This window comes from Scomber japonicus, chromosome 13 (assembly GCF_027409825.1).
Source record: "Scomber japonicus isolate fScoJap1 chromosome 13, fScoJap1.pri, whole genome shotgun sequence".
In the NCBI taxonomy this organism is placed as follows: domain Eukaryota; kingdom Metazoa; phylum Chordata; class Actinopteri; order Scombriformes; family Scombridae; genus Scomber; species Scomber japonicus.
In genome coordinates, this window is record NC_070590.1 from 30,124,121 (window position 1) to 30,196,209 (window position 72,089).

Here is a 72,089-nt window from a genome sequence, read left to right on the forward strand (position 1 = left end):
AGAACAGCACTGTGCGACATGACCATTTAGAACCCCCATCAGGTCCATTTGTAAATATGCAAATAGATTTTGCACATATGCCCAGTTGTCAAGGCTACAAGTATTTGTTAGTCATAACTGATCGATTTTCAAAGTGGGTTGAATGCTTCCCAACCAGGAAAGAAGATGCCAGAACTGTTGTAAAGTGTCTTCTAAGGGAAGTAATTCCAAGATTACAGAGTAATTAATCTTTTGAAGTTCAGTAGTCATGAAAATCCACATGAAACTGAAAAACAAGGTGATTATGTTGCCAAAATGGAAAATAGTGGAGGTCCAGCACCTTCAGCTCTGTCTTGTACAAAACGAACTGTGAACTCTGTTGTTTTTGAGTGTCCCACTGACATATGTGGAAAAGAAAATGATTGCTATGTTGCAAGACCTGACATCTTTATGAAGAGATAGTGGACGTGGGCCACCTATGATAAGAGGTTGGTGGAGATGGAGTTAATTAAGCCAGGAAGGATGAAAGTAAAATTCACATCCGACTTTCCTCAACTTATACCTCTAGAGTTATGGTGTTTCACTGAACAACAACTGGTTTCCTCCCCTGATTTCTAAACTATGGGATGTTAGCTATCCAGAGGGAAAAAAGGGACAGCCTAAATCTTGTAATGCTAATGCATGGTATGAAGATGTAACCACTTCTACCTATGTTTTTTTTTTTCACGTCAGCCAAAACCCAAGCTGATGCTAAAACAGAACAGATTGTGCAAGACTTGACTTGAGGCTTAACAGCCTGTTGAGCCAAAAGTAAATTCAGCTATTAGTCTTATGATTGATTATGCACGTGATCGTAATTTCAGTAACTGCTGGCTGTGTCAAAATATGCCAGCATCAATCCATTCTCCTATGCTTAGCCCAATTCCATTCATCAAAGCTGACTATGAAAAGTCTAATTGGAATGATGATGCAGATGATTGTTACACCCCCACCTATCCAATTGACTGTTAAATCCACAGAACATGCTGACATTGCACGACATGTTGCACAAATTATCAATGAGCAATATTTGGATTTAACCACACAATCCTCCTCCATATTATTCACATTCAAATGTATGTGAAACTTGGTTTTGAGTGTAGAGTCCAAATTAGTCTGACCCAAACAAATTGTTCGGAACCTCCTGAAGACCAGAGGTCTGTATTACGAAGCTGGATTTTCTCTTATCAAGGTAACTTCAGGGATAACCCTTTTATATAGTCTATACGCTGGTTCATTTCTTACCGGGGTAAATCACCATGGTAACTTATGCTGAACGGCTAACCTAGCAGGTTATGTTCTGGATAAGAGTTTTTAGGGAGATGCAATCCTTTAGATGAAATCCTATACGAAAGGTACAGAATGATTTTCAAGCGACATTAAGTTAGTTTAATACTCACCATTCATTTGACTTTCAAAATACAAACCTATTATGCTTCAGCCATTTGAGTGAATGATGTCAAACCAACTATATGACATTCAGACTAGTAATATCCCTCATGTGCAACCAGGCTTATTTTTCAAATATATATTTTCGTCAATTTTTTATATGTACAATAAACAAATAACCTCGAGTTTCATAACTTGTGTCAGGAAACCTGACAAAAAGTCTCAATAAGAACATCTTGAGAGTAATCGCTGCAAAAGTGCAGAAAAGCAGAATTTTATTCATATTTTTTAATTGTAAAAAATGACCAAAATATATCATTTAAAAAAGAATCATTGTGGCACATGAGGGATATTAGTCTGTATATTATACAGTTGGTTTGACATCATTCACTCAAATAGTTGAAGCACATAATAGGTTTGTATTTTGGATGTCAAATGAATGTTGAATATTAAACTAATTTAAAGTCGGCTATTTTCTGCCAGCATTCCTTCCTGGCTTTTGCTGCAGCAACAGTGTTGCTTTTGGCCTGGATGATGTGAATTCTTCATATAGTTGAAGAATAATTGTCTGCTCCTCCATGGTAAAGTAGTCTGCTCTGCAGGGTTTCTCTATGTTTGTGATTGGTCAGACGCTGCAACCACCTCCCCTTTATGTGAGCGCGCAGTGATCCAGAGTGGAAAACCCAGGGTTCAATTACCAGCTTCGTAGTACTGCTTATCAGGATTGTGAATGTCTGGGTAAATCAACCCAGGTAACGGAGAGATATCCTGGGTATGTTAATCCAGCTTCGTAGTACAGGCCTCCGGTGTGTGTGTTCCTCAACCGTACACCTCCACTATTTTTCCACTATTGAAGCTTTAGTCTGTCAGAGGTTCTTTACCTTTTTGAGCTTGAGGCCCATTTTTTTCCAGTGCAGAGTGGCCCAGGGCCCATTAAATATTTACACTGTATAGGTTTAATTGATCTCACTCTTGGTTTTATTTGTATTCAATAATAAACCAAACCCACTTTAACAAGCTAAAACCTTAAGTTCATAATAATACAATGACGTGATAAAATGTGACCACCACAAAGATTTTACTTTTGCTGATAATTCATGGAACAAATCAAGCAAGAAAAGAGTAAAGGCTTAATTTAAAAAATATATATATAAATAAATTATAATTAAAGTCAATAAAAAAGTGGTGATAAAATAAATTCAAAATAATATTTTTAAAATTAAAATAAACTAAATGAAATAAAGTGCAAATGACACTATTGCCTTATAATCTGCAAATTAATTTAACAATTGCATCAGCAGATGTTGCTCTTTATAATTTTGACAAATGAACAATCAGTCCATATTTAACAAGCTGCAACTACTTTATCTTCACCTCTTAATGGAGGTACTTGGGCCTGCCTCTGAGACACAATCAGATCCAGTCTGGGTGGAATGGGGGAAAGGCTCTCTAGCCTCCAGCATTGCTCTGACTGTTTCAGGCTTTGGTCTTAGTTGTGGCCACAATGAAGAATCTTGATTCACACAGATATGTAGTCATGAATGGGAAGAAGTTTCACAGCCCTCAGTGCTCATGGGTACTCTTTTGAGTGAGCAATCCAGAAGGAGCCCGGATCCATGTTTGCCCCACCGCAACTTTAAAGTGCTGTTGGCTTCTCTGCAAGTTGTGAGAGGTGCTGAGAGACTGAGCCACTGATCTTCACCTCAGGGTCGAAACCAGGAAAACAGTCCATGAGTGAGTGCAGGAAGGTCTGGCATGAAGTTGAGGACAATCTGGCAAACAGGAGTATATACACAGGCTAGATTACTAATGAGCTGCAGCTGAGGGCCCAGGTGAACAGAGTTAACTGATGAGGTGGGTGTGGCTGATTAGCAGGAGTGGAGCGGGGGTGTGGTTAATGGAAATTTACCAGCAGAAGGAGGGTAACAGAGCAGACTGTGACACTAGCATCTTAATGTTCATTCATTATCTGCTGCATATGTGACCAGGCTGATTTAATCATCACCAGACAACAAGTTTCATATTGGATTATTCTGAAATGGTACTTTAAATGGGAACTGTTCTCTTTTTTTACATTCTCACTCTCTGCAACATCTGTATGAGTGCTCTGGTGTGGTTAGGTTAGAGAAAAATTATGATTATGGTTTATTTAAAAAAAAAAAAAAAAAAAGGAAAAGAAAAAAAAGTTAATAGCAGGTCGTAGTTGGAGGCTCCTGAAAAGATTCATCCTAATCAGTGTCACAGCTGGTGTTTTGTCTCTGACAGCTCATTGAAAACCGGCTGTGTTATCTATCAATGTTAGTGGAGTGCAGCATGATTGAACTCAAACAGAGAAAGCTGTATTTTTCTGCAGATGTGCCCTTTCAATTGGTCCAATGGGATATAATAAAGTCAAATGATAAAGATTAGTAATATATACTTATACACTACAAGGCACAGTTATCATAAAATCATCTTGATAACATTAACCTCTTAACGCACGCTGTTCCGTCTACGGGACGGGACGGATGTTATGAGGTAGCCACATGTTCTTCTGAATGTTTTAAACACCAACCCTTAAACATATATATTCATGCCGTACATTGTTGGATAGCTTAGAGTCTCCTGATTCATTCAAGACCACTCATGAATGATATGGTTGCTCACAGCCGTAATAGTATTAGCGATTAGCTCGGCTAGCCACTCAGCTAAGTGAGAAAAGCTATAATGCCTACATACCTTCAAAGTCTTCCCTTTATCCACAACGATCATCTTATGACTCAGGACTTTCTGTACAGCTCGCCAAATATCCATTCTTGTGAAATAAGAAATCCATTTCCATAAAACCGGAATATTTTCCTCAATATGTCAACATGTTCATCTCAGAGTACACGTGACTAGATGTTGACGACCGTGAGTCTCTTCTGCTTACTGACGACACCACACACAAGCCAATCGGTGCTTAGGATTAGGCAGTACATGTCTCCAAAGCCAATGAGGACATGGCTTTGATTGACAGCTGTTTCAGCCTATGGAAATATTCGGTGAAATGAAGTTGATAACCTTTTAGCCAATAGTCTGAGGTTTCCAGCGGTGTATGACACTAAGCTATCAGTTTGGCTGTCCATAAACAAACTCCAAGCGTAACCGGCGTGCGCCCTGTGCATAAAAGAGTTGAACCATATATCATTACGCACTCGGCATTTTGGTACACGGTTGGTTCTTCTTTGACTTGACATATGACTTATAGCAAAATAAACAGATAGATAGATAGACCTCATTGTGTCTATATCCTGCTGAGAGATCCCTGAATGTCTGGAAGGCAAACCTATGGGTGAGTAAACAACCCCATCATTGTAACCTCTGCCACTCTTTGTCAGTAAGTCACAGAATCACACAGACACTTTTACAAGAATCCTGAGAGTGTTTCCTTTCCAATGATACCAGACACATATCTGAGTCTCAAACTATGTGGGATCTGTGCTGCTCACAACTTGGGCATGTTGGCATAAGGCATAAGAACACTGTAGAGACAGGAGAAACTGTTGAACTGAAGCAAGATTGTACAATAATTCCTCAATACATTTAATTTCACCTGATATCAAATGTTCAAAATAGATCAGACATGTCCAAACTATTCCATAAAGGGCTGTGTGCCTGCAGGGTTTTGTTCCCACCAATCAAGAGCACACATGATTTGACCAATCAACTGTCTGAAGACTGAGATCAGCTGATTACATGAATCAAGCCTGGTGTGCTCCTGCTGGGTTGGAATGAAAACCTGCAGCCACATGATCCTACCATTCCTGTTATAGATCAACTTTACATTCAAACCAACAGTGTTATTTGTGCTTGTGCCACTGAATCACAACTATTCCATAAGTACATTTAAAAGATATAATCCAACTCAGATCATAGCCAATTACATCTATAATGTATTACTGAACTATTAATAAATAGTTCAATGTGCTGTCTCACCATCACATTCTGAACCCCCAGAGGACAGAGGAGAGGCTGGGGCTTTATGTTGCTTATACCAATAAGACCTGATATACTAAAGGTCTGCGTGTGTAAAAACGTGTAAAAACAAATCACCTGCAAAAAATGTTCAGATCATCTACTAACACAGCGCACTGAGGTTTGTGTCTTTCATCTGTGTAAGATAATACGTTCTGTTTGCCTTAATGAATATGTAATATGAGACGTTTTAACCCCAGTGTGTAAAATACAGGGAGGAGAAAATGTTAATATGTTATTTAGTACAAGCATTGTGATTTACCAAACCTGAAGGTCATTTTACTGATGGAAACTGTGTCTATAAATAAAACCTTTAAAGGACAGGTATTAACCTGCTGTTACTATGGAGAGGAGGAGGCGGAGACACAATGACTATATTATATTTTTGGTTTTACTAACAGCATTGACTTTGTCACTAATAATCTCCCATATGTGTGTTTTTCTGGTAATATTAGTTTTTGTTATAACTCAATATATTAGTTAACCTCTTCACTAGAACCTGATCACATTTCATTTCATGCTTGCAGCTTTCTGCTCGTCCAAACTCTCCATTAAGACACAAAACCCTCATTTAAATACTGCTGTCTGCACCTGTTGCTCCTGTTTTCATTTACAGTTATTCTTAGTAGATCACCTGCAAAACACACAATAACTAAACGCACAATCTATTATACTGTACATGCAATTTAGTATCTTTATTTGGGCTCTTAGTAAATCAGGCCCATAGTCGGCTGTGGAGCAGCACAGGTGCTGAAATGCCAGGATGATGTCAGCTGGCAGCATTCTGGAAAGTCTGGAAAGCATGAATATACTTATTCCTTTTCACTCCAGCCACATTAAAGGACGTCTCTGCTCAGCAGATAGTAAAAAGCAGTGATGTGGGCTACAGCACACACACACACACAATGTTGCAGCACTGAGTGTGATAGTGAGATGGTTATAAATGCAGTGGACGGAGCAGAGGCACAGACAGCTGCTGAGTGCTGGGAGCTCTGGAGCAGAGAACCAAGAGCAGAGCCGGAGCTTCAGAATGAATAACAGCCCTGAGTCACACCGGATTCTGCTCTGATCCAGAGCCTTTTACTGGCGGAAGGAGAGCTCAGAGTTTATATTTTAAACTTTGAACAGCAGCAACACTGTCCTCAGTCTCAGTACTCAGTCTATCTACCTATCAGCTACTAGTAAGCAGTGCTGGGGAGTTTGTATTGGTTTGTATGTAACAATGTTATCACACAGAAACCTAGGTGAGGTCAGGTGGGAAACAGTTTTTAGAAGGGCTTGTGAAAATGGCATTTTGGCACTAAAACATATGTACTAAGATCACAATCAGAATTTTCAGATTTGAATACATATGGAACATTAATGTGAAGCTACAGAATGATACATCTAAAAATAATAAATAATGGGCTGGTCCTTTAACCTCTTAACGCACGCTGTTCCGTCTACGGGACGGGACGGATGTTATGAGGTAGCCACAAGTTCTTCTGGATGTTTTAAACACCAAACCATAAATATATATATTCATGCTGTACATTATTGGATAGCTTAGAGTCTCCTGATTCATTCAAGACCACTCATGAATGATATGGTTGCTCACAGCCGTAATAGTATTAGCGATTAGCTCGGCTAGCCACTCAGCTAAGTGAGAAAAGCTATAATGCCTACATACCTTCAAAGTCTTCCCTTTATCCACAACGATCATCTTATGACTGAGGACTTTCTGTACAGCTCGCCAAATATCCATTCTTGTGAAATAAGAAATCCATTTCCATAAAACCGGAATATTTTCCTCAATATGTCAACATGTTCATCTCAGAGTACACGTGACTAGATGTTGACGACCGTGAGTCTCTTCTGCTTCTGACGACACCACACACAAGCCAATCGGTGCTTAGGATTAGGCAGTACATGTCTCCAAAGCCAAAATATGTGATAAAATAACTAATAAAATTCATCTTTTGGTCTTTTGACTCCAAATTTGGACTGCATGAAGCCAAGACCTGTGGCTGTGGCCTCATTGTGTCTATATCCTGCTGAGAGGTCCCTGAATGTCTGTACACATGTCATTGTAAAGGCAAACCTATGGGTGAGTAAACAACCCCATCATTGTAACCTCTGCCACTCTTTGTCAGTAAGTCACAGAATCACACAGACACTTTTACAAGAATCCTGAGAGTGTTTCCTTTCCAATAATACCAGACACATATCTGAGTCTCAAACTATGTGGGATCTGTGCTGCTCACAACTTGAGCATGTTGTTTAGGCTAACAACATAAAAAATAGGGGCGTGTATTAAGTGGTTAACTAAGGCAAAGAAACAGGCTGTGTTCATTGTATTTGAGTGTTCTCATCAGTCATATGTGTCTATATACAGTAGATGATTAACAAATACCAAGCGGATAGCTTCACTGTACCTGACTTTTTGGCATCTACTTCCATGTCTGACCACTTTGTTCAGTTTCAGGAGTTGTTTTGTTTGTTGCACTAACAGCATTAACAGCTGCTGCAGCTGTCAGCCGCTCAAACTTTCTTCTGTTACTGCTGCTATTCTATTCTTCTGCTGTGTTGAACATTATGGTTAATTGGGTGGGATAGAAGATTTCTCCACATGTGCACATTGCCAAGTCAATTGTGATGTATAAAGAGAATAATGTATGCATTCCTGAATGTGCACAGTTTTATAAATCAAATTATTTTGAATGCATGTCATTTTCATTTTTTGTGGGTTAGATCCAGTGCAGTATTTTATAAATGAGGCTCCAGTAGAACAGATGGTTGTTAATGCATACAATCTATAACAAGGTTATTTCTCATTATGATTTGTTACTCAAAGCTTTATGAAAACATAATCAGATGTGTAGTTGCAGGGTAAGCAAATGTAGTGTATACTGAAATAAATTCAACACCATGAAGCACTTAATCAAACTGTTCAGATAAATAGTAAACTACAGGTCCGAAAGAGTATACTATGTACATTATTTGTTTTGAATGCATGAAATAAAATCCACGTGTGGCTGTGGATCAGAGGTAGAGCAGGTTGTCCACCATTGGTAGACTGGCAGCTGAAGCCGCAACTCCTCCAGTCCACATGTCTAAGTATCCTTGGGCAAGATAGAGAACCCGCAATTACTCCCGAAGGAGCAAATATTCAAATATTTAATGTCATGCATTATTTTAGTGTGGCTTGTTAAATACAGCTTGATCCCCATAAACCAATGGTTCATATGAATGGGTGTACAGTTCTTACACAGCTCATCTGCTGCACATGTAAGCAGCCTCAAGTTAAATCTGGCAGTCAGCACTTTAACCTCTAATTCATTTGTGCAAATATAGAAAGCCAAAACTGTGTGTACTTGATCTCATATTAATCTTGAAAAGATATAAATTAACATGGCCAGTCAGAAGATTAATCAATTCTGACTCTTTTCACACAGCAAACAAAGACAAAAGGCTTCTGCATGATCAGATGTATGTTGACTGTGAAAAACCTCCTGAAATAGCAGGGAGCGGAAAAGACAAGCTCATTAACAATGTATCAAGGGTACAGCAAGCCCCTGTGTTTTCCCTTGCTCAGGGATTCTTCATGGTTCAATAAAACCTGAAGACATTATCATTGTATCCAACAATGCCTCATTTCTAAATGCTTTAAGGATGCAACCTGTCAGCTACGTTCCTTTGTACACAAACTACAAGTCCAACAGGTTCCACACAGACATGGAGACACTGTCCACCTGTAGGGAATTGTTTTTTGCAGATGGCTTACGCCTCTGGAAATGTTACATTAACATTCATTATTAATTTAAAGTTCAGTTGAAGGTCTTGGAAAACTTGATGGGGATGTTCAATCAAAGCAGTGTCACTCTCCTGATGCTGAACATATAACAACATCCACTCCATATCCAGACAGTAGTGGGATCATTATAGGAAAAGCAGTTATTCTATCACACTCTCTTGCAGCTTCTGTGTGCTTGGTGCACAAATCTTTCCGAAAGCACACTCAGTTCCAGGTTTGATAAGAAGACTAACTCAGTGTAGTCAAGTCTACAGAAACTATGTGGTTCAAGACAGCTCGTCTGTTAACATATATATATATATATGTATATATATATATTAAACATGCTGCTCTTTATCCCTGAGGTTACACTGCAGACTGCATTCATATGCTGCTTAAAACTCTGAACTTGTCTGTGTGAGGGAGTGTCTTTGAAAAGATGTCTAATTGTACTGTTAAGTGATTGAATCATCAGCAAGAAAATGTGCAGTTTTTGCATTACATCAACATGCATTCTATGTAACGGTGAGTAGCAGGTACTAGAGAGCAGAACTGTGAAATGTTATGCTTAAAGTGGAAAATGAACACTAAACTGTGAAATGATTAATGGCCTCCATCTCTCTTCCAATAGACAGTTTGTCCACTGTATATTAGAAAACTGTACATCATATAAACATTCAGTATAGTCTCTATAGTATAATAAAATAATCATAACCTGTTGTAGAAACAGAGACACACTGAATTTCCTGCTGTACACCTCAAATTCTTCACTGTTAATATCATCTGATTTTTCAGACACGATCGTTTGATGTTGACAGGTTTTGATTGGACACTTGTTTGTCCAGTGTGAGCCAATATGGCTCTGGGGCATCTGTTCAAGACTACACATGTTGGGTGTGAAAACTGTAAATGTTATTTTTACACCCACAGAGTTAAATTAGTATGGACTCTTTTTTTTGCTGTGCACAACACTTGTGCTCATTACAAGGAAGCAAGTTGCAGGGTAACCGCAGCATTCCTCTGAACTACAAAGATGACTCATCTGACGAGGAGCTGTCACTCCTTTATGCCCCCCTGCATGGAGCCTCCACTTCAATCAGTTGAGAAGCTGCATCATGCTAAGAAGACTAGAAAGGCTCTATACAAATACCATTTAAAATGCAAATCTCTGTCTACCCCCCAAAGCTTTAATCAGGGGTCAAACCAATAACTTTCCATGACTTCCATGACTTTAAACCAATTTCATGCCAGAACATTAAGTGATTTCTGTGTCACATGAAGAGCTTGTATAATAAATTCAAATAAATCATTTTTCAAAAACATTAAGACTTAGTGATAACTACTGATTTTTCATCAATGGAAGCATACTAGTTAGTTGCTTTCATTCTGGTCGTTTTTTTCTCTGTGAAAAAGCACATGCATAAAAAAGTTATTCATTAGAAATGTATTTTAAAAGTCAGTTGGCTCTCTACCATTTAGATTTGAATTGTGGCGCCCACTAAATCCTGAACACAGAAATGTTGAAACACAGTTTGTGAAGCCTAACTCCACAATTCAAATCTAAATGGTTGAAATGCTTTTTACACCTTTTTTAGAAATACATTTATGACCTATTTAATGTGTTTAGAAGAAAATGTCTGAATTCACTTTACACAGTCTTTAAGAGAGCCAACTGACTTTTAAAATACATTTCTAATGAATAACTTTTTTATGCATGTGCTTTTTCACAGGGGAAAAAACGACCAGAATGAAAGCAACTTCTGCTGCTAAGGTCACATGATTCCCTGTCAACTGTGGATGATGGATGGATGGATGGTGCAAGATGTCTGCTTCCATGTCCACCATTGTGTCTGCAGCTTGGTACTCTCTGTCCACAGTTAGTTAACTCAGTGTGACAATGTGCAGTGGATGTGTGAGCAAAGTGTCTCACACTTGCTTCACGTTTTTGCTGAACTATGTTAAATATTCATGATAGAAATATTTAATAGTCGTGTTATACCTTTTTATTGAATTTGGGATTCATTCATCTGTTACTGTGTGAGTTAAGTCTTATTTGACATGATTTTATCTATCTTGCAAAAAGCTTCACAGCAGCACAGAAATGCCACAGACTTAAATAAAACAGCAACATGTTCTTTGTTCAGCCAGTCTGGTTCTCACAGTGGTGATAAGCTGTTTTATAGATTTTTCAACAATGTGAAGTTTGCTGGTGAAGCAAGAGAAGACAAGAAAATGTGTGTGAGAAAGTTAGACACAGATACATTTCATAATACTGAAGCACAAAACCAAGAAATAATACATCAAATACATTATTATCTGTCTACTGAAGTTGAAGATTCAATAATTCTCCAACTTCTTCAGATGATATCATAGCAGTAGAGTAGACATGATGAATCCACAGTGAATCCTGCCTTTCCCATGTTCCCAATGATTTTGTATGGTCTTCTCAAAACTAAACTATATTGTCCATGCCAGCACTTCATCCCACTGTTTTGTGAGTATGCAGCATTATTGTGCCTTTTTCTACATACACTATAAGAACACAAATTAAACAAACACACCAAATCTTTACAGTTAAGACAACCAAACACATCACATTATTACACGTACAACAGAATCAGCAGAGAGGGCTAAATAAACACCAAAAGTTAATTAGAGAAAACAGTTAAAGAAAGCCAGAATGTAAGTAGATGCAGAGCAGCATCACAAACCAGAGCAGCCTATGACCTGACTGGCTACTGTACAGCTCTGAGACAGCTGTTCACAAATAACTGATTCTTAAATTAATTATGATGAGTGTGGTCTTAATTCAGGCCAGTAGAAAGATTACAGAGTACACTGCATCATGGGAGGACTTAAAATATTTTATACAAACTGAAGACTGCAATACATAATATACATAAGCACCTGGAGCAGCGAGAGGTGACAATGCTGCTGATTTGTGGTCATCAGCCTGCAGTTTCCTCAGTAGCACTGGGTTGTGTTTTTAAGAGACTATAAAAGGAAGCATGTGATGTTGGCTGAATATAAAACACACCAGATGGGGCTCAAAATGCAAAAAATCTAGAATTAAGACAGCAGATGAATCAATCACATGGTGCTATACACTGTAATATGAGCATTGTTAGTTATGCATAGTTATGCACCGTCCACTGTTCTTGGGGTGATTCTTTTTTGCATTGCTTGCCGACACACTGCACTTTACACTTTTAACATCTTGCTACAAAACACTGAGTGTGCCATTTCAAGCCAAAATGGGTCAGCTGTCCCATTAGCATATGAGATTTATGATTGGGTTGGGAATTGGGTGTAGTGTGCAGGCCAAGAGATACCAAACTTAAGTGCAGATGTGGTTATGACTTTAGTGTAGGTGATGTAACAGATGAGACACATTAAAGAGATGATCTGAGATAAAAGGCTGTAACCACACACTCTGAGACCACCAGGACTCCTACATTAGCTTTGTTTCTTGTAAAATACAAAATAGTTTTACTTCCTTATGCTTTAAGAATATCATAATGAAACAATCTGATAAAGAAAATCATTTCCGAATTGAACTGCTAACACCTCAGAGACGGAAAACCAGAAGTAGGCGATGAGTGGGTGCAGCAGACATGGGTGTGTGTTTAGATGTTACAAACCCAAAAAGCTGCTCATCTATCTGTCCTTTCATGTTTCCCTTTGTTTCCATGTTGAAGTGTGTCTAGCAGTGTTGTTAAATCCTGCTCAGTCAAATGTGATTGTTACTTGTATAATGGCAGAAACTACAGTACAATAACAAGGAAGTTAAATAGAATCTGTATGAAAAGAAAAGAAAAACCTGTTGGAATTAAAGCCACAAGAACTATGATCATGTTTTAAGTGCAAGGAGAACAAAACAAACTTCTTCATTCACAAGTCAGGACATGTGGATTGTTTATTCCCTCTGTGTATCCCTGTATGACGTGCACATGTCCGTAACATGAATAATCATAGGTTGCTTTTCTTACAGCTGACTGATACAGGTTGTTATTTTTCAGTCATGTCTTCTTCAGTTTGGCATGACAGGCACAGATACAAACACATTACTTACAGTCTGCAAGTTTGTCTTCAGAATAAATCCCGTCCTTAGACATCCAATGTTTTATTACTCAAGACAGCCATATTCCTTCAAATCCCTCAGGGACTTTCTTTCCCCCTCAGCTTAGATTATTTTCTCTGTTATGAAATGGACAACTTCAAAAGCCGTGCTGCTTTGGCCTGCCCCCCTCTGCCCCACCCACCTTCTACCACAAATTATTCATGAAGGTCTTCTTGTGTAAAAGAGAAACGCACAGAGGGAGTTTGCAACTTATTATCATGACCTGATTAAAGCTAAGTAGAGTGTGGCAACAGTGCAGCCAATCCATTGTCAAAGTTGACAGCCAGAGTGAACAAGAAAGAAACAAATTCAAGTAATGTGGTTAAAGAACACATCACCCTCTGATCACTTTTAAAAAAGGTGAAGGTTTTGTCACTAAAGTTACAGCGCTAGTATTTGTGTCTATGTTGTGTCAACTGTCTCTAAGAAATGATGTTTATACTCATTTGCAGCAGGAAATACATTTTGAATGGAACACATAGTAATGCCACCCATATGAATATAATGAGGAATAAATGTCAATTAACACATCTGGTAAGTCAAAAGATGCTGATCCCTAACCCTAACCCACTATGAAGTACATATAGTATACATATAGTTTCAATAAGTGCTAATTGTTTTACTGTTCTACTTTAAAGTGCAGTATTCATCCAGTAGTATGTGTGCTTTTAAATAATTATAAGTATAGTAGTATAAGTAAAATAAGTATTAATAATGAACATTGGGGTAATCTAGATGAACATTTTTCTTCATTACAAAATACATAATAATTTACAGTTTCTATATTTTTCAAATGAAGTATTAAAAAGTACATATTTGTTAGATTCCAAGATATTTTAACCACCAAGAAATTAAAGAGTTGTGCATGAACACATCAGGAATGAAAGACCAACAAACTCAAACATGCATGAATACATACATTTAAAATTGTGATAGAGACCAACAGCTGACATGTGGCAAACAGAGAGACATGACACATGTTTAATCACCTGCCTACACATTCCACCTATTCTACTGGTAACGCATCATATTTTTAATCATCTAAATAAATAAACTTTTCCACACAATCTAAACCAGAGGCACATAAATAAACATTACATTTCCACAATATAATAAATATAATATCTAAAATCTCCCCACAATAAATACACATGATTAACCACAAACTATAACTCACAATATCTATATTTTGGATTGGGACAGACTCCACACTAATGAACAACAATCATGTGGTAGCCAGTGTACACACCATGAAAACCACGACACACTACAAGTCAGTTTCCTCTTAAAACCCTACAGATAAACACAACTGCAACAATGACACAACGTGTAAAGACCAACACTTTCACCGGGACACTGCACTGTAGCTCTGTTTCACTCAGCTCCTTTGCTAAATAAACCAACCTAATCCTGATCTAAATCAAACTCCACATCTACCCCTACATCCTCAAACTACCTCTGTATCCTCTAACTGCCCCTGATCATCTTTCACACTAAAACTACACAGAATACCTTCATGATCACTGAAGTACGTGGGCATCACTGCACATTCATCATCATACTGTGTTGTTTTAACATAAACATGATCGATCAATGTCCCCTTCTCTGTAGTTGCTTGTGTTACATGCTGATTAAATCCTTTTTACCCATGAATTTACAAATTGATGATCTGTTCAGAATGTTTTCATTAAAGTCTCCCATTACTACAATCATGTTACTGATTGGATTTAACCAATCGAGTAATTTCCCCAGATTCTGTTTAAATAAAGAATTTGGATTACATGGTGGATGATAGATTACTGCCATCAAGATGTTAAATTTGGTACACAGGCACACCAAACACTCCAGATTCAAATCGGGTACCTGCAGAATGTCACAGTCCATATCACCTAAACTGTACAAACCAACTCCACCATGTTCTAGGTCCTGTAGCTCTAACTATTTGGGGTTACTGCTGCTGTAACACAAACCTGGAGGACATCTGTGGAAAGTGTACCCATCAATTTGGACACTGTCTGATAAGGATTGTGCAGTGAGCCATGTTTCTGTGACAGCAATACAGTTAGGCTGTAAATGCTGTGTGCAAGACACCAAATCTGAACGGTGGCTACTTAAATTTTGAACGTTCATTAAATACACAGAGAAACTGTGCATTTAATGAAGGCTGTGACTGCTCAATTAAAAATGGAGGCATGCTGTCTATGGCCTCCTTTATGGTGCCCTTGCAATAGATGGCCTTCTCTTTAAAATCCCTGATGATCAGTCCTGACAAAGCCCTAACACGACTAAGTGCTACACACGCATGCTCAGGTGCAAACACCTTTTTCAAACTCACGACAGCCTCATTTACGGTTAATCCCTGCACTTTATGTACAGTACACGCCCACGCTAGCTTTACAGGAAACTGACGACGCAGACCACCCCGTTTACTAGCCCTGCCTGCTCTGGATCAATAGCAGTAGAATACCTGCATTCTACTGCAGCATGTGCACGTCGTTTCCTCCTTTGAGAGACAATTTCTCCTCATCAAATTTGACATAAACTGTTCGAGGAAACGTTTTATTCTCTCCAAAATCTATATGAGTAACTGTGCCACATGCGTCATTGACCAGACCATCTTCTACATTTACATTCTTACATAACATGACACGCTCATTCCTAGCTGAACACAAACTCTCCTGTAAACATGTGTCCGACACATTACTGTGATGCCCTACCATCAATTCTAATTTCCCTGTTATTCCTAAAATCTTGTGCTTCTATCGTTACATAATCGGGACACATGTCAAACAGCTGGTCAGATTGTGCTCACTCACTTGTGCATTAGTTGGGAATATATGCAAAGCGGAGCTCTGTTCCCCTGTCTCACGTGCCTTCAACATCTTTACATCGCTCTCTAACAACGGGGTGTCCTTGGAACGCACTCTTAACCTGTTCAGCAACTCAGCAAACACACTGTCCTTCTGCCTAACTACAGTGTTCAGCTCCACTACACTAAAGTCGCACCACAGGTCCACACCAACCTGACTGCTATACAAAGGCTTCCCTTTAACAGGAGGCAACTGATAGAAGTCTCCTGTCTGCTTAATCTGCCTCAACCTACCATGAACATATGCTAACAGATTGTGATCAACCATACTTATTTCATCAATGACTAGAATTTGGAGGTGCCTCAATTAGGCTCTCAGAGTTTAGTTTATCTTCACCCAAAGGGATGTAAGGTAAACTAGCATGTGTGCCAATACTCAATGTGTGATGAATTGTTGCTGCATTTAAACTGTATGCAGCTATGCCTGTAGGAGCAGTTAACAATACAGAAATATCGTCTGGTTGATGACAGAGTTGACAACAGCCTCCCTGCCTCATACTGAATAGCTCTAATTAAATGACTTTTCCCTGTCCCTGCACCGCCAGTCACAAACACATGCAGAGGCTCTGGGTTTTTACCCATCACCTTGTGCAAACACCACTCTCTCATCCTGTAAAAAAAATGGCCATGTGTGTCTCATTTAGAGACCTAACTAAAGCTAAACCCTCACTTCTAGACATAATGCTCCTGTCTCTCTCTAACTGCGCCACCTGTCTGCTACCAACATCCAAATCCGGAACATTCTCAAAAGATTCTACTAACTGCTCTTCTCCCTGTTGCTGCCTTCTTCCCTCTAAACATTCAAGGCGTTCCACTTTCTGTTCAGGACACAGCGCTCCCCAAGCATCTACATCGTGCTGCTGCTCAGCAATCTCCTGAGCTCCCACCAAATCAGCACAATCTATCTCAAACTTTGCCCTATTCTCTTTTACCACGGTCTCAACTGAAGGCACGGAGCCATCACTAAATGTCACCTTACCATCCTTATAGAACTGTTCAAACAGCTCAAAGCCTTCAGGTTTGGGCAGGAGGTCTGAGTCAGTTCTATGAGGAAGGAACAACTGCAGTACACTCTGAAAATGATCTTCATTTAAGATGAATCCCAAACCATTTCTCAATGTAATTCTGTTAGGAGACTTTTCATTTATGCTGAGAACACGATACTCTGACACAAACGTAGCCATGCACATCTTCTCAAATAAAATCACCCCGAGGCCTGTTCCTATACCTGTTCATTATGCTTGTCATCCACATATCTTCTGGCCTAAGATCGTGGGAAGACGCCCTCTACTTCAAAACACTAAGGGGTAAACTCATCTTAACTATGTTGTTCCCTGTCGGCCTATATGCCTCTTCAAATATTTCCTGACTGATGTGCAGACTCGCAAACAACTCCTGTATAGTAGCATACGGCACAACATCTTCCACAGCTTTGAGAATGTCTTGTGCCGTCTTCTTTTCACATCCCATCGTCTCCATCAAAACACTTACAGACTGGCAGGATCCTTCCCCGTCTCATTTGCCTTATTTGTGTCGCACTTGCATTCTTTTACCGCTGTTCTACAAATAAATGTCCGCACAGAAACAGGTTTTGGGAAATTGAAGCGACATGTGGTGTTCTTTTTTTGCACAACTTTGAATGTCGTTTTGAATGTGTTTGAACTGATGACACAACATCCAATAATGCGTCATCATCTGATGGTAACTTGCAGGTAACGTACTTATCAATAAACTCGACCACCTCCTCATCTGTGTTCTTATCAATGGGGAGCGTTTTCAATCCAAAACAAACAGTGAACATGAGGAGAACCGCGCTGCTGAAACTCTACTCTATAAAAGTAATCAACGATTTTGCCAATTGGTTGAGACGGAGACATGAGAACCTCTCTCAGAAAACAATGCCATCTGTAGTCAAACATCCTCGCAGCTGTGACCGGATTACGACGCAGCAACTCACACCTGTCTGCCCACTCCAAATCCTCTACGGTCTGCGTTCTGCCTTCCTGTTTCAGGATGCTGGTCAGGAGATTTTGCCAGCGCAGATCTGCAGACAAAAACTAACAAAACCACGTTGGAATCCCTAACTGACGCATGCAAGCCATGACGTCCTTCTGAACCGACTGCCAAAAAGCTGGAGTTCCTCTAATTGGCCTAAGAAACCTATACCCATCATCAAACCCTAACAACTGCTTCAAAGACTCCTCGTCCTTTCACATATTCTGACTAATCCTTTGAGACGTCTGACCTCCTTTACGCAAAGCCACAGAAACACCCGACACCACTTGATCCATTTCAGCCATGTACTGCGCAAAAAATATGTACTCTACATTACGCGCAAAACCACCATCAGCATGCATTATCCGGTTGTTACGTTAACCCGACAGTGTCAAGCAATATGACCGACTGTCGTGGAAGGTCTTACTACCCAGAGGACACACTTTGCTTCATTTGACTGGTCAGAAAGCAACTTAACTGGACTATTCCCCTCTGCAGGCGCATTGTTCACTATATCATCAAAATACTGGTCTAATGCTTCCTGACCAATAACAACAGGCATAAGACAAGAGTCCTGAAACATGCAGTGCTGTTGCCTGTCATGTAACATTTCATCTTGTAATATGTCTGATGATTCTACAACATCACAATTACCCTGACCAGTCACCTTGCTCTCTTTGCCAACCTGTTCATCCAGACATGCTTCAACCTTTTCTACCACTTTATCCTCACTACTTGATGTAGCCTCTTCCTGCCTACAAAATTCATTAACCCTCTCTTCATTATACTGTATATCGTTATAAAGAACACTGTTACTTTTTAGATACTCTAGTGCCAGTCTTACATGCAACACATCCACAAAGTGATACTCGTAATATCCTTTATATGTCAACTTACGCTTCAACTTGACCTTCAATAAAGACCCTTCCATACTTGAACGTGGCAACACATTACTAGTCTGTCTAATGTTGGCTGGAACACAGGGTCACTGGACCATGTACACCATTTTGCCCTCCTTTAGGGAATGCCAACATTTTCATAAATGGGATATGTTAAGTTATCAAATGCTGCTCTAGACTATTCAAACATCCCAGTTCAGGTGGAATGGGATCAAGGTCAAGTTTTTATTTCAACATTCAGCTGGCATCTGACCTGTACTAATCTCACGATGACACGTATTACAAATCCAAAGCTGACCTCTAGACGACACCAACTGACAGAGCACAACACTCGTCGTTACATTTATGTAGATATTCCTCACTAATGCACCTGTCTGCAATACCAGCTGTTGCTGAACTTCTACTATAAACCTCCCTTTCACAATTTATAACCTGATATCTGAACAACAACCTATGGTAAACAACACAAAATCTGGTCCATCTCTAACCTCACAAACTGCTCCATAACAAAACCAAAGTCTTTTGACTTCTCCATGTTTTGCTTCCTACTCAACCTGACATTAGTAACACTCTGTCTGTGCTGGATGTCTTCTCTATATTTGGAAACGCCTCTCGCTATAACTTTGTTTCTGTGTTGGACGTTTTGTTTATATTTACTAACACTACTCGCTTTACATCTTTCTCTGAACAAATCACTTTCCTGATACATTTGATAACCTCAATTTACATTTCTCCCTCAACATATTCATTTTGTCCAGTCTAGCTTTTTTCCGCACAAGATACTTTGATTTTACAGACTTACTACTCGACGTTATCTCACTAGCACCATCCACAATCTCATTACCACAATCCTCTCATTTCTACAAGGAGCCCCTAATAACCCAACCTGTGTTGACACCGGACCACTGACCTGCTCAAAGTCTACATTCAACTTGCTACACAAAGCTTCACACACATCTCCACTAAGAGGACGGAAGACCAGCTCTTCATTTGCCACAGCACTAACAAACTCTACATCAAGATTAACCTCACTAAAGTCAGAAGCCTTTGATTTCTTTGACACACGAGTGCCCCAAGAAATCTTATGCATTCTGCCTCTGAACCTCTGCTCACCTCTCTGCCAAAATTGACTACAGTAATTAGACTGTGCAGGACTCGCAGCTATACCAACACTCTCAGACACATGATTTCCTGAAGAAATCTCATCAACCTTTGCCTCAATTACGTCCCCAGACTCTGGTGCTGGAGCAGTACTCATCTCAGTGATGAAACTCTGCACAGAAACACCAGACAGTGCCGGACTTGCACCCTCACTGACACTAATGCCACTCAATTCAAAGAGCTTCTGCCTGGAACTGTGACTGTCAGCCAAACGACAGATGTAGTGGTGCAGGTCGTCAAGACATCCAACAAAACGCAGAACCACACTTGTCCCGTTGACCTCCACTAAGCCAATACTACTGCGTGTGTGACTGTCAACCACAGCGAACCGTCCATCCTCACAAATGATGGCAGAAGTATTTCCGCACAGAGTCAGAAGACATGTGCTGTACTGACTGAAGATCCTCTCCAGTCAGACAGTGGCACCATAGACACCTCCACGGACTCCTGGGCTGCCACCTCCACCTGACACAAAAATGAAATGCAACGTTTTACTGCACTGCTGGGGGGGGGGGGGGACACACCACGAGCTTGGGCAGAGACATCAACTATTACTCTTTACAACTACGACTGTCATTATGAAAAACAAAAATATAATATCTGCTGGTCTGGACACTGGTCTGGAGCGACGAACTTGATGCTGCGGTGAGTGAGCTCAGAAGTTCACCATCTCCACACACGATGGCAGTAATGCGCCCTGCTTATGTTGAGATCAAAGGAAAGGATTTCAATACAAGATTTTCACATCTTCACATTACATTTGAACGGCATCAATGAAACATTAAAAAGAGCAATTTAATACGTACGAGGAACAAACTCGAGGACGGGCGACACAGGGATCCACGGCTGCGGCTCTGCCATCCTCCACCGCAAAGCCAGGGCATGACAGTGGGACTTTGCACGGGGCATCTAAAAATGAAAAACAAAACAAAATCTTTTATTCACTAGGGCTGGGAATCGATCCGAATTTCCTGGATCGATCAGATTCCGATTCATAAGGTCACGATCCGATTCGATCCACGATTCAATCCGATATCGATCTATTTACAGACATAATGCAAATAAATACTGTCCCATGTGCTCCATGTGTTTGTGATTGTGTACGTGTAAGAGGGACACAGAGAGAGAAGAGTCAAGAATCAAGTATTTATTTTAGACAAAAATCCAAGTATTATTTGAAATTTCAGTAACATATCCATGGCATTAAAACAATGACCAGAACTAAACAACAATGACCAAATAAAATATAAATAAATTAAAATTAAGTGGCCCTCTATATTGGAAAACTACAAGAACCCCCTGTACCCAGTCTTTGACAACCAGATACTTGTGAAATGCCATTTACAGGTTGTTCATGTAACAGATGGCTTGATTGAATATAAATAAAACGCCAAAATGCTGCCATTACGATCAGCTGACTATCAGCTGATCGTAATGGCAGCATTTTGGACGGAGGGAAAGGGAACCGTTTTCTCCGTTTCATGTATTTAATAGGTAAAGATACAGTATGCATAGACAGGCTAGTGTTGCCAAACATCAGCCTTCATTCCAGAAGGTGATTTTAGTGGTGCCGCTTCAGCCATCTCGCTATCTTAAGTTTCGGTTTCGTTTAGCCGGCACTCGCTTTTTATAGTGCGCCTTGCGCGTCAAAGAAAATAGTGCCTTTAGTCACCTGGAAAAGATCGATATCGTGCTTTTTCAGTGTGAATCGATTTTTTGACCACAACCCTATTATTCACTATTCCCAGAGTGACTCTCTGCCTGGACCTCAACCTTTAAATATACAAAAACGTAATCTTACGTTGACAGCAGTTGGTCAGTCTACAAATACAATGAAGTGTGTGTCTAGGTGTTATGTGTGTGTACAGAATCAGTGGAAATATGTGTAGGTCAACGGTTGATTATGTGTTTATAGACTGAATGAATGTATAGTGTAAATGTGTTCTGGATCAGAGGATCACAGATGTACAGCAGATGAACAGCAGCTGAAGATCACCAAACTACCAGAGAACCAGATCACACAGGCCAGAGTAGGATACCTGTACATTCAAAAATAATACACAATTAAATTTAAATATTGCTGTGATATAGAAAATCTGTACACTCACATGTCTGATAGACACAACAAGATAAAACACTTCAAATCAAAAGAATGTCTAACTATCCTGGATAAACTAATCCCCAACTGAAGCAAAAGATTTTTTTTCTGACATTAACAAGGAGTCCTCTCAAGAGCTTGATTGTCTTACATGCATCCTTATTAAATATTTGCTCTATTACTTCACACATTGACTTACACACCAAAACGAAGCTAAATAAATAACGGACAGAGGAACAAAAGCATACAGACAAACAAGCACACCATCTCTTTTAAATCACATCAAACAGCTGCCTAGCTCGCGCTAAAATAACATGCATTAAAGTTGAATAGCATTAGCATATGATTAGCTTACAGGTACAAATCATGCTTCAGCTAGCGGGCTAACATGTAGCTAAGTTGCAATACATTAGCATATCCGCTAATCATGCTAATTGACAAAAAAACACCAATGCCTTTTTAAAACCCATCTCACAACCGTTTTACTTCCTTTAACATGTGTTTATTAATGTTTATTTAAGTCAACCACTAGTGTCTTAAGATTCAAGTGTATCATATTAAAAGCAGCTGCAGATAGCTTCACAAGCTCGACAAACACGAGTCATTCCTCTTAATATAATTACCTAACTGGCATCTTACTGAACAAAAAATGGGTTAGGGTAAATATAAGCTATAAACACACAAGAAAACAAAGCTACAGCCTTAAAATATAATTAGCATAATGGCATAAATCATGCAACAGCTAACGGCTAGCAGACTAGCGGCGAACATTAGCATACGATTAGCATACAGGTACGAGTCATGCTACAGCTAACGGCTAGCAGGCTAACATGTGGCTAAGTTACAATAAATTAGCATACGGGAGAGGATCCAAGATGGCGGATTGAGCGGTCGCACCTTAGCAGGCTCGTTATAAAAACTTTGTTTTGTCCTTAAATTGTAAGCCTTTCAGTGCAACGACTTTCCTTTTAGTGAGATAAGCCACTTATTTGAGTAGTCGATCTACTTTGGGTCTGTTTTGAGCTCTTTATAAGTCTATTTAAACACTTGTAAAGTGTACACCTGCAAGTATGACTGACCATGAATACAGCCTGCAAATTCTACGGGATGAAGTATGTGATGAAAGCGATATTGAAGAGATGGTGAGGGACCCAAGCCCTAAAAGCAGTAAAATTAACCTGAGCCACACTCCAATTAAGGGTCCAAATCCGAAAAAACAACGTGGTGAAGGTAAGAAAAATGATGAGCTGAGTGACAGCGCTGCCATCCTCCACGCCATCCAAGTCTTAACCAGCAAGGTGGATGGTCAAACCGCGCTCCTAAAGAACTTTGAAAAGAAAATTGAGATGAACACAGCGGCTATAAATGAGAATAAGGAGGATATTGCCGTGCTGCAGAAGCAAGTCGACGATCTACGGAAGGTAAACAAAACCCTCAGAAGTGCATGTGATGAGCATGCTCGCTATAAAAGAAGGTGGAACCTGAGGCTCACCGGGCTGACTGAAAAAGAGGGAGAAAATACGAGGGAAACTGTCATAGGAATCCTGACGAGGGTGGTGCCGCTGTCAGTGGATCGACTCCGGGACTCTGTGGACACCGTTCATCGCCTGGGAAAAAGAAATGATCCGGCAACATCAAACAACACTCCCAGGGCAATTATCATCCAGTTTGGCATGAGAAATATTCGGGATGAAGTGTGGAAAAAGTCTCGTGAGGCAAGAGTATGCAGTGAGATGCACATCCGCTTCAAAGAAGACTTCTCCAGCGAAGACCGGGTGGCTCGAGCTAAACTTTGGCCGTTGGTGCAAGAAGCCCGGAGAAACGGGAAAAGAGCGTTTCTGAAGGAGGGATACGCTCTGATAGACAACAGGCGTGTGGACCCTGATTGAGCACTGACAGTACGATGGTCCGTCTCTATCTGCTCAAAGCTGAAAGATATGCTGTAAGTGAGCTTTGAATCAAACGTTCAGTTTTTTTTTTTTTCTTAAATGTCGTTGCAGGGATTTGTTGCACAGTTGCACAATGTTATAATGTTTACAAGGACAATCTGAATTCAGTCCTGCCCATCAGGTTATTGGCGCATTCCTAAGGAATTCCTTATTTTGGTAAATGTTATCTTTTCTTTCTTTGAACTCCAGGGGGTTAAAGAACAGCGTTAAACGTAAGGCAACTTTTCTTTTCTGTAAAGAGCAAAAGACACATCTTATTTTTTTGCAGGAAACTCATTCTGCAGAGACTGACGTTAAATTTTGGAAACAGCAGTGGGGGGACTCTGTTTTTTTCAGCCATGGGACGTCACATTCAGCTGGTGTGATGATTCTGCTAAATAGATTTTCTGGGACAGTAATTGACCATATGAGTGACGCAAAAGGACATTGGTTAATGGTTGTGATAGAACTTAACTTTGTCTCATATATTTTGATAAATGTTTATGGTTATAATCAAAAAACACTGAACAAAAGTTTTTTTTCCTCTTTGAAAAGGCTGATTGAGAGTTGGAAAGTTTCATATTCTACTGAGAAAATTGTAATTGGGGGCGATTTCAACTTGGCACCTGATCTTTGGTTAGATCGTCTTCCACCTAAAGGGCAAAGTCATAATTATGATGAAACCATAACTGAATTTACATCGCAGCTAAATCTAGTTGATTACTGGAGAGTAAAGCACCCGTATACCTCACAATTTACATGGTTCAACTCAGCTTCAAACGGTCAGTGTTCAAGATTAGATTACTGGTTAATCTCCAACAACCTCATCAGTGATGTCTATAATTGCGAAATTTCTGCATCACCTCTGACTGATCATTGTATGGTTACCTTGTCTTTACAATATCAAAGGATTGAGTCAAAAGCCATCTCCGTGTGGAAGTTTAATAACAGTTTACTGGAAAATACTGAGTTTTGTAAGGAAGTGAAAAAAATGGTTAAAGAGATCTCTGATTTGGATTTATCACCTTTAAGCAAGTGGGAGTGGTTCAAGTTTAAAATTAAAGAGTCTGCTATTAGATTAAGTAAACACCTCAACCAAATTAAAAAGCAAAGACAACATAGTATTATTAGTGAAATCAATAAACTAGGAAATAATGATGAGCTAATTGTAGAAGAGCATCTCCAACTAAACAAGCTTCAAGCTGAATTGGATAACTTATATTTAGAAAAAGCAAAAGGGGCGTATATTCGCTCAAGAGCCCGCTGGATTGAAGAGGGTGAAAAAAATTCTTCCTACTTCTTCAGCCTGGAAAAACAAAGACAGACTAAAAAAAGGATTCAAAAATTAATTATCAATGATGTTAATATAGACAGTCAAGAAACAATAAATGAAGAAATAAAAGTCTTTTATGAAAATTTGTACAGATCAAGATTTTCAGAAGAGAGCAAGTCTTTATTTTTTGGAATGATCCAGACACATGAAAAGAAGTTGGATGATGATTTTATGCAAATTATGGAAGAGAAACTGAAAATTGAAGAATTGGATAATGCAATCAAACAGATGTCAAAGGGAAAATCACCTGGTCTGGATGGGTTAACTGTTGAGTTTTATACTTTTTTTTGGTCTGATATTAGAAGGATGTTGTTTAATGTCCTGACAGAATGTATTTCAAATGGTCATTTATCCCCTACAATGAAACGGGGACTCATTACTTTATTACCAAAGCCCAACAAGAATAAACTCTCACTTGAAAATTGGAGGCCAATTACACTTTTGTGTAATGATTATAAGATGTTAGCTGATGTATACTCAAACCGCCTGGATTGTGGCATAACAAAACTTGTTGATGAATGCCAGTCGGCTTTCATAAAAGGCAGAAATATACATAATCACACGAGGTTGATACTTGATATGCTGGATTATAGCGATTATATTGATTCTGAAAGCTTTGTGCTCTTTCTAGATTTTTATAAGGCTTTTGATAGCGTGGAACATCCCTTTCTTTTGGAAGCTTTAAACTTTTTGGGCTTTGGTAAAAACTTTTATAGTATTGTTAAAATGTTTTATACGGATATAAGCAGTTGTGTTTCTCTTAATCCTGGTATGACGCCTAGGTTTATGGTATCGCGAGGTATTCGACAAGGCTGTCCTATATCCCCAAAGCTTTTCATTTTGGCAACTCAATTACTAACTATTCTAATTCAACAACAATCCCCAGAAATAGAAGGTATTACCATTTTTGACAAAGAGTTTAAATTGAGTCAATTTGCGGACGACACATCCATTTTCTTAAAAAACAAATCAATGGTGGGAAGAATACTAAACAAAATCTCTTTTTTCTCTAATGCTTCAGGTCTGTCTCTTAATATCAAAAAATGTGAACTACTCCCTATTCATGAATGTCCTGACTCCACTATAGAACAAATTAATGTTGTATCTGAGGTGAAATACTTAGGAATAACCATATCAAAAAATCTTATTAGACGTGAAGACGTAAATGTATCCAGCCATATTACTGATGTGAAGAAATCCCTCAGCCGATGGCTATCAAGAGATCTTACAATATTTGGCAGAATTATTCTGTCTAAGGCAGAGGGAATTTCTAAATTGATATATCCATGCCACTCCTTGTATGTTTCTCCCAAAAATATTAAAAAAGCAAATTCAGTCATTTTCCAATTTTTATGGAGAAATAAAACTCATTATCTTAGAAGGTCACAACTTGTTAAAGATTATGAAAGAGGTGGTGTGAAAGCGCTGGACTTCGAGGCAATGGTTGGTACATTCAGAATTAACTGGATCAAGGCTTGTCTGTCTCAGCCTGACTCTATATGGTTTCATATCCCCAGGTCCTTGTTTAGTAAAATAGGTGGCTTAGAGTTTCTCTTAAAATGTGATTTTGAAGTGGGCAAAATTTCTGTTAAATTGTCAAACTTCCACAAGCAGATTCTCAATTTCTGGAAGATGCTGTTCAAACATAATTTTTCACCCCATAGATCAACTCTATGGAATAATAGAGTAATATTATCTAATAGAAGATCTTTGTTTAAACAAAGTTGGTTTGAGAAAGGGATAGTTTTTGTCACTGATTTGCTGGATGATACTGGGAATGTATTTGATTTTGCATCCTTTTTGAATAAATATGGTTTAAATTGTCATGCAGAATTTATGAAGGTTTGTAAAGCCATTCCCCTGCCACTTATTCATTTGATTAAAAGTGCTCTAATGTATGGAGATATTGAGACAGCACTTCCTGTGTTAGTTATTGAGGATTATGGGTTACTGGATAAGAAATGTAATAACAAGTTTATAAGTGCTGTCTTTAAGTCGAGATCATTTAATGACTATCACAGAGGGTTATATTCTGACACTTCACAGTCTTTAAGTTTGTCTACACTAGAAAAAGCCCACTCAAATTATATCAAATGGCCCATCCCCCCCAAAGTCAAGGAAACTCATTTTAAATTGATCAATAAAATTTATCCAACCGCTGAATTTTTTGAGACAAAGATTTAAATTTGAAGTTGACCCCTGTGCTTTTTGTAATGAATCTGAAGAATCACTTGATCATATGTTTTTATTGTGTCCTGTCTCACAAACCTTTTGGCGTGAAATTAGAGACTGGCTATCTCTAAAAATGAACGACATCCCAAAATTAGAAATCTCAAATATTATTTTTTACATAGATACAATTGACAAATCAGTGTCTCTCGTGGTAAACGTCATTCTTTTACTGGCTAAATATCATATACACTGTTGTAAGTGGAGAAAAATGAAGCCCTCTTTCCAATGTTTTTTAAATGATTTCAAACTTTTTTTTTGTCTCTATAAAAAAAATTAAGTCAAATAACTGCAAAAAAATTATTAGCTGATATATCAAAGTATCTTTTATTTTAATCTCTTTCTGAAATGTCGATGCTCTTTGCCTTATAATGCCTTAATGCCTTACTGTTTTTATTTTTATTTATGTTTACCTTATTGTTTGTGTGTATGTCTTTTTTCATGTTACCCCCCCCCCCCCCCCCCCCCAAAGTATGTTTTATTTTCTTACTTGGATTGTATTTTCCTCTATGAGTATTTTGTATAAATGTGTATTTTGTGTATAACTTGTGTTCAATAAAAAAAATAAATAAATAAAAAAAAAAATTAGCATACGCGCTAATCATGCTAATTTCCAAAAAACACCAATACATTTAAAAAAAACATTCTCACAGCCTTTTACATTTCGTAATATGTATTTAAGTCAGCCACTTGTGTCTTAAGATTCAATTGAATCACATTAAAAAGTAGCTGCAGTTAGCTACACAAGCTCAACAACCAGTCATTCCTCTTAATATAATTACCTAACTGGCATCTCATCAAAAATATAAGCGATGAAACAAAGCCAGACACAGCATATTTTATATTTGTTTAAGTCAACTATGTGTGTCTTGGGGTTCAATTTTATCAGACTAAAATTAGCTGTAGTTAGCTTCACAAACTAAACACACAATCTGCTAACATTAAGAGAACAGACATAACACAGCACTTACCTCAGAGACGTGTGAACTAAGCGAGCCTCTCTCACGCACGGCAATTTATGTGTCGAATGTATGAGGCTTTCATCAAGCCAGGAGGTCCAATCACAGTCATCCAAAAAAAAAAAGAAAAAAATCATTAAAAAAAAATCCTTTTGTCAAAGACACTCTTGACCTTTTTATGGTGAAATCTCCGGTACCATATAAAATGGATGCCAGGGTTTGCAGGATCTGCCTGTTGTGTAAATAAATATTAAATGATGGTCTGCTTGCCTCTGATTTACTGTAACACCATAACACGATATTAAAAGACCAACCTACATTTGTGAAACAATTCCACAGTGAAGTTTTTTGTTTAACATACAAGACCCTTAATTAATTAACCCTATATTTTGAGAATTTATTATATTCTGTATATTTGTGGTAATTTGGGCAATAGTTCTTTTTATTCAGAATTAATGCTCAAGGAGCATTCTAAGGTTATAGTTTATCTTGTGTTTTAAATGTAAAAGTAAAGTTGCACATTTGCACAACAATAATACAATATGAAAGTTACTGCAAGGGTACCTTGCTGCAGTAAAGATGGCCGACAAGAGCGCCACCATATATCCAATCCTTGTCGGAAGTCCCAAGCGGTAGTTAGTCAATCGCCGCTCATATATTGCTAATAATTAATCTAATTTATCAATACTTAATATGTAATATTTAATGTAATTTAACACTGTGCAATATCTGTATGCCGTGCAATATCATTACTCTCATTGTCCATACTCATTACTCACATCACTATTACCACCATCACTGTGCAATATTTTAATAACGTGCCAACCATGGTGCTAACCGCTAATCGATATGGACCATGGATGTATTATGGACGCCGAAAAAGCAATATATTACACGAAAAAGAAACTTCCGCTTGGGACTTCCGGCATAGATTAGATATGGCGGCGCCCTTGTCAGTCATTTTAACTGCAGTTGGGTCCCTCTCGAAAAAACCTTGCCAAAAAGTGTGGTTGTAACCCATAGAATATATTTGAGTTTCTAATTTTGACCATGTTTACTCTTATACGTATTTCTGTGTCATCTTGATGAATAGTTTGTTCTAACAAGTTACAGTTTCAGAGGATTGTAGTAGATTATGAAGTCAAACGGTCATCCTGATTCATTTGTGGTCTTAGTGTGCCACCCAGTGGAGAAAACTTGTAATGATTCAGGAAAAGGTGCCTCAGTTTTCTGTTTGTGGTCCAAGTTTATTGACTGTATTATTATGTTTTTAGATATTTGTGCACATACACACACACACACATACACACTCACACATACACACACTCACACACACACACACACTCACACACACACACACACACTCACACGTACAGACAGCATGAGGACAGAGCATGCACAGACAGTGTGGAGATTTAGGATTGAATGGGAGAGGAACAAGGTGCAGATCAAGAAGTGTAAAACATAGCCAGACCAAATTACACGCATCTATAGATGAGACTTGTGGCTACATTTTGACGTTTGAATGGAGTCTGTAGCCGAAAGTATGCAGGAATAATGTATATATTTTGAAAAGCCTGAAAATTGTCGAAAATCAAACATTTAAGGGAAAAATGTGCACTTCCTGTTGGATTTAGGTCAGGGGTGTCAGTGCGTGATTTGTAGGTCTTGATAAGACAAATAATTGAGTTTTGGTTTGATCTTTCTACGACATTCCTATCAGGCGTAGTGGCCGTTTTAGTGTTTCTAGGTGCCGCGAGCAGGCCCGTCACAACAGGACAGGCAAACCAAGCAATTGCCCCCCAGACAACAATTGGTTATGAATTGAATGCAACGACAAACTGTGTGCGCGTCCCTTTAAATGCTGTGATGGTCAATGCAGGAAAGTGCAGCGACACTATTATCGGAATCCCCCTCAAGGGGGCCCCCCACAGTAGGTGTTAGCTTGACGGCTAACTTGGCTGCTAGCTCGGCTGCTAATTCGGTGCTAGCTCGGCGGCTAACTCGGTTGCTAGCTCGGCGGCTAACTCATCTGCTAACTCGGCGGCTCTTTACAGTAATTTAAGCATTGCCTTGCGGCTACTCCTGACTCTCCCTGTGACTGTGGCCTCACGTGAGAGGAGCTTTTCAGCTTTGAAGCTGATAAAGACGTATGAGGTCCACAATGAGCCAAGAGAGGCCCACAGGACTGGCCGTTACGTCTATTGAGTGTGATGTTCGCCAGTCTTTGGACATGGAGGACATTGTGGTTGCTTGCAAACAGCAGATGTAGATATTTTGCATATTTTTTAAAGGTTAATCTTATATGTGTGTGTGTACTTTTATCTATGTTGGATTTTATATTTAATATCGAATTTGCACTTTGTTTATATGTTGATTGCAAATGTTCAAATAAAAGTAAAGAAGTAAAAGTAAAGATAAGATAAGTAAAGATACTATGTGTGCAGTAGCCTATATGTATTTGCACTGTTAAGAAATATTTTATTGATATAATGTGTGGTTGAACTTCAACAGTGTGTCTATAGGGCCGTTTCCACCGCAGGAACTTCGGGGTACTTTTATGGGGCCGTGGCCGTTGGTTCGTGTCTCCACCGCAGGAACCGCCTCCAAAGGACAGGGTTCCGGAACTTTTACAAGGGCTAAGCGAGTCCCTGCCTCGGAGTAGGTACTCAGAACGGCCCCGAAAAACTCTTGCGTGCTGATTGGATAATACTCAAGGCGGGAAGTGACGTCAATAGAAATCTCCAAAATAGCCGGCATTTTTAAAAACCCAAATAGCCGGCTTTTTAAAACAAACAATAAACTCTAAACCCCTTTAAAACATCATCATCATGGCAGATAAATGGACAGACGAGAAGGTCCAGGCGTTGCTGGCCTTTTATGGAAACGAAGAGGTACAGCGGGGGTTTGAGTCCTCTCGGAGGAATAAGAAAATGTATTTAGCTATTTCGGAACATTTAGATTTATTGGGCATCCACCATACAGCGTTGAGAAAAATTTAAAAAATTTAAACAAGATTATAAAAAACTGAAGGACCACAATAACAGAAGCGGTGCCAACAGAAAGGTCAACAAATGGTACACGCAGCTGGACAATATTCTTGGTCATCGGCCAGCTTATAGTTCAAACCTGGGGACGAAAGACTCTGCTCCACCGCCGCAGCCGTCGACGTCGAGCCAGTACCAGACCCTAGCTCTGGAGGACATCACGGCTTGTCCCGACAAGCTTTTTCCTTCAGGTAATAATTTCATAACTACACTTACTTTAACAGTTTGGATAACGCAACAAGCTAGTCTGGAGATGAGTAATATTGTTAGTTAAATGGCATAGAGCTTTTGGGGGTGAACATTTGTGTTATTGAATGATAAATGTTGCTGTAATGTATCTGATCAAAATGTTGGCGTTATAGGCTGGTTTTCCTCACCCCGCTTGTTAGTGTTGGTCGTGTTGCTTATGAAGGTAGATTTGTGTCTTTATTATTCAATCAAAAAAAAAAGTTAATTTTGGGGATTGAATAATAAAGACACAAATGTCCTACCCATAATAAGGCCCAAATACAAAAAAGGTTAATTCAATCAAAGAACATATTTTCAATTTTGTGAAAATCACTTCAATCCAAAAAAAACATTTTCAATCAAAGAAAAAAGTGTTCAAATGCAATTTTTTGGGTCTCAAATATTTTTTTGCATTCAAACACTTTTTTTCTTTGATTGAAAATGTTTTTTCGATTGAAGTGATTTTTAAAAAAATTGAAAAAATGTTCTTTGATTGAATTAACTTTTTTTGATTGAATAATAAAGACACAAATCTACCTTCATAGTTGCTAGGGACGCTAACTTTAGCAATCAATAGTCTGGCTAGCACTTAACCTGGTACTTAATTTGTGGGTGCAATACAATACGCCTGTCGCATGTTAGTAATGCAAGTTTCTTATGTATTTCTGTTGTGTTACGTTTTTGTGTTTTAGAGTGAGAGTGATTGCTATGTTAATGAAAACTGCTTGTCAAATTGCCATCAGAGCTTTGATGAATATGTGTATTATTGCTGTTATTGAGATTATAAAAAGTGAGCAATAAAGTTGCAAAGGTGGTATCAATTAAGTCTGTGACGAGGGTAATACAGTATATATAGGTCCAACTCCCATTCACCTGTTCCCTCTTCATAATGGCGTGCCCTTTTTTGGAGGATGTGCTGGATGAGGAAGCCCTAATTATCAGAAGAGCATTTAGGCGTGAGAGAGTCTTCCGGGACAGGTCGGACCCATTGGCGTTTGAGGATGACCATCTCATTGAGAGGTATCGATTCTCGGCTGATGGGCTAAGATATTTATGTAGGCTGCTGGGGCCAAAAATACAGCACCAGACAGCACGAAGCCAGGCCCTCACTGTTCCACAGATGGTTTGTGTTGCACTGAGGTTCTTTGCAAGTGGGAGCTTCCTTTATTCTGTTGGGGATGCAGAGAACCTCAATAAAGGAACAGTATGCCGCACAATAAGACGTGTTTGTCTGGCACTGAAGTCTCTTGTGCATATATTTATTACATTCCCTGGCCACAGAAGACCCCTACACATTAAGGAGGAGTTCTACAAGATTGCAGGTAACATAAATTTCAACTTGCAAAATGTAGTTTCCAATTGTACTGTAATCAGAGTTGGATAATCACTAATTTTGTGTCACAGCTTTCCCTAATGTCATTGGTGCGGTGGATTGCACTCACATAAAAATCAAACGGCCATCAGGGGAACACGAGGAGGACTTTATTAACAGAAAATCCTTCCACAGCATCAATGTTCAGGTAAGAGTGGTTTGTGGTTACTGTGACTTGCATGAATTAATAGACCTTAATGGTTACATCTTATCATTTCAGATGATCTGTGATGCTGACTGCCTTATCAGCAACATAGAGGCAAAATGGCCTGGCTCAGTCCATGACTCCAGAGTCTTTCGTGCGAGTCCAATTTATGAGAGACTCTCACAAGGTAAGCCACACATCTTATTTGTAAGCACCTTGGACATTATACGCGTTTAACTCTGTAGTTTCATAAATTGTATCTTGCTTTATCATCAGGTGAATTCTCTGGTGTGCTGCTGGGAGATAAAGGCTATGCCTGTGAGTCCTTCTTATTGACTCCCCTTGCAGACCCCCAAACCCCACCACAGCAGGCCTACAACCATGGTCATGCAAAAACGAGGGCTCGAATTGAGATGACCTGAGAGGGCCTGTGATCTGATTGCAGCATGTGCAGTGCTGCATAACATTGCAGGCCTGAGAAAGGAGAGGGCCCCCCGAGTGGCAATTGATGTTGAATGGGAAAATGCTGCCATTTTCCCAGACAACAGAAATGGCAGGCTTGTCAGAGCATTACATTGAGCATTTTTTCAGTTAGCTTTGGATTGGATTTAAGTTACCTATTAAAAAGATCATAAGTTACATTTTGCTGTGTATGTGCATTTTGTCTGGCATTGGTAGCACAGTGTGTGGTTATGTCTTAAAATTTCACTTCACTAAGCACACATGAAAGAAGGAGGACATCAATGTTTTCCAGTTGAAGTTTTTTATTTTATAGTCCTCATTTGTCTGGAACCTGGAATACAGAGGGCAAAAGTAACAATACACTTCATACAGTTATGGTTACAGTGTGCACTGACATACTCACTTCTCTCTCTAGTTTTTTGATCTCCAGGTCCAGTTTCCTGAGGGTCTTGCGCTTTATTTCTGTGTCAAGCTCCATGTTTTTCAGCTCCCTCTTTTTGACTTGGATTTTCACCTCTGCCAGCCCGATTTGCTTCTCGAGATGTTCTATATAGAGCCTCCTGACAGTTTGTGAATTCTATAAAAGAAATGTCAATTAGCACAGCAGGATTTGTGCAGAATGTAGATTTACGTTAGCCAATACTCACAATGTTACTTTGCTGTTTCTGAGGCTGAGCAGCATCTGGGTCCTGTTACACATGTTATTTTCTATTAGCATCAAATCACTGACTTCATATCCATTATGGGCTAAATGAGCAAGACATTTCCACAAAATTGACATGATACCTCAAGCCTGGAGTCTAGCGACACTGTCTCCTCATCTGTGTATCCTGCAGCTGCAGATGTGTCTTCCCCCTGCCGTATACATACAAGAACTTTTATTAGGATTTTTGACAGGATATTCCAGGCCTGTGATTTCAATAAAATGAACTAACCGGATCGTCTTCTGGTGGCTCCAATAGGGTGACTGTGTTCCCAGACACTGCAAGAAAATCCAAAGTCAGACAGTAATATATTTTGATTGTTTTCATGTGCAGTAGTGCTGCATTATATACCTTGTATGAAGCAGTCAGTGTCCATTGCTGGGACACAGTCAGTGACGGTCCCTCCCGGGATCCCCTCCATCACTGGCCTCCCTTTGTTAAGGTGGAGTGCCAGCTCCTCTGCTGGGGTCATAGCCTGGCTTGGTGGGCCACCCCCCGTGCCAGTTGTATGGGCTTTTTTTTTTACTGCTACAAAATCATACATTCAATATGTCAGACACCTAATCTATTCACCTCATTTGTTCACTGTAATCTAAATGAAGTCACTTACCAGCTTGCAAAATGTTTTTATATTTGATTTTAACTTGCTGCCAGGTCCTCTTATGGCCAGACAAATTTGTTCTTTATGAATGATAGATCAATGAAATAGACAAAACACATAACATAGGAAAAACAGATTAAATAGATAACATTGACACACACACTGTGGATAATTCTTTGCACTTAATTATATTTCCTGAGTAGCATGCACTTTTACGTGCCACATTTAAATCAAAGTGTACAACTGTTGATTAGTGGGCTTGGACAGTAACTTCTTTAGTCCTTTAATTGTAATTATGACTAGTTCTAGTGGAGCACTGTGTATTAATTGTACATTTTTGCACTACTTACGCATTGAATCGGTCCGCAATTGTCTGCCAGGCTTTCTCCCTTTCCTTAATTATAGTGCCTGTGTTGCCTTTTTTTCTTATAACTTCTTTCACCTCTTCATAAAACTCTATCAGGAGCTGTTGCTCAGCGGCCGTGAAAAATGATGCGTGACACTTTTCCATTTTCCAATCTGTGATTCTGTGATCGATGCCATGGGTCTATTTGAGAATGCCGTGAACACGCACTTATCCCAACTATCTACACCTGGCTTGACATAGCCGCGCCTTTTCATCCTGGCTCAGCAAACGTGCAACCGAATAAGCCAAGATGCTCCGGTCAGACTAGATCAAGCTGCGCTTGCTCAGTTATCCTGGATTTTTTTATTCTACTTTGTGCAATACCCCTCTGTCTGCAAGTCAAGGTAGCTTTATTTACACACACGTTATAATCAATATATATATATATATATTCTATTTCTCTACAGAAAAGAGGAAGAGGGAGATTGATTTCGATGCGTTGAGGGAGCTGGAAGAGGAAAGCAGGAGGGAGGCCAGGGAAGAGCGAGAGCTCCTTTTCAAGAGGCTGGAGGAACATGAAGAACGGGCGGCTGCTGCACGAGAGAGAGAGCAGATGCTGAGAAGACAGGAGGCAGAGGAGTCTAGGCAGCAAATGCTTAGATTCCAGTGTGGGCTCTTGGTCATGCTTGGGATGCTCCTTAAGCCCCAGTCCCAGAGAAAGAGTTTTTGTATATAGTTATTTATATTAAGAATTTTTGTATATAGTTATTTATATTAAGAATTTTTGTATATAGTTATTTATATTAAGAATTTTTGTATATAGGTATTTATATTAAGAATTTTTGTATATAGGTATTTATATTAAGAATTTTTGTATATAGTTATTTATATTAAGAGTTTTTGTATATAGTTATTTATATTAAGAATTTTTGCACTGTTATTTATACTGTTTAGTATTGAAAATAGGGTAACACTTTACTTGAAGGTATCATCATAGAATGACATGACACTGTCACTCTTATGATGATACCTTCAAGTAAAGTGTTACCAACAATAGCTATTTATGTTTATGTTTGTGTTTTGTACTGTAAATAGTTACTTACATTCAAATTATTCAGCACTTTATATTGTTATTTACATTGGTTTGCACGGTATATAGTTGTTTTATTGCACTTTTCGATGTGGTTCTATTTGTAAATAAACCTTTGCACACAACAGTTGTTATTCAAGTGTTTAATATTCCAACAACAAACAAACAAAATCAGTAGAACGTGAACATAACAAAAGGCAAACAAATGAACAGTGAAGTTATGGAATGATTGTGACATTTAATGGAAAGACAGTAAAATATGATTTCGTTCAAGAAATTATTTAAAACCAAAACTTTAGAAAGAAAAATAAGCTCAGGCTTCAGTCTACAAAAATAGAGAACAATAAAAGAGATTAATTAATTTGTAAGAGAAACATATAGGGATGAGGAAAGATTTAAATTAATTATTAATTGTTTTGTTTATGTATCTTATCATTTTTTCTCATCTTTGTCATTGTCTATTTTGTTTTGTTTCCATGAAATTATTTATGGAATTTATTGTTAATTTATTTTGTAAATGATCGAAAGAAAAAAAACAAAAACAAACCTTTAACATCAAATATTATTGAGGTGATGCATTAGAGCAGCACGTGCTGCAACACCTGCATCTGCTCCGTCTAGCGGCGGTGCATCAGGCTGGTTGAGGTGAATATGGTCAGCCCATTCCTCTCTAAAGTCCTCCCCATGGCTCTCGCACAGATTGTGTAGTACACAGCATGTGACCACCATAGACTTGACTGTCTCTAAGCTGCAGTCATTTCTTTTCAGCGGACATCGCCATCTTCCCTTCAGTCGTCCAAACGCATTTTCCAGAATTCTTCGTAGAACTCTGGCATCATGCAGACTGCCAGGCAGCCCAGCGAACACACTCCAGAAAAGTCCTTTCCCATCCACTACTGCCTGCAGGACAATAGAGTACCAACCTTTCCTGTTATAGTACCCAGTATGGTACTCCTGCGGTGCCAAGATTGGGATGTGCGAGCCATCTATGGCTCCAACACATTGTGGCAACCCCCACCTGTTCTCAAAGTAGTTCGCCATTTCATTAAGTGTATCTGCATTAGGGAACTGGACCCCGCCTATATAACAACTATCTTTTTTTAACGCAATGTAGGGTTCACGTCAATGTCTGTATTTTGAGCATAACAATAAAACAAATATTTAAAATAAAATAAAAGCTATAATGGTTCATAGTTTACTTTGATACGTCTGAGTGATGAGGAGGAATCAAATGCTCAGGACCATGGAAAGTGTCAAAGACAGCTCCTGGTATCATTACCGGCCGCGCGCACTAATGATGTGTGTGTTTATGTGTAGCAGCGGTTGCAGTTTCCCACATAAAAAAATGTCATTAAATGTGTGTTATCTAGCAAGTGTTGGTCGGTAAATTTACCAATTACAATTCTGTCCCACCAGTCTTGACATGATGTGCGTGTTGCATGTGCTTATCAGCGGGGAAGCGAGATCCAAGTGGTCTGTCGAGACGCATTTTAATGCCTGTATAAATTCGTAGGAGCTGTCCACTTGTCATCTGATCGCAAAGGTAATAAATACGGTGATAATACCAGGTGTAAAGAGCCTCTAAGACACATTTTGCAAACCGCAGACCGAGCCCCGCTCCCGGGTGTCGGTCTGCGTTACGTTTACGTTACGGTGCTGAGTAGAGTACAATACTGTAGGCAAGAACAGAGTAAAAGAACAGTATCAGTACAATACTGTAGAGTATAAGAATAGTAGAGTGCAGAAGAGTAGAAAAACAGTAGAATACAGACGAATAGAGTAGAGTAGAATAATGTAGAGTAGAGCACAATGGACTCATAGAATAATAAAGTGGAGTAATATAATAGTAGAGTACACCAGACTAGTAAAATAGAGTACAGTAGAATACAGTACATTACAATAGAGTAAAGCAGAGCAGTGCAGTAGTTTGTGTTATTAAAAGTAGCTTACCCTTCGTCTGAGTCTGCGACGCCGAAGTCCATCCTCTGTTAAGGAAACTTCCATAATTCTTCTTACTATTGTCTGTCGTGTTTCCTCTCTGACCCTTTCAGCCCTGTCGAAGTCCTCTTCCAAACTTCCCAACTCCTCTCATTCATAGCTCCCACTGCCATGTAAACGAAGAGACACACCAGAAACCCAGCAACCACCTCCGCTCCTTCCATGTTCAAAATCTTCTTTCTTCTGTCGTCTTTCTTCTTCTTAGTTCTGCTTATTCTATCTTCTTTCTTCTTCTTACTTCTGCTTCTTCTATCTTCTTACTTCTGCTTCTTGGCCGTGACGTAATCGAATAATGATTACGTCACGGCCATTGGGCGGGAACTTCCTCTCACTCGGCCCTCTCAGTGGAGACACGGCGGTTGACAGGGCCGAGTGAGAGGAAGGTTCCTGTAAAGTTCCTGTCCCTCTAATAGTTCCAGGAACTTCTTCAGTGGAAACGGCCCTTATGCTGTGGTTCCTGTAGGCTTTGGGCGGGCGGGGTGGGATGGTGAGGCGTAGGTTTTTTTGCTGTGGTCCAGGGGTGTTGGCGTTGGCGGGCGGTGGTGGTGGTGGGGCCTCCAAGTCCATTTTGCTTGGGGCCCCCAAATTCCTTGAAAAGGCCCTGGCCGCTAGAGAGCACATTTTGGCACTTTTGGGGTTAATTTTTCCATTTTATCAAATTAATGGCCAGGCCTCATGTGCTTGGTGAATTTGGTCTGTCCTGGAGCATGTTTAGGTGGTCAAGTTTAGGTTCAAAGTGGCATTAGACTCTCCTTCCATTCATTGTCTATGGGAGCGTTTTGGCGAGGGTTTTTGGGCACTTGACCTTTGAGGGCTTCTAAAATCCAAACCGGACAAGTAATGAAAAAGTTGTTCTAAACTTTTGTTCAGCAGGGTGTGCCCCATTTTATCGAATTTTTCGCCAGACTTGATGTGCCTGCCAAATTTGGTGAGTTTTCAAGCAGGTTTAGGGGGTCAATTAAGGGTCAAATTAAGGCTCATATGCATAAATAATATTTATTTAAACTTAATAATTTAAGTCTACTTAATTTTTTCCACAGACAGGAACATCACTGTTATGAAATTATTAAGTAAATCTTCAAATCATTTAGAGAGTAGATTTTATTATACTTTTTATTTTAAATTACTTGGTTGTATGAAATTATATTATGCACATTTTGTTCATCTTCTACTGATAAATGTTGAATCTTTTTATATACCACAAATCATATAACTACAATACAAAACAATAACACTACTGTTTTGTCCACAGTAAACATGAATTAATCACTCCATTCAAATGAATTAGCTCAGTTAACTAGCAATATAGACAGACAGGAATTAGCCAATCACAAAAAAGTAGCTCAGTTTCTGCCCAGCGACAGGTTGCCAAGGGCAGCTAAGGCCCTGCGGTTGCTACAGCGATTTGAGAATCTGCTTGGAAAAAATTCTCAAAATTCTGAGGAATTTGGCTTCTGACAAGGTCCCGAACAATTGCAAATTGTGAGAAAGCCGTACCTCCTGTCCAAAAACCGAAAACACCGTGAGAGACACAGAAGCCGGCAGATTCTGACAGTGTTTATTTTATTCAGATATTCCTTAAAATGAGCGAGTAAGCTCAGTGTGAACACAGAGTGAGATTCTTTTTTTTTTTATAAAGACGATTACATTAGGGTCAATGGGGAGCGAGACAGGGATTGCTGCCGGTCTCGGCCCCCCGTTTACATTTTGCTCAGACCCCGCCTGTCAACGTCACATTTTATGAATCCCAACATCTATGTCTACATTTTGACCAAAAACTATTTGTCTCCTTTTTACGGTTTGGCCGTGAGCTCGAGTTAAAAATGAAAATAAAGGTTATTTTTTTACTGCTTCTCGCACTCAAACTAACTGCCGCTTCCACTCTAACTTTGACGAAAAAGTGATTGACTCCTCGTTTGACTGCTCATAGTTTCAAAAGTTTACATGTTATGTAAAAACAATTTGGTATTTTTCCAGAGAGCACAAGTTTTAGTGCCTCGGAGCTGCGCACCCACTAATAAAAAAAAAAAAAACACACAAGAACAATAGGGTCTTTGCCTCCAGGCAAGGGCAGGGCTCCTCTGGAGTCCGCGCCCTCTTGCCTTTCAGCTCAGTCCCTAAAAACATCAGCAACCCAACATTTCTGAGTAGTCTTAAGTATGTTTGCCATCATGAATATTTAACCCCAGTGTGTTAAATACAGCTATTCTTAGTAGATCACCCGCAAAATGCATGCTAACTAAACGTACAATCTGTTGCATTGAACGCACAATGTAGTACTCTTTATTCTGATCTTAAATCAGGCCCATAGTGTAGAAGCTGATGATGTAGGCTGAGAGACAGTGAAGAATAAAATTAACACTCAAACAAATAATATAGGTAAATGGCAAACTTGACTTTTCTTCACACCTGGACTAATGAGATGATTCCATACTGACTGTATGGAATATTTCTTCTCATGTAGTTTTATTAGCAGGAAACCTCAGAGGCACTAAAGGGGTTTGAGAATAATTAATTTAGATCCTCACTAACAAGGCATCCAATTTGCATCCTAATTTATACAGACCTTACCAATAGCAATCCCCCTGCTAGACCTCAGGTTATTTTATATTCAGGCACTGCTACAGCCAACTTTCACCTCATACACTGATATCAAACCATTCAGCCAGATAGGATTATAGATTTTACAGATGAAAACATGACTCATTCTTCTGGATAATAAATACAGCATTAACAAAGGAGGATTAACAGCTGTATCACAAGGACACTGATTGGTCCAAGTTAATGTTGTCTGTGTGTGTCTGATTTGAGCTTTTTACATAAGAAGCACTTGGACCTGCCTTACACACCACACTGTTCATATTAAATTGAACCTCACATGAGCTTCAACTAGAGACACATTTGTACAAATTTGCTCAATTTGATTACCATGGCATATTACCTTAAAGAGATATGACAGTTAATATGTATGGAGGTATTTTATTCATGACCTGGGCCGCTATTGGTGCCATATGATTCAATATGTTGTGCTTTGTGTACAAAGTTTTATTTCATTAAAGACAACAGAATTGCAGAAATATCATGTTATAATGTTGATTTAGCACCCTTTTTGGTAAAATTGTATGAAACATTAAACATTTGTACAATCTCATGTTGTGTACAAAATTCCCAATTTTGGTTGAAATCCATTTCAGTGTTGAGGGCTTCAGGCCACACCTTCAAACGTTTGGCATCCAATTGCAGACAAACAGTAAATGATATCCTAAAACCAACTAATCCATGTTATTTGGGGTCATCTAAATATGGGATGTACTAAGCTTGGTGAGCATTAGATGAGATATGTGTCAACAGAGGCAAAAAATATCTTTACCAAAAAATTAAAAATGGCCGAAAATCTTTAAGCGGAAATTAGTGTGGCATCAACATCATCCAAGGAACACACTGCAAATATTGTATTGAATAGGCTTTGTGTTTCATGAGTTATTACCTAAATATTTAAACAGGTAATAACTGGCACACATGGTGGTTTGTCCCATTTTTAATATGTATGCACATGGAACACCTGTCCATGAAATCTGAATACTTTTACATTTTCTAACAATTCCATAGTTTCCATTCTACATTTTAATACTTAAAAAGTTATATAAATAATTGAAACAAATTACAATTTAAAAAAGTAGTAGCGTGCATATTAAGATGTTCAGATGACAAATAGTAAAGTAGTTGGATGCCAAAAATGGTGAAATAAATAATAATGTAAAGGGCAACACACTCATGCAATAAGAATAAAGAGTGAGAAGAACAAGATGAGATGTAAACCCTCATTGACAGAGAGTTACTGTCATGCCCGCATTGACTGCAATACAGTCTATATGCTGTATGTCTCCTCTCACTCCAGCTTCTTAAACCTACAGATCCTCTCTTCCTTCTAACACTTCACATGTCATACATTCTCACTGTAAACTTATCCTGCTTCCACTAATGATGTGTAAATCTCTAGTTTTAGGTACATATATGTCTCTTTAACCAAATACTAACTGTTTTCTTCCATTCCAGGGACCGTCAGCTCAGTGGTTTAAACTCTGTTCTCCTGTTTCAATACTCCTCATAATATTGCTCTTAGGAACAAAGTTTCTTTAGATCTTTATCACGTACCATCATTCACTTTATTCAACTCAAGTGCTCTTTAATATTGTTAATTAAAATGTAGATAGATATGCATCTTAAAGTCATCTTTTCCTGTCACAAAAGCATGTCTGAGTAGTTCATGGATTTAGAATCATGCCACTTCTGTGCCTCTTTTAGATCCAAAGGTTGTGACTTTGAATCCTGCTAAGAGTAGCAGTCAGTGAAGTTGATCTGTAAAACACAGTCCTGCTAATAAGAAAGCTCTCCCTCTCCCTCTCTCTGTTTTTAACTGTTCTCTATCTCATGAACAAAAATGTTTTTGTAAGCTGTCTACTCTTCCATACCTGGAGTGACAGAAACCACTAAATAAAGATTTGAATATTTGAAGAATAAATCAGCATTTACATGGGTTGAGCATAGCTCAGCGGGTAGAGCACCCACCCCATGTGTTGGGGCTATAGTCCTCGTAGCAGATGATCCCGGTTCGAATCTCGAGCCGAGTGGTCTTATCCTGCGTGTCATTCCCCCTCTCTCTGCCTCCTGTTTCCTGTCTATCTCTACTGTCCTGAACATTAAAGGCAAAAAGCCCGAAAAAATATACTTTAAAAATCGGCATTAACGCGAATTAAGTAACTAAGAAATTTTAGGTTACGTAGGACTTTTAAAAAATTGATATATGCTAAAAATAAAGTACTTTACAGTTACAAAAAGACAATAAAAAGCATTATAATAAATATTTGAATCAAAACTGCAAAAAATGAATAAATAATAAGAAATACATGCAGCTCCACTGAGATTAAACAGGTGAGATTTAGGGCCCTATCTTGCGGTCGGTGCACAGCGGATGGCAGCGTGGTGCACGTGTCTTTGTTAGTTTCCCCCGGCGCAGTTGTCATTTTCTCTTCCTGCGCCCACGTTGTCTAAATAGCAAATGCACTTACACCAGTCTGTGCGTCTATGGGCGTGTTGGTCTCTAGATGAGGTGTGGTCAGGCACGTTGGTGGTGCGTTGCTATTTTGAGGCAGAGGAAAGTGATTGAGCTACTGACCAAAAACAAACATGTCTAAAGTCGCTGGTGCATATGTTACTGTTATTTAAGGGAGCATCATCAAGAGTCCTATATGCTCCTATATAGGTGGATATATAGGAGCAGACACTGTGCTTGTTACCACACGGACGCACAGCAGCACACAAACATGCAAAACATTACAAATAAAAGTTTGTATTATGATGTACATCAACATATTAAAAATACATGTGATATTAGTTAGTCACAATATTTATCAGATTTAATTAATTGTAAAAAAAAAAAAAAAAAATTACATGGGAATGAGCCTTCCACTGTTTGTTTTTTTGGGGGGGGTCAGCACCTTGGAGAGTGTCGCTGCGGACAGTCCTAACAACCGTAACATGATTAAAACAGTTTATGAACAATATTTAACACATATTCTTGAAATGACACAGATCAGGTTTACATACTTTCAACAATTACAACCTTGAGTTTACCTTTTACTACATGACTGAACAAGACCATTTTTAAAGAGAACCAAAATTGTAATTAAATGATAAATAAATGAAAATAAAGCACCACGGTGTGTCTGTGTGGTGCAGCTGCATACATGGTGACCTGACGGGAGGAGACGTGAAAATATGCAGCACAGAGTGAGTTTTTGGTGTTTTTGTGGAGAGTGGATCTCAGAACAACGCCTGCTTCTGGAGGAAAGATGCTCCACTGCCACTTAGTGATTTTATCAACAAGAAAATCATCTGAATATCTGTGGTTAAAACATCTGTATTAATCTGTTAATGAATTGAAAAAACACATTGCTGGGTAAATGCACCGTTATAATAGCAATCGGCCAAAGTGAGAGCGCTCCTGGATATTAAAGGGAATGGGTACAGAGTAATATGGCACACTGGAATCCCAGTTAGTAATCATGGAGCATAATCTACAACTAACTGTAATCAGTTTTACAGCTGCTATTATTTTAAAACTTTCTGCTTGTTTTGTGCATGAGAGTATTTGAGGTTTCAATTATTGATATGACAAAAATGAAATTTTAACTGTGTTAAAATGTGAGTGTGAGTCCTGAAAGTCATGTGATAACTGCAGAAACACTCAGTTCACTGGTAATTGTACAGTGTCAGTTGGAATTACTCAGTTGATATTATCTTATCATGAATGTGTGCATTTTGTCAACCTGGACGTTAGGACTGAGTGACTTATGTCCGTCATCATTTTAACATTCACACACGTACCATATCAGACAGATGAGGTGGACAAAATACAGGAGATTAAATACAGGATCAGGTTTTTGCCAAAACTGATGCTTTAAAATATGCACAGGTTCCATCTTTTGGCTCTATTTTTTAATACAAGAGAGGACACAATGTGATTCTTTTTATTATGATGCCGTATGGAACTTTTGTGTGCAACCACAGCTTTCCCCAGATTTAGTTGTTTTTTTTGCCCACAATTTGCATTTACAGTAATCTTTATTTAAACCATCTTAAGAATCCAGGGTTCTGTCTCTCTGTAGAAGAAATGTAGTTTTGCATTAAAAGAGGGAATGAATTATACTGAACCAAACAAAGCAACCAGAAAGTCACAGACAGACTCCTTTGCATAGAATATGCCCCACTGAAACTGTTTCAGGACATTTACACCTGCAACGTGACAGATCTGCCTGCAACCATGAAACAAACTGGGTAAGTAGGTTAAGTTGATCATGTATTCATGGGCTGTTTTGAGTGTAAACACTTAGGAATTGAATATGGGTAATTTAAAAATAGATGCAAACAGACAAAAAGAAAAGAAAGAAGGCAAAACACATATGTGCAGATCTGAGAGAGATGAGCTCAGTTTTAAAAGACAATAATATTATTGCACAGGAAGATATGTATTGGTTAGCATGTTTGAAGATATTGTGTTAACAGAGGGTTTGACACAAAATAAACCAAGAAAGTTGACCCTGGAACAACCATAACTCAACTCAATGTTATCTGACCAGACACAAATCAAATATGCAAACACAATTTTCCAGACGGCTTCGAAGAGATTCTGGACCACCATCCGGCGTCTCAGGAGGGGGAAGCAGTGCGCCGTCAACACTGTGTATGGTGGGGACGGTGCGCTGCTGACCTCGACTCGGGACGTTGTGGATCGGTGGAAGGAATACTTTGAAGACCTCCTCAATCCCACCAACACGCCTTCCGGTAAGGAAGCAGGGCCGGAGGACTCGGGTGTGGGCTCTCCTATCTCTGGGGCTGAGGTTGCCGAGGTGGTTAAAAAGCTCCTCGGTGGCAGGGCCCCGGGGGTGGATGAGATCCGGCCCGAGTTCCTCAAGGCCCTGGATGTTGTGGGGCTGTCATGGTTGACACGACTCTGCAGCATCGCGTGGACATCGGGGGCAGTGCCCCTGGATTGGCAGACTGGGGTGGTGGTCCCCCTTTTTAAGAAGGGGTAGCGGAGGGTGTGTTCCAATTACAGGGGAATCACACTCCTCAGCCTCCCTGGTAAGGTCTATTCGGGGGTACTGGAGAGGAGGGTCTGTCGGATAGTTGAATCTCGGATTCAGGAGGAGCAGTGTGGTTTTCGTCCAGGCCGTGGAACAGTAGACCAGCTCTACACCCTCTGCAGGATCTTTGAGGGTGCATGGGAGTTTGCCCAACCAGTCCACATGTGTTTTGTGGACTTGGAGAAGGCATTCGACCGTGTCCCTCGGGGGATCCTGTGGGGGGTTCTCCGGGAGTATGGGGTATCGGACTCCCTGATAAGGGCCGTCCGTTCCATGTATGACCGGTGTCAGAGCTTGGTTCGCATTTCCGGCAATAAGTCGGACTTGTTTCCAGTGAGAGTTGGACTCCGCCAGGGCTGCCCTTTGTCACCGATCCTGTTCATAATCTTTATGGACAGGATTTCTAGGCGCAGCCAGGGTGTAGAGGGGGTCCGGTTTGGTGACCTCAGGATTGGGTCACTGCTTTTTGCAGATGATGTGGTCCTGTTGGCTTCATCAGACCGTGACCTCCAACTCTCACTGGATCGGTTCGCAGCCGAGTGTGAAGCGGCCGGGATGAGAATCAGCACCTCCAAATCCGAGGCCATGGTCCTCAACCGGAAAAGGGTGGAGTGCACTCTTCGGGTCGGGGATGAGATTCTGCCTCAAGTGGAGGAGTTCAAGTACCTCGGGGTCTTGTTCACGAGTGAGGGAAGGATGGAACGGGAGATCGACAGGCGGATCGGTGCGGCGTCTGCAGTAATGCGGACTCTGCACAGATCACAGATTCCCCTGGAAGAGCTGGACGACGTGGCCGGGGAGAGGGAAGTCTGGGCTTCCCTGCTTAGGCTGCTGCCCCCGCGACCCGACCCCCGATAAGCGGCAAGAAGATGGATGGATGGATGGAATTTTCCAGATTTGTAAAATTTTATCTCAGAGTATACGGAACCACTGTGCAAAGCAGCCAGTCCTCACAAGAAAAATTACAATAGTTACATTTACATGACAGACACTATTTAGCAGTAATAGTAATTATGTCCCAGGGAAGTTATGCAGTTTGACGATATAATGACGACAATATAAAAGCATTTTGGTGCCCATGTTAACAGATTAGAGCAGTCACACATCAGAGCAGCTTCTGCCTTTCTGTGACACTACTTTGAACCAGGACTCCTGCCTGTTGTTTTACCTGCTTCCAGACAGATCTGATGTTATTTTCCTTATTTGCTGTCAGATTCCCTCCTGAAAGTTAGTTTGGAGGTTGATTGTGTGTTTGGCTTGTTTGAGGAACTTGTTTTTTTCTGGAGGGATTTTCTTCACTGCAGGGGTTTTACTGGCAGAATAATTATTATAGTCAGTTAAAAAACTTGTCCTGTGTGAAGAGTGTATGTGGCTGACACAGAAGTAGCCCCAACCAGACACAGGCCCATCATTAAGAAAGCTGCTTTAACCTCATATTATTATTTATTCTTCACATAATGTTTGCTCTATTGTGTATGTATTTTTTTGTCATGTACAGCACTTCATAGGGTTCATAGGGTTAGGTCCTGTTTTTAAGTTAGGCTACCAGAGCGTAGAGACCGTCTCTGATGCAGTTTTTGCCTTTTTTTTTTTGAGGTGTGTATTCGGAGACTGACCATGAGACGTTGCTGTACTGACTTTTATGTGTTTTACACAGATATGTGAGTTCCCCTTTTTGTTTATTTTTTCATGTTAATTATAATATATAAAAAAAACTGCTGCTGGCGGATAGAAAAATATTCTGTGACTGCAAAATTGATTGTATTTTGACGTGTGCATTGAGAGACTGGTCATGAGACGTTGCTGTACTGACTTTCATGTGTTTTACACAAAATAAATGCAAACCCAGCCAAGCAGACCAGCAGTTGTCAGCATCCTTCTTAATCATACACGAATACAACGCAGAGATTGTAGCAGACCGAGGTGTTAGGCCAGACCGGCTACACCTGGAACCTACCCCGTCCCAACACCAGCAGAGTTCCACTACACACTGTTAGCTGTCACTGTGGGACAGTTCCTCTCAACAGTGCATACTGGTAGTTACCTAGATGATGGATCTGACCATTTGGTGAACTTCCTGGACATGAAGAGCAGCAGCTGCAGAGTCCTGTGTCCTATACCACCTGGCAGGATACATTTTGAAGAGGGTAATCAGCTGTTCACTTTGTGAGAAATGCCAGTGTGCACTAATAGAAAATGCAAATGAGAGAGATGTTCTTCTCAGATTAAAAGAGTTCAAAAGGGGGGCACTATACCGGCCATCTGATGAGTGTGGAGCAGATGTTCCATGTGAAGACAGGTGATTCCCTCATGGAGTCCACCAATGCAGTAGCAATGCTGGAACAAGAGGCCATGAAACTTGACAGCAACACCAGATACATCCGGCTGAGGTTGAGGATTGCATCCAAGTACCAACTCTGGGGTTGAACCGGAAGTGATAACAGGGAGCAGCCAATACGAGCTGTTGTTGTCATCGGTAGAGTTCATGGTGAACCAAAATGGACAATGATCGAGTGATGTTTTGCCCGTTTTGTGGAAAAACGCGGTTTTGTTTTTCGTGTGGTCGGTCTTTAGAGTCCAGATGGACCAGATGTGCTGTAGCAGTGCATAGAATATTTTAATGAGGGACACTTACGCTGTAATCGTGGATACATTCCCTTTCCGGTTGATGGTTGATATTTGTAAATTTGTTTCAGGACTTGTAAAAGTGTTTTGTGTCTTGTTCATTTGTTTTCTGAAATGTAAATTTGTTTCGGGACTTGTAAATGTGTTATGGTAATGTAATTTTGTTTTATGATATGTTTTCTAAAATGTAAATTTGTCTCAAGCTTTGTAAAAGTGTTTCACATGTTGTAATCTTGGTTTTCACCTTCCTGCCACCGTACATTGTGCTTACATGTGCAAAGCAAGAGATACCTCTACGTGGATTCCTTGAACATGAAGATGAGGTGAAAATGCCAATAACTTCCTTGAGTTGTTTAAACTCGTTTGTAGACACAATCCAGATATACAAAGGCGACTGGATGCTATTCCGAACAATGCAAAAATGCCATGACATTCAAAATGACTTGCTAAATGCTGCATCCACTCTGCTGTTGCGACGCATGAAAAAGGAACTGCATGGATCAGAAGGAACTTTCTATGCAATACCAGCCGATGAATATAAGGACATATCTAAAAAAGAGCTGGTGGCCGTCTGTTTAAGATATGTGTACAGGGAACGAGCAATCGGCCTTGTGGATACAGAAGAAATGGCAGCTGAAGCCACTGCCAAAAAAATAATGTCAGTTGTGGCACCTTTTGAGTTGGACCCAAACCTCTTGTGTGGGATTTGGATTTGATGGCGCGTCTGTTATGGCTGGACATAAGGGGGATGTTCAAGCCATCCTCAAGAGCACCTTTCAAAATGCAATCTGTGCACTGTCAAGCCCAATTTCCACTGGGTCCGGCACGTTACAGCTGCGCTGCGGTCACCGGAGCTGATAGGTACCACTATAATCAATGAGAGTGTCTCCACCGGGAACGTCTCAGCAGCGTGTCAGCAACGTCCCAGCAGCGGCTCTCCGCGCCGCAGCGCTATCAATAGGCAGCATTTCTATTTTTGACGGATCTGTTTCTAACTCGCGACAAGCTCAACAGAGCAGATTGCACCAGACAGGAAGTCAGACACAGAATCGCCATAATAAAACTTCCGTTTTTCAAAATAAACCTGTGCAGCCTCCCTAACGTATTTCAGCAACAAACAGGAATAAAACAGACAGATAAAGACACCATCTAGCTACATAGCATACTGACACATGAGATAAGCACAAAAATCAAAGAAAATTACCAAATCAACCAAAATTGAGCAAGTTAACAAAATCGAGCCATTTAGTTGTGCTGCTACTACAATAATTACGGTAGACTAAAGGCACAGTTTGGTTTGGGCGTAATGACTGCATTAACAGTGCAACTTCATTTTAAAAGGCAGCTTTCTCTACCAGAGCATGCTCCGCTCCGCTGCTGTAACGCTCCCGGTGTGAGTTGACGCCGGGCAGAGGACGGAGCTAAACCGTAGCGCAGCCGTTCCGCGCTGCTGACGGACGCGGTGGAAATCCCCAGTCGCTCTCATAGACTGAATCTAGTGCTGGCATCTATCGTACGGACATCAGCTGATGCATCAACTTTTTTTGATACCCTGAACTCTCTGCACACTTTCATGTGTGGCAGTCAACAGCATGCGTATATATATATATACACACACACACATTTGTAAATTGTGCAGTCACAACACACACAGTTCACACACTGGAGCAAGTTACTGTAAGTGTGTGATACAGAGTGGGCACGACTGAAGGAAAAGACATTTATTGAGAAATATAGAAATGGGATGTTGAGCTGGGAAAAGGCTGAAGAGGAGCTGGGCAGGCTGGATTATGGGCCGGGTCAAGCAGGGGGAAATGCTGTGGGGAGCAGAGCAGGAGCTGAGCAGAGGTCTGTATTACGAAGCTGGATTTTCTCTTATCAAGGTAACTTCAGGGATAACCCTTTTATATAGTCTATGGGTTAACTCTGGGTTTTCCATCCTACGACGCTGGTTCATTTCTTACCGGGGTAAATCACCATGGTAACTTATGCTGAACGGCTAACCTAGCAGGTTATGTTCTGGATAAGAGTTTTTAGGGAGATGCAATCCTTTAGATGAAATCCTATACGAAAGGTACAGAATGATTTTCAAGCGACATTAAGTTAGTTTAATATTCACCATTCATTTGACTTTCAAAATACAAACCTATTATGCTTCAGCCATTTGAGTGAATGATGTCAAACCAACTATATGACATTCAGACTAGTAATATCCCTCATGTGCAACCAGGCTTATTTTTCAAATATATATTTTCGTCAATTGTTTATATGTACAATAAACAAATAACCTCGAGTTTCATAATTTGTGTCAGGAAACCTGACAAAAAGTCTCAATAAGAACATCTTGAGAGTAATCGCTGCAAAAGTGCAGAAAAGCAGAATTTTATTCATATTTTTTAATTGTAAAAAATGACCAAAATATATCATTTAAAAAAGAATCATTGTGGCACATGAGGGATATTAGTCTGTATATTATACAGTTGGTTTGACATCATTCACTCAAATAGTTGAAGCACATAATAGGTTTGTATTCTGGATGTCAAATGAATGTTGAATATTAAACTAACTTAAAGTCGGCTATTTTCTGCCAGCATTCCTTCCTGGCTTTTGCTGCAGCAACAGTGTTGCTTTTGGCCTGGATGATGTGAATTCTTCATATAGTTGAATAATAATTGTCTGCTCCTCCATGGTAAAGTAGGCTGCTCTGCAGAGTTTCTCTATGTTTGTGATTGGTCAGACGCTGCAACCACCTCCCCTTTATGTGAGCGTGCAGAGATCCAGAGTGGAAAACCCTGAGTTCAATTACCAGCTTCGTAGTACTGCTTATCAGGATTGTGAATGTCTGGGTAAATCAACCCAGGTAACGGAGAGATATCCTGGGTATGTTAATCCAGCTTCGTAGTACAGGCCTCAGGTCTAGAGAAGAATCCAGGGGAGTGCTGAGCAGAGCAGGGTCCAGGTCTGATGAGCAGGGCTGCCAATACAGGATGAGAAGCTGGGAGGTTTCTGGAGCTGACGTGACAACAGTTGTGTGTCTGGGAGTGCCCTGAAACAGAATAAATATGGACGCACTGTTAGCCTTGTTCCATTGTTAGTGGATAATTGAGAAGACCATGACATGGTGGCTATGTGTGGAGCAAATAGATTTTGTGTTTGTTTTTGGAAAGACTCAAGCCAAGCCTCACCTGTTCCTCTGAAGACTTCAGTGGATGGTGCAGGCACACCTGAAAGAGTTAAAGCATAGCATTTTGATCTGTGTAAAACTCCAAATCATTTTATTGTTATATATTTTATGGGTCTTCATGACTGTTAATGCAGCTAACCTCAGCTATAACTCTAGGCTGTAGGTTAGCACACTGCTAACGTTAGCTGCGAAGCTAACGGGCAGATTGGTCAAACAGCTGTAGTAACAACTCTGCTACTTTACAGCTAACATCACAACTGACTAGACTGAGCTGAATGTCAGCAGGTAATGTTAATGTTTAATCCTCCGATTAGAAAACCACCCATGTGTCCGCAGGTCGTTGTCTGGTCAAAGTCCTTCAATTTTATTTTTTTTCTTCTGACTCTCTGGATGTTTCTCGGTCGCCTCTACTTCTCCACTATGGTGTATCAGATTCACCATTTCTCACTCTGACCTCCTCCATTTGACCTGTGCACGAGCATGAACACTCCCTGTCTCTGATTGGTTACATGGGTATCTGTCTACCTGTATTACCCAAAACCTTGACACAGCTGAGAAGTCACGGAAGTGACGTCGTTAAGGAAGACCCGCCTTGATGAGAGAACTGACAGATGGCATTCTCTGTTGAATTTGGGTGCAGATAAAGCTTGTGGCAAAATGCAATGCAATAAGCAGGAACACTATTGTACTTGTACTTGTAATTTTTTAACTAAAAAAATACAAAGTGATTTGAGGATTGCATCACCCTTTGTGTAGTGAATTGTCAAATTGCTAAATACATTTTCAAATTGCATGACTAAATTGAAAAATGAATTGCCATTTTGCAGAATGCATTTCCATTTGAATAAAGGTGCAGATACACTTTCATACTAACACTGTCTGTGTGAACACAAGCAAATGAGCTGCAGCAGATCAGAGACACACACATGCACAGCAGAGGTAGAGGTGTGGTCCAGGCATATGGTGACAAATGTCCTTATTATGAGGAAGCAGACTGGTGGGCTGGATTGCCAAGTGTGATGTTTCCAACTGTGAGATGGGACATTTTTTCAAAACCATAACAACGATTGTTGTGGTTGCCATGATGACGAAGGTTGCAGCTATTGTAATTGTACTACCGTATGTTCACATTGAACAGGCTGCAAATCTAAAGCTCGCAGGATGAGGAGACATTCTCTTTATGTTCAACTGAGCACAATATTGTGCAACCCAATGCTCTCACCCTTTCCTGCAGAAGTGAAGAAGAAGGACAACCCCACTTGTCTTGAACTGAGTTGACTGCTGTTCTTTCTCAGTTCCGCTGAGGATCAGGTATTCTGTGGACAGGTACTAAAACCCTGTTGATGGAGCAAGAAGATGGCACCATTATCATCCAAGCCCCAAGAAACCCAGCCAGAGCAGAAAGATGGACTTAAACACATTTTACCTGTTCCCCTAAGTGATAAGAGACTTAAGTCTGGACAGATATAGGTTACTAACAGTGTGTGTTATTTTAAGCTTTACCGCTGTTGTTGTGAGGTTAACAGACCATGAGTCTGGTTGTTGCTGCTGATAAAACTGTGAAAGTATTGTTGTTTGTTTGCGGTTTGTTTTTGGTTGTGTTTAGCACACTAAGCTTCACTGGGCTGCTTTGTGTTAGTTTGACACTGTGTGAAGCCAGTAAACTGTGTTTATCTGAAAGACCAATGACCACAGTTTGACAAATCCCAGTTCATTATTATTTGTATTATTTGTATGCATATTGCAATAAAGGCTGGTTGTAAAACCTTGAATGTTCACCTTATAAATGTCTCTCAGATTGACACTTTTAAAGTGAACACCCCTTACTGAGACTGTATCACTGGTTATTGTTCTGTGACGGCATTATTCAGTCTTGATGGTTGAGATCTGCCAGTGAAGCATTACTCACTAAACACACAGGACTTGTAGGTCTGCTATAGTTAATCTTTGTATACATGTACAGAGCATGAGAGCAGACTGGGTGAATTAAGGCTTGATCTATCAGAGTGTTTCATCTTTAGCTGAGGATATCCACAAACACTCAACTATTCTTGCTCTATTCTCCAGGTAGATGCAGAATTCTAATTCGAGCTGAGGCAGCTGCAGGTTGAGCTTAAGCCACAGCTACACTGGGTCAAAACACAACATTACAGACAACACAAGCAGCTGAGCTGGACAAGGCTTTCCATCTGGTTTTCAACATGAGTCTATGTTCTATCAGTGTGGTGACAGTGAAATTAAACCATAAATCTATTTTACTGTGCTGTAAACTTGTATGCTATATAAGACAAAGTGTATAAATCCTAGGCATGAAAGTGTATAAATCCTAGTTCACATTTCCAGGACATCATCATCAAGATATTTTGAAGTGTATTTTTCTTGTACACACACTAACAGATAATGAGCCTCCTGCTAGTTGTTTGTATAGAGCTTTCAGAGATCAGATGCATATATACTGATCTACAGTCAGGTCCATAAATATTTGGACATTGACACAATTTTCAGTATTTCAGCTCTGTACTTCACCACAATGAATTTGAAATGAAACAATCAAGTTGTACTTTAAGTGCAGACTTTGAGCTTTAATTTGAGGCTATTTACATCCAAATCAGGTGAACGGTGTAGGAATTACAGCACATTTTATATGTGCCTTCCACCTTTTGAGGGACCAAAAGTAATTGGACAATTGGCTACTCAGCTGTTCCATGGCCAGGTGTGTGTGATCCCCTCGTTATTTCATTTACAAGGAGCAGATAAAAGGCCTAGAGTTCATTTCAAGTGTGGTATATTCATTTGGAATCTGCGGAGGTCATCTCTCAATATGAAGTCCAAAGAGCTGTCACTATCAGTGAAGCGAGCCATCATTAGGCTGAAAAATCAAAACAAACCTATCAGAGAGATAGCAAAAACATTAGGTGTGGCTAAATCAACTGTTTGGTACATAATTAAGAAGAGAGAACGCACTGGTGAGCTCAGCAACACCAAAAGACCTGGAAGACCACGGAAAACAAGTGTGGTGGATGACAGACGAATCCTTTCCCTGGTCAAGAAAGATCCCTTCATAACAGTTGGCCAGATCAAGGAAACTCTCCAGGAGGTAGGTGTGTCGGTGTCCAAGTCAATAATTAAGAGAAGGCTTCACCAGAAGAAATACAGAGGTTTCATCACAAGGTGTAAACCACTAGTGAGCCTCAAAAACAGGAAGGCCAGATTAGAGTTTGCCAAGAAACATCTAAAAGAGCCTGTACAGTTCTGGAACAAGATCTTATGGACAGACGAGACAAAGATCAACTTGTACCAGAGTGATGGAAAGAGAAGAGTATGATAAGGGAAGGAACTGCTCAAGATCCAAAGCATACCACCTCATCAATGAAGCATGGTGGTGATAGTGTGATGGCGTGGGCATGCATGGCTGCTAGTGGAACTGGATCTCTTATATTTATCAATGATGTGACAGCTGACAAAAGCAGTAAGATGAATTCTGAAGTGTTTCGGGCAATATTATCTGCTCATATTCAGCCAAATGCTTCAAAACTCATTGGACGGCGCTTCACAGTGCAGATGGACAATGACCCGAAGCATGCTGCGAAAGCAACCAAAGAGTTTTTAAAGGCAAAGAAGTGGAATGTTCTGCAATGGCCAAGTCAATCACCTGACCTGAATCCAATTGAGCATGCATTTCACTTGCTGAAGACAAAACTGAAGGGCAAATGCCCAAAGAACAAGCAGGAACTGAAGACCGCTGTAGCAGAGGCCTGGCAGAGCATCACCAGGGATGAAACCCAGCGTCTGGTGATGTCAATGGGTTCCAGACTTCAGGCTGTCATTGACTGCAAAGGATTTTCAACAAAGTATTGAAAAGTGGGCAATTTGATTTATGATTATGTTAGTTTGTCCAATTACTTTTGGTCCCTTAAAAAGTGGAAGGCACATATAAAATGTGCTGTAATTCCTACACCGTTCACCTGATTTGGATGTAAATAGCCTCAAATTAAAGCTCAAAGTCTGCACTTAAAGTACAACTTGATTGTTTCATTTCAAATTCATTGTGGTGTGGTACAGAGCTGAAATACTGAAAATTGTGTCAATGTCCAAATATTTATGGACCTGACTGTATAAATGCATTGATAAGATATCTAAACAGTCAGTGAGTGTAATTGAGTTCTTATTTTCTTTCTTTGTTTTTCTTTTTCTTTTTTCAGTTGGGAAAATCTCTCACTTGTTTCATATTCCTTTTTTCTGCAGATAAATTTATGCTGTCTCCTTTGAGTGTTATTACACTCTCCATCTTCCTCCACCAACTCCAGACAATGTCCAATGAATCAGATCTGAAGTTGCCACATCTCTGTGTCTGTGTTTTTTACACCACTGAACTCTCAAATGAGCATTCATGAATTCACCAAAGCTCCTGTCATCCGTTCCCAACAATCAACCGTATTTCAAAGTCAATTAGATCTTTTCCTCTCTTCCTCCTCAACACTTTAAAACATACCACAGAGCATGATTAGTTGTAAATTTGTAATCATATTTTTAAATTCTCAGATGACAGCTCCATTCTTAGCTTATTGCACAAAGATAAAGATAAGTCCCACAGCCTACTTTGATGAGATAGGGAAGTTGGTGCAGTGGTGTGATGCCAACCATCTCTCTCTCAATGTGAGTAAAACCCAGGAGATCATCCTGGTCCCCAAGTCAGTCAGTCGGGGATCACAGCCCAGTGGTGATACATGTGGAACCAATCACTCAGGTGTGCTCCTACTAGTACCTGGGTGTTTACTTGGATGACTCATTCAGTTGGAACACCCATGTTGACAGCCTGTGCTCACTGATACACCAGGGATTAGATTTTCTGCACAGGCTTAGGGTGTTGTTTTTTGTGTTGGCGGTAATTTATTTATGTATCAGCTGAAGTCCAAGATAAATTTCCCAGAGGGGACAATATCGTATCGTATCGTATCGTATCGTATTGTAAATGCTTGATTGTACTATGCGGTGCATCTGTGTGGAAGCAGTCGTTATGTTTTTCCACTCATTTATTCAGGTTTTTCCTTTCATTTGTCCCCATCTGTATTCATCAAAGTTTTTTTTCTCACATATTGAGCACTACACTGAGCCACAGGATGAGTAGAATACAAGTGGTAATATTCTTCTCTAAACACAGTACTGAAAGCTGGGACATAATAATTTACAGTCCTTTTGTGTATGTTGTATAGTAAAATATAAGTAGATAGGTCCCATACGGATCTCTTTGTCATTGAGTGCTTGTCAATTTGTGTTATGAGAGAACCAAGTCAACCAAGCGTGATGTGTCATTTATCAAATGATTCACTCCAAAGCAACTTCCAAAAATGCAATCATAATGAATCAGTTGTCAAATATTGATTGCAAGAAAGACATAAAAAGAAGCCTTTATTTTAAAGAGTTCCAGTATTCCAACATGAGCAAGCACTTGGTCACAGCTGCAAGGAAAAACTCCCCTTTAACAGGAAGAAAGCTCAAGCAGAACCAGACTCTAGGTGGGCGACTATCTGCCTTGACCAGTTGGGGTGAAAAAGAAAGGAGGAGGTGAGAAGTGGGAAGATAGACACAAAGAAGTAACCATAACAACAATACCAACAAACATAAGAGCAATAAAAATAATAATAATAGCACCGGGCATGGTCCATAGGAACCTGTGAAAAAAGAAAGCACAAAATCACCAGGCAGCCAAATTAGTAACATGAACCATTCTTGTCACGGACTCTGCTGGAGCTTCCTGCTCCTCATAACCACCCACCCTCCTGCTGTTAATCCTGCACACCCCCTCTGCTCAGTTCAGTCAGTTATCGACCTGCTCATTCTGCCACACACCTGTTGCTTGTTTGCTCATTTACTCCTCAGTACTCCTTAGTACTTTGGCTGGGTTGTTTCCAGATCTAGTATGAGCTGCTTTTTCTGGATGTTGGCCTGTGCCTGCTTGCCTGTTCTGAGATTTTGCCTGATGTTTTTGTACCTCTGTCTGATTAGTTTTGGTTTTGACTTGTGGAACAGACTGAACTGTGCTCTGCTTGCATATTCCAGTAAAATCACCTTACCCCTGTCTCTGGACTGTCATTCTGTGTGTGGCTCCTCTCTGATCTGTGATGCATTCCCACAAGTATCTGCAATGTCCAGTTAGTTCCAAACAATATACAAACAATAACATACAATAAACCAATTAATTTTAAAAGTTAGTTAATAATTAACAACACATCATCAGCATCAAACTGTAGAAACTTGCTGGTGCTCCAATAGAGCAAGACAAGTGTGTAACATTATAACATTGAAATATACCTTGGCAAGATGGTGCTGCTGCTCACGTGGCACTTGTAACACAGTTCCATCACTAGGGACTGCATTGCCATAAACATTTAAAATTCAGTAACGCAATGGATACTCTGCTGTTGTATGATTTGCCTTACTTATTAACTGGTAACTCTCTGCCCTTCATTTAATATGGTGACATGCTGATGATCTTGGTGAAGTTTGGAGGATAAATGTTTTTCACTTTAAAATGAAGGATTTTCTTTAACTTTCAGAGGGTCCATCGCTGGTTCCTTCACTATAGAAACATTTTGCTAATGAGCAAAATTCCTATCACCTGCTCCATTCTTCCTTTATACTCACTCTCCTGTGCCAGGTGTCGGCGACTACTTAATTGTTTATTGATCTAACTATAATCTGAACATCATTTAGAAAACATGTGTAGACATTATACAAACACTCCAAATGCCATTTAAAGCAAAGCTCTTAAATAACACACAGACGTCTGAGTGGTGCCCAGGTGGATTTTACTATACAATATACACCAAGAATTAGACTGACTGTAAATCTTCAGTACTGTGTTCAGGGTAGAATATTACCACTTGTAGTACAGTTGCAGTATATTTGTTGGTGATTCTATTGTTGAGTTCACATCAAGTCACTGCAATTGAAATCCATAATGATCATTAACAGTCCTTCAGGGCTGTTACAGTTTTGTTGTCTAACGCTAGTAGCAAAAACGGGAAATTTGGATTATGTAGAAAAGACCAAGCAAAATGTATTTTTTGGTGTTTTTAAAAGTAGTTTGTTATTTGCACATTTATAATTTATTTTCTTCTTCCTCAATATGTTGTATGAATCTATTGCTTGAACACATACAGTGGTAGAGAATTGAAAAATAGAATCATCTGAAGGCACTTGACAGGCCTACACAGCAGGTCTAGACCTTAATCCTCCGTGTCAGTGGACCAGACTCTGATTACACAGTCTAAGATTTTCTTTAAAATGAAAGCATGTTGAATTGTTAGTAAGGACATAAGCTGATAGTGAGCTACACATTTAATTACAGATAATTCATTAATGTAAGAAGGCAGGAAAAAATACTGTGTAAATACTACAGTAATTTTCCTGTTAAAAAAAAGTAAGAAAGAAATGTAATATAACAGTTTTGGATCCAAATTTACAGATAATGTCTAATTTTACAGTTTTGTATAAAATAAAAATAAAAATCTACTATAAAATTTAGAAAATTCAGATTTTTTTATTGGAACACTGATAAATGAACTCCTTTCCTCTATTCTTCTTATGGACTCACTACACCAAGCCTGCAGCCTGAGATTTGTAAATAAGTAACTTTACAAATGGAGCAAATCAAGGAAGAAAGAAGAGGAACACGATTAGGAGTAACAAGCCTGAAGCAGCAGAGTTCATATTAGAAAACACTGAGGTGTGGCAGTGTTTAGCTCAGTGGGTAGAGCAACTGCCCCATGTGTTGAGGCTACAGTCCTCACTGCAGGCGAGCGGTCCTATCCTGTGTCATTGCCCCCATCTCTGCCTCCCATTTCCTGTCTCTCTCTCTACTAATCTGTAAAATAAAGGCAAAATGCCCCAAAAATATACTTTAAAGGTTCAAATACCTTAAAAGAGAAAAAACAAAAAGCTGAGCCAACCTGCAGCTGCTGCTGGAGGATTAATGAAACGTGTCCTTCTCCTCTTATCAGCACTGCAAGGCTTTTCACAGAGCAACAACACCTTCCATACATTTAGACACATATTCCTCCAATAAGGAGGAGAAAATGTTTGTAATATTGAAAAAGCACTATTTGGCTCTCAAATCTGAATTGGCTTGATAAAACTCCTATAACATCCTCTCTACAGGGATGATTATAAAGTGCAATTTGAATGTTAAAGTGCAAAAATAATTGGCATTTATCCACCATGCCATACTCAAGGCTATTTTCCTATACGTCTCACCTTAAAACAAGATTAAAGCAAAGTGAAAGCACCAGTTTATTTCAGCTGCTAATGACCAACTCTTCTACAATGCCTCACTTTCACTTCTGAGATTGCTTCAGTTGAACTACTGAGGGATAAATATAGTGAAATAAACTGGTGAGGATTACTGTCTTAATGACCTAAGGATCACAGTGTTTGAATTATTTATGTCCAGAACTTTTGGAATTAATGAGGAAAAAAATGTTTGCTGCATAAATCATATTTATTGAAGTAATGTCTATCTGTTTGATCATCATTCAGGTATTGTACTGTACTCACACCATTTCTGGGATGACAGCCAAAGGTCAGCTCGATAGATATTTTTTGTGCGTGATGCAATGCGTGTGTGTGTGTGTGTGTGTGTGCGTGCGTGTGTGTTCATTTATGTGTTTCATTCTCTTTTTTAAAATATATTGGACATTTTTTGCTTTAATGGACAGCTGATAGTAGATAAGCAGACAGGAAACAAGGGAATAGTGAAAGGCATGACATACAACACAGGTCCCTAACTGGAGTCAAAGCAGAGGTGTTGTGGTTCTGTACTGGAAACATTCGGCTAACTGTGAGCTCCAAGTATTTCATTCTTACCATTTTTGTTTCAGTTGTATGTCTCACTTCCCTACACTGATCCAGTATTGTTGGCAAGGAGCCAGCCATGTAACTTGTGTGTGTGAAACACTGACACAGAGAACCTAGCTCTACCAGAGCAGTGTGTGTGTGTGTTTTCTTGAACTGCTGCGACTCACAAGCATGCAGTGTCCACACAGACAATGTTACTACTGCCAGCTCTATCTGTCTACATACAGTTTGACTTTGGCCATCAGTATAGGATATATCATTTCATTATACGTTCAATTTATATTTAGTTCAAACAGAAAAGGGCTTGAAGCATGTGCTCAATTGCGGAATAAAAAATTACATTAAAATGTTATATTAATGTCAGGTTTCAGTGCCAGCATGTCACATTTAAGTTTTTTTTAGTTTCATTCAGGAGGGGTAGGGGGTCCTATTTGTGGGACAGGCCAAAGCAATAGTAAGAAAACACTGCTTCTTTTTGATAATAGCCCATTGAGGGACAGATGTGTGGATTACGAGCACCTGATTTTTTGGTAAATCAGAAGATGTTACATCTGCCTGCCAGATTTCGATCATTTACGTCTAATTTAAAGGTGGGAGCTTTTTACAACTTCTGATGCATGTGCAAAAGTTTCACAGGGTTTTGAGCACTCCCAGCATCAAAAATACATTTGAAATAAAAATCATAATAATAATTAGTTCCAGATAATAGGGCCTTCACATCACTCTGTGCTCCAAACCTAATAATAATAATAATACTAATCTATACTAAAGCAGCATGACCCATGAAAGTCCTCCCCACAGTTAGAGAATGACAGTGGTCTTGTTTTTAATACAGAAAAAACTCTGCAGTGACTTGAAGCATGACATTTAAATGTATTTAACATTTAATGAAACAGGTCTCTGATGTGCCTCCTAACAAACAAAGTGTGGAATAAGATCACCCAGTCACTTTGGTATGGTCTGGCCTGCTCTGAACTCATGTGATTCAACAAGTTGTTCAGATTTGATGCCCCATCTTACGTCACATGCTCCCAGGGCTTTGTCTCCACCCACGATTTCTATATTTTCACAAGCAAATGGAACAGTAGCAAACAAAATATGTCTAAGCTAAACGCTAACCTCACAACATGCTCTGTTGTTGATCGTAAAGACCAGTGCAAATCGCTACATTAACTCCCAGTTGGCGCACTAAGTCTTAAAGTTAGAATTAACGATTTGTCTGGAAAGCTAAACCTGCTTTAGTTAGCATATGAGCATTTTAAATCTCAATCAACTAGACCAACCTACCAGAACACTGCGCTCCCAGCATGAAAGCTTACTTGTGGTTCCTAGTATTTAAGGAGTAAATAGAATGGGAGGCAGAGCCTTCAGTTATCAGGCTCCTCTCCTGTGAAACCATCTCCCAGATTCGGTCTGGGGTTGCAGACACCCTCTCTATGTTTAAGAGTAGGCTTAAAGCTTTCCTTTTTGATAGTTCTTGGACCAGCTCCTAGTTTATGCTGCTATAGGCTTAAGCCCAATTTCCACCGGGTCCGTCAGCAGCACGTTACAGCTGCGCCGCGGTCACCGGAGCTGATAGGTACCACTATAATCAATGAGAGTGTCTCCACCGGGAACGTCTCAGCAGCGTGTTAGCAACGTCCCAGCAGCAGCACTCCGCGCCGCAGCGCTATCAATAGGCAGCATTTCTATTTTTGACGGATCTGTTTCTAACTCGCGACAAGCTCAACAGAGCAGATTGCACCAGACAGGAAGTCAGACACAGAATCGGCATAATAAAACTTCCGTTTTTCAAAATAAAACAACCCGTGCAGCCTCCCTAACGTATTTCAGCAACAAACATGAATAAAACAGACAGATAAAGACACCATCTAGCTACATAGCATACTGACACATGAGATAAGCACAAAAATCAAAGAAAATTCCCAAATCAAGCAAAAGTTAACAAAATCGAGCCATTTAGTTGTGCTGCTACTATAGTAATTACGGTAGACTAAAGGCACTGTTTGGTTTGGGCGTAATGACTGTATTAACAGTGTAACTTCATTTTAAAAGGCAGCTTTCTCTACCAGAGCATGCTCCGCTCCGCTGCTGTAACGCTCCCGGTGTGAGTTGACACCGGGCAGAGGACGGAGCTAAACCGTAGCGCAGCTGTTCCGCGCTGCTGACGGACCCGGTGGAAATCCCCAGTTAGACTGCTGGGGGACTCCCATGATGCACTGAGCTCCTCTCTCCTCCTGAACCCTCTCTATCTATCCATCTATATCCATTAACATTCATGTACTATTAATGCATTCAATAACCTAAACTTCTTCCCCGTTGTCTGTGCTTTCTGGTCTCACAGGTAATCTGGGCCTGTAGACGTCAGGATGCCATGGAGCTTCTAACTTCAAGAGCTGCAGCAGTAAACAGTGTTCAGCAGAGTAAATAAGCAATGAGTCATCCCACACCTGTATAAATAGGAATGGATATTAGTAGTCAACCACAACTGCTAATAGTAGGGGTGGGAATCTTGAGCCACCAACCGATTTTGATTCAGTTCCATTTCAGAGGGCTACAATGCAATGACAAACTGATTGTTGGTGGATCTTGATTGATGCATAACACAATCAAAATACAACTTATTTTTCTCACCTCTCAGTCCACTTAAATACAGTATGAAAGACAACTGGTGGATAAGGTACTCTGCACCTTTTTTTACTTTAAGAAATTACTCCATTAATGACTTAATTAATTTGAGTGTCTTACAGTCACCTGCATAGATAAGAATAACAGACAGAGGAGGCAGAGTGCTCCACTCCTCTCTGCTGCACCGTTATCTCTGGGAAAGACATCACTGTCCAAGATGCTAAGCGGATGCAAGGTTGTTGAGGTGAAACAGACTAAGCACAGAGTTATTTTCTTCACCTCAGAGTTGGTTTAAGTTGTTTAATGCTGCAGTGTGCGTTGATCAGCAGGTTTCATTTGTTACTGCTGGAGTTGCTGCTCTACTTCATGTTCATCTTGCAAAGTTTATTCATGAAATCAAAAAATGCTTGCAACTGCTGCCTTTTGTTAAGATGAACTCTAGCATGTGTGCACTGTAGACTGAGTGCTACATTAACCTCACAGTTGAGTTCAACCTTTTTCTTTCTGTCAACATCACATTATTAAATGACATTGTTTCTTTTGAAAATTGATGCAGAATTGTCTACATCCACATCACAATGCATCTAAGAATCAATTTTTCCCCACCGCTAGCCAATGAGTCACTTAGCTGCATTAGCAAAATGCAAGCATTACTTTCATTTGTGATCTGTTAATAAGACAAAAAACGCTTTTCTAGCATTTGTATAGACATTGGCCTTGAGCCCTGGCTCTTGAGAGAGTCACTAAAGGCAAGATAGCCTTTACAAAGCACAGCATGCAGATCTCATTCAGATTTCAGTTTGGTATGCTGGGGTCACCAAAAGTGTAAATACACCAGGGCTTTGGTCTGCATTTGACTAATTAACAACCTGATACACAGTTTCTTGAGAAAAGTGTAAAGAAACAACATATGAAAAGCCAAGCAGAATGTTTTCATACAGTAAAGGAGGGAGAGTTTCAACTTAATAGTTTAGTTGACCTGAGGAGGGAAGGAGAGCAGCTGAAGAAGAGAATGAATATGAGGAGGTGAAAGACAAAGACGTGAGGAACAATACAGATATTAGTGCAGTGATCTTTCCTCACTGAGACACAAGCAGCAGTCACATTCATTTATAGCAGAGATGGGGAATGGCCAGGTTCTTAATTAACTCCCCTCACATACTACAGGAGCGGCACCAAACTATAAATAGACCAAATTCAGTTGGCTAAATTATAGATACCTGAAGCTCTACCCCCGCACCTCCCCTACCTCCTTCCTGCTGCAGTGTGTGTTTGAGCAGTAAGCAGTGCAGGTACTACAAGCATGCATCATTATTAAAGAAAAGGGTGACTGCAGCTCTATTTCAAGGTCTCCCTTCAGCCAACAGATAGATGAAAGGGGGTAAACATCCGTTTTTCCCAAGCAAACAAGCGGCTGAGGGTTTCTAGCAAGAACTGGTTTCATGTGTTGAGATGGTTTGCACAAATTAACCTTGGGACAGTTTCAATTAGTGGCTGGCAACATTTGCAGGTAAACACATTTCTTTTTGAGAGAATATGGAATTTATGCTTCTAAATTACACATGTAACAGTTCCAGGTAATGATGTTTAAGGGCCTTCAAGGCTTTCAGACTGGTGAAGCAGGTAATGTGTGGATCAATCATTGACAACATATGTGTCATAATTTTAAGTGGGTTATTTAAATTCATTAAAGACTGTGGTATGGGCTTCAGTCTGCAGGACTGCCAACCATTACACTTACAAATGATGTCGAGTTTTATGACTCTCAGTGCTAATCCTCATTTATTCTGAATATCTGAACTCATATTTGGCACATGCCACACAGAACTAAACAAAATATGATGTGTGAGTGATGAGTACTCCACCTGGTCTATGATGGAAGCATTTTAAAAAAATCAAGGATGTAAATGTCAGATGGTAAAGATATGTTTTCAGAGTAAATCCCAAACACTTTGTTCTCCATCTGCCACAAAAACAAAGACAGGCAAATCTCTTGTATGCCCTGATAAATAATATTCTTAAGTGAGCCACAGCCTTTCCAAGATATTGCCATTATGCTAATAGACACAGCCTTCTGAATTCATTAGTAAAAGTCTGAAATTAAACTAATTTAATTTCCCAGTGAACTGTTACTTATTTTCATTAGTTTCACAACAACACCTTCTTCACAAAGGGAATTTTGGCTTAATACATGATTGATGTCCGTTGCAGTGCATCTAAAAATATGAAATTCAGTGAGAGTAGCTAATGAATACTGAGATGTGCATCGCTACACTGCAGGTTGACAGGTTTTATTTGGATCTCTTGGATCTCTGGAGTTTTATTGTTTGGTGGTTGTGTTCATCAAATCTGAACTTTTACAAAGACACTTTAAAAGACTAATAGCACAGTCACACTGTGTTTTTCTTCATGATCATTTCTGTGTGGAAGATACATTTGCCTCCAATCATGTACTGATCTGCCTCCTTCACTTTGCGCAGAGTTTAATTAAAATAACTAGGCTCTCCACTGTCCAGCTACAGAAAGAATGAGCTCAGCAAATTTCATGGCGGATGGAGGATGATGTTTTAGTGACAGTTTGATGTTTTTCTCTAGTTGTACTCCTGAGTCAGAATGTCAACATTTTACTCAAGGTACCTATTCTTCTTCTTTATTATTATTATTATTATTATTATTATTACTACTACTACTTTACTAGTTTTTCTTGGTGAGAGCAATCACATCAGCAAAGGTTTTACACAAACTGCAATAATACTCAGCCATCCCTAGGAAGTGGTGGATAATCCAGGATGGCTTGGACCTAAGCAGCCACAGGTTTTTTATAGCAAATGAAAATAGTTTCAATATTTTTTTTCTCTTTTGGACAGTTTTAAATGAGCCATTTAGGGATGTGTGTTTCTTTATGTGTGTCATGTGGATTGCTTATCTTTTTGGGGGATGTATCAATTTTACTTTTGCAAAGCATTTGATGCCGCCAAATCAGAACAAAAGTCAACTCATCTCTTTTCACATAGAGCAGGTCTAGACCATACTCTTCACATCTGCTTTGACCATGGACCACTCCATATGGAACTTGAGTGTATCATAATGAATAATATTCAACATTTATTCTTTGTTTGTTTCATTTCATGAGGAATGATTTTGTGCAAGTCCAATGACTTTGTTCTGGAGTTTGAAATTAGCATATACAATGTCACTAGCAAAGTGAAAGTTTTTTTGTTTAAAATAGGAACTTCTTTTGACATGTGGGTTCTATTTAGTTTCTTTAGGGGAGTACATGCCCTTTATGTGCTTTATGGAATGAAAAGAAACTAATCTATTCATTAAAGGATAATTCCACACATTATTATCCACACAATTTTAACATCATTCATTCTTTGGGACTGAGAGGGAATATGTTTAATGTATGCTCTGTCCATACATTCACATATACACAGTAATCAATGACTTCACAATTAAAGCTACCAGCAGTGATGACAGCAGCTGACACAAATATGCATTTTAATGAGTATTGGACATTGCAATGCTTTATGGTGCTACAAAACAAGGACTAAATGTACATTATGTTCAAATCAAAGGAACTTTGTAACATAAGGCTTGCTTCCTGTTGTCACTAGGCCTTGCTACACAAATAGATCATTAATATACAAATACATTTATTGGGGGTAATCTAACATGCATATGCATTTATACTATAAGGCGCAAAAGAGCACTCACTGATTATACAGCATGTTGCTGTATATTACATGTAGACCACACCATCTAAATTACATGCAAATCGGATGATGTTTGTCAAATATGGCTGAGTTCATGTTGTCTGTAGGCAGGGATGGGCACAAATATATCAATGTATTTCCAAATAAAATACCAAATACCCACCTTAAAAATGCATCAAAATAAGCTACAAAATACAGCAGCCTAAAAATATATCAAAATAAAATACTGTATTTTCAAAATACTACAAAATACTTCTTTCCCCAAGGCAGTTTTTTAAACAACCTTTCTCTAATAGCCTTTTTCATCTGTCCCTTCACTTGTACACTACCTGGAAAAACATCTGAAAGCAAGAGACTCCTCCCATAATCAGTCAACAGATTAGATATGCTGACCCCTCATGTTAGAGACATGATCCCAATATAAACCTCTGCCCTGAGAAATGTTCCTTAAGTATACTTATTTACTCTCTTGGTGTAATAGGTTACTATGAATCAGTGACAATAACTCAAAGACAAACAATCCAAATTGATGATTTATTTAGAAATATAAACTAGGTAGCATTTTAACCTTTTCAGTTATTTAACACCTTCACTACCAAACTTATGGTGAGTTTCATCACAGTTGAATCATTTTGTATGAAACTGGTGTGTGCACAACCTCTATCAATGTCAATACAAAAAAAATCTGGTTGTCACATTAATACCATCCAATCAGATAAGCCAATTAGAAGTGAATAATTATGACATTATCAATCATTTCTTATTAGAAATGTGCAAGAGGTTAGAAATGTCCTTGTTTGAGGTAGGAAATTATCTTGTCAAGTCACCATAGCACTGAAATATTTCATAGGTCAGAGAACAGACACATTTAAAGTCTAGAAAAAAACTGTAAAACAGAAAAATAGCAAACTCAAGTGTTGCTATCAAAGCTTGTGAACTCAAGTCCTTGTGCTGTCCTTGTGTGAGCAAAGGAGTATGTGTAACCTTAGCCACCTTAGCTAGTGGTGTCTCCTCAGTTGATGCCTTTAAGCACAACTAACTTCTCAAAAAGTGTTGCATTCAGACAACGCCTATGGGGCCTGTTAATAAACGCCCACCCGTAGATAGATAGATAGATAGATAGATAGATAGATAGATAGATAGATAGATAGATAGATAGATAGATAGATAGATAGATAGATGTCATCACGGTGTTTCACAGAAAGTATTTTGAAAATACAAAAATACACAACACTGAAGTATTTTGATACACAATACAAAGGCATTTTCATAATCTCAATAAAATACAAATTACAAAATAGTATTTTGTATTTGAAATACGTATTTTAAATACATGTATTAGAAATACTACCCATCCCTGGTTTCATCTATACGTCTGGCAGCAGAATAACATACTTCTACTCTCTCATACAATTCAGCATTTCATTTCCAAGACTTTCTAAGACAGGCACACAGCTTAAGATGCAATAGCAAGATGATAAAAGAGGGTCACCTTGGGAGAGCCCAGGGCCCCACAGCAGTGGAGGCACCAGAGCCCTGAAGGATCACAATAGGTGCAGGCTGCAGTCCTGGATGACTACACTGGGCAGGCATTTGCACACAGATGCACACACACAGTTGTGTTTCCATCACTTCAGAGGACATTACATTGACTTGCATTAATTTCCTGGATATTTTCCCATAAGCCCTAACCATAGCCACTCAAGTCCCCACAACATTAGGAATACTTGGTACATACCTACACACACACACACACACACATACACACACACACACACACACACACAAACACACACACACACACACACACACACACACACACACACACACACACACACACACACACACACACACACACACACTATGCTTCCCTCATGGATTTTGAGCCACTTCATTTGAAAGTCATGGATCTGAGTAAAGGGGTATTCTGTGTCCATGAGGGACACATGCAGCAGTTTATTTCAAATCCTGGAGCTGTTTCCCTTTGAATGTGGTCCATTTTGGCAAATGGGAACACAGCAATGGCTTTCAGGTTTGGAAAAAAACACTGAGACCTCATCAAGAGAGAGTTTTAAGTGATACCAAACCCACTACCATTGAGACCACAGTCTGCATACACTGCATTATTGGTGATACTGAAGCTGTGTGTTTATTTTCCATATAAATCCTCTAATATAGCAAATGTAATCAATTACAAGCCTTTAACATATACTGTATATAAACATGATATGAACATGTTGAGGTGTAAACACACCAGATTATGAACTTCAGACTACAATTCATACCAAACTAAAAGCCTACACAATACACCAAAATTCCATTTGGAACAATATAGCAAGTAATGTCTCAATTAAAACAAATATAACAACAGACAACAGCTCCGTGGTATAATTCTCAAACTCAGCAATTAAAGTAAACGTCACGAAAATTAGAAAGAATATGGTGTTTCACCAAACTAGAAGAATCTCACTTAGCCTGGCAAGACAGTCTTAAAATCTATACGAAGTCCCTCCGTAACGCCAGAGTCACCTATTACTCATCACTAATAGAGGAGAATAAAAACAGTCCAAGGTTTCTTTTCAGTATGGCTAAACTGACAAATAGTCATAACACTACTCATGCAAGTATTCCTTTAACTCTCAGTAGTGATGACTTCATGAGTTTCTTTAATGATAAAATTTTAACTATTAGGGACAAAATTAATCACCTCCTGCCCTCAATAGGCACTGATTTATCCTCTAACACAGGACACTTAGAAAGCGCTGTTAAACCTGATTTAGGTTTCTCAGTTAGCACTTCCTTATTAGATATGATCAATCTGTCTTTAGTGGCAGGTTATGTACCACAGTCCTTTAAGGTAGCTGTAATTAAACCACTTATCAAGAAGCCTACTCTTGATTCAGGGGTTTTAACCAACTATACACCTATATCTAACCTCTGTATCTATATCTAACCTTCCCTTTATCTCCAAGATCCTTGAGAAAGCAGTTGCCAATCAGCTGTGTAACGTTCTACATAGTAATTAGAGGATTTTCAGTCTGGATTTAGAGCTCATCATAGCACAGAGACCGCACTAGTAAAAGTTACAACTTACTTACTTAACTTGATCAGACAATGGACTTCTCTCTGTCCTCATCCTGTTAGATCTTAGTGCTGCCTTTGACACTATTGATCATCAAATCCTGTTACAGAGACTTGAACATTTCATTGTCATTAAAGAAACTGCATTAATTTATCAGATAGATTTGTACATGTAACAAAATTTAGACACAGTGTTCCTCAAGGTTCAGTGCTTGGACCAATACTATTCTCCTTATATATGCTTCTTTTAGGAAACATTATCCGGAAACACTCTCTAAATTTTCATTGTTATGCAGATGATACTCAATTATATCTATCAATAAAGCCAAATGAAATTAACCAATTAACTAAACTACAAACATGCATTAAGGACATAAAGGCCTGGATGACCTGTAACTTCCTGTTATTAAACTTATTGTGCTTGGCCCCAAACACATTATCTAATAACATAACTACTCTGGACGGCATTACTCTGGCCTCCAGCACCACTGTAAGGAACCTAGGAGTTATATTTGATCAGGATCTGTCCTTTAATTCTCACATAAAACACATTTCAAGGACTGCCTTCTTTCATCTGTGTAACGTTACAAAAATCAGACACATTCTGTCTTGAAATGATGCAGAACAACTAGTCCATGCATTTGTTACTTCTAGGCTGGACTACTGTAATTCATTATTATCAGGCTGTCCTAACAAGTCTCTAAAGACTCTCCAGCTGGTTCAGAACGCAGCTGCACGTGGTTGTTAGCCTTTGTTGCTAACTCACAACGCATGAATTTCACCATCAGTCAAATGTTCAAGGGATAATTCACTCCTTATCTATTCACCATGTGCTCTTGTTTGTTGTGGTTGGTCTCAATAACCCTGCCCCCTGCCCCCTAACATAAGCGGTTCTTTCTTCTAGTCCAGCAAAGAACTGGTGCCACTCTGGAACCAGTTTTTCTGGCCTGGAGCCAGTTCTTTGTCTGTGTGAACAGGAAAACCGGTTCCAAATGAAGCACTGGCCCCGAACCAGCACTGGAACTGCTATGGCGTGAAAGGTGTATCTCTCTATCCATCCATCTATATCCATTAACATTCATGTACTATTAATGCATTCAACCTAAACTCCTTCCCTGGAGTTGTCTGTGCTTTCTCATCTCACAGGTAATCTGGGCCTGTAGATGTCCGGATGACAGATTCCAGTCCCGGACCTTCTAGCTTCATTGTTGATTTTCATTGTGCTTCTCTCTTCTATCCTTCCTTTCTCTCCTCTCAACCCCAACCGGTGGAGGCAGATGTTCTCCCACTCTGAGTCTGGTTCTGAGGTTTCTTCCTGTTAAAAGGGAGTTTTTTCTTGCCACTGTTGCTCATGTGGGAATGTTGGGTCTCTTTAAAGTTAAAACCTGAAGAGTTCGGTTTAGAACCTGCTCTATGTGTAAAGTGCCTTGAGATGACTTGTGATGATTGGTGCTATACCAATAAAGATTGATTGATACCCTGGGAATAATGAAATTTCAACAACAAGCAGACTGTGTTGATAGAAGTCCTGGCTAAGAACTAGCTAAAGCTGGTATTATTTAAAAGGTCTATGTCTTCTTCCCTGAGAGTTGTC

The 72,089-nt window shown here is 39.5% G+C and overlaps 2 pseudogenes; one reads left to right on the plus strand and one right to left on the minus strand.

Annotated features, from left to right (window-relative positions):
- Positions 1–14,742: 14,742 nt before the first annotated feature.
- LOC128370975 (uncharacterized) lies at positions 14,743–22,474 on the minus strand (annotated as a pseudogene).
- Positions 22,475–32,930: 10,456 nt separating this feature from the next.
- On the plus strand, positions 32,931–34,137 carry LOC128370976 (putative nuclease HARBI1; annotated as a pseudogene).
- Positions 34,138–72,089: the final 37,952 nt, after the last annotated feature.